Here is a 72089-nt window from a genome sequence, read left to right on the forward strand (position 1 = left end):
TGCCTGTCTTTTAAATTAACTTTTGCTACTGCATTGCTGTTTGACAGTATGTTTGTTAATTTTTTTAAATAATTGACGCTCTTAGCGTTTAAGGTCTTCAGACGTGAAATAATTCTTAATTTATTTCCAGTAAGGCCTTCAGCCGTGAAACAATTCTTAATTTATTGCCATTAAGGCCCTCAGCCGTGAGCGTGGTTACTTGTTTTAAAATCCTAATCTGGCAATTGCATTTTAGCAGTGAGTTTTAAGATTGTTGGTGATTTGTCTTTAATATTTTAATAACTGTAATTGCAAGTTACAACAAGTTTAAGCATTCTTAATTTATGCCCATTAATGCTTTCAGCAGTGAAACAATTCTTAAATTATTGCCATTATTTTAATTTGTTGTTGATTTTAAATGAACTGTGTGTGATAAAAAAAAGCCAACCAATAGTAACTGATTACGGCCCCGTCCACAATCATAACCGAATCCTGCCTTCGTTGACTACCAAGTTTCAGAGTAGTCGCCATCTTGTTGGAGGGAATGCGAGTGGCTGAAGTTCGGTTACTTCACCGAACGGTTCTTAAAACGAATTGCAGAGTACTAGCTGCAACTACATGACGTGTAAGAAGGTAGGCACGGAGACGAGCGCAGTTTGTTTCTATGGTGTCACCGCCAGACACCACACTTGCAAGGTGGTAGCCTTTAAATCGGCCGCGGTCCCTTAGTATACGTCGGACCCGCGTGTCGCCACTATCAGTGATTGCAGACCGAGCGCCGCCACACGGCAGGTCTAGAGAGACTTCCTAGCACTCGCCCCAGTTGTACAGCCGACTTTGCTAGCGATGGTTCACTGACAAATTACGTTCTCATTTGCCGAGCCGATAGTTAGCATAGCCTTCAGCTACGTCATTTGCTACGACCTAGCAAGGCGCCATTATCATTTGCTATTTATCTTGTGATGCATGTACCGTCAGACCGATGTTCACCAATTATGGATTAAAGTTAAGTATTCCAGAAGCTACGTACCTTTTTTGCTAGTCTCTATTCCTGTAACTGTTCCAGCCCTCATGCCAGCCTGCGTGAGCTTAAACGCGTGCCCTTCGGCCTCCCGTCCTAGTGGATTGGCTGTCTTGCCAGTCCACAAAAGTTTCCATGTTCTAAAAACATTCTAACATTCAGAAGACCAGTCAGACATACCATCTTCTCCTCTAAGACGTGAAATGAACAAAGGAGTAGCGTACCTTGTTCGAGACGCATGTTAGAGTATCTTTTTTCTTCCTGCAAAAACTTACTAATTACTTCTAAATGCTGCTAAATCGGTTTTATGACTGTCATGTTAAGATTTGTTCTAAACACTCTACAATTTTCTGGAAAAAACAAGTGCTTAAAATTCCAACTTAGACCGGTGCCTTGCCGAAGTTGGTTGCTGTAGGCAAATTTTGTATATGTTCTCGTTGTGCGCACAGTGTTACAGTTAGGTTTTACAAGTAATTTGCATAATAAGGAAGGCCTTGCAACAGTTCGAACGGCAAATGGATGACTTTTGTCACGTTACATACTTAAAATTCGTATTTATAATCACAATCTGCAGCGTTTCTCCCCCCAAGCCACACCACCAACCTCCCCGAAAAGGAAAAAGAAACTCACATAAGAGCCCAGTAGACCAATTAAATTCCTTGATGAACAGTGATTTAATGGGCTTTAATGAAGCGTACTATTGTGCGTTGAACGTATATCAAAATTCTGGAAGAAATGCTTGTTATTCATTGTTACTATGGAAGGCGCGGAGCTGTTTCTAGAAGTGATGTCTACAATGACGCACAGAGATTCCTGCTGACATATCTCTTCTTTTACTGCCTTCATTACTTCGTACGTTCATGGCGTTCAGTTACGCCACAACAACTGCAGCACACTCTAAACCAGAAAAAGAGCAACGACCGAGCGAGGTGTCTTAGTGGTTAGCACACTGGACTCGCATTCGGGAGGACGACGGTTCAAATACGCGTCTGGACATCCTGATTTAGGTTTTCCGTGATTGCCCTAAATCGCTTCAGGCAAAGGCGGGATGATTCCTTTGAAAGGGCACGGCCGACTTCGTTCCCCATCCTTGTCTAATCCGATGGGAGCGATGACCTCGCCGTTTGGTTCAAAAAAAATGTTCAAATGTGTGTGAAATCTTATGGGACTTAACTGCTAATGTCATCAGTCCCTAAGCTTACACACTACTTAACCTAAATTATCCTAAGGACAAACAGACACACCCATGCCCGAGGGAGGACTCCTCCGGGACCAGCCGCACAGTCCACGACTGCAGCGCCCTAAACCGGCCGTTTGGTCCCTTCCTCCAAATCAACCAAGCAAAGAGCAACGTTGCAAACTAACGGTAGATGTCATTGAGACAGTACTCGCAGACATCGCTTACTGAATCTTGTGCGAAAATGCCAAGAAATTCAAAAGCGTCTAGACCAAATGGAATGCTGAACGTAGGACGATTCAGCACCTTGAAAAAAACACAGTGAATGACCATACTGTGAGTTGCTACAGCCGTAAAATGTTCCTCCAAGAAGATCTATTGACTACTGTATGTGACGAGACAATACCAATCTACAGACAGCACTGACGAACCTGATCTACGTTACGCACGGTCCAATCACATTAATGTGACCACTGCCTGCATTCGACGTTAGCTGGAATCAGAACTCTCAGAAGAAAGGTGGCAGCCCAAGCAATGGGGAATACATAAAGTGTGTCCGGGGGACACGGAAAACACTACAGTGGTTGTAGTAACGCAGAAGCGGAGCATTTTGTCTGCCGTCAAAAGGGCGTTTGATTGGCTTTCGGGCAAAGGGTGGAAGCATTTCCGAAACGGCTAAGTTTGTAAACTGTTCACGTGCCACTATGATCGAAGTAACCCGTTCCATGGCAAAATGGCGCTATTCAAAACCGGCGCAGAGGCAACTGAGGTGCACCGCGGGCCACAAAATAGTTCAAATGGCTCTATGTACCATGGGACTTAACATCTGAGGTCATCAGTCCCCTAGGCTAGAACTATTTAAACCTAACTAACCTAAGGTCATCACACTCATCCATGCCCGAGGCAGGATTCGAACCTGCGACCGTAGCAGCAGCTCGGTTCCGGACTGAAGCGCCTAGAACCGCCGGCACCGCGGCCCACAGTTGGTGGGGGTGGACGACGTCTGTGGGGATAAGTTTGGGCAAGTAAACAGTTGAAATGAACCATGGTGCTACCAACAGCGTCTCTTCAATGACAGTTCAGCGAAAGTTGCTGCTATGGGCCTCCACAGCAGACGCCTGGTTCATGCAGCCATGCCGATTGCTGTTCATCAGCGACAAAGGCTGCAAACTATACGCCAGTGCCGCAACTGGACGTCCAGTGAGTGGCGACAGGTGGTCTTTTTAGATGTATCTCGTTGTATGTTCCACTGGATTGAACGGCTGAAAGCGAATACCCTGCAACAATCGTCGGAAAGGTCCAGGCTGAAGGAGGGAGCGTTGTGGTCTGGTGAATGTTTTCGTGGCGTTCCCTGGGTACACTCGTTATTCTGAAAGGCACAGTAGATGAATACAATTATACATCTACTCTTGGGAACCATGCAATTTCTTTATTCTCGGCACAATGGCATCTACCAGCAGGACAATACAATGTGTCACAAAGTTAGCAGTTTATGTACGTGGTTCGAAGAGCACCAGTATGAGTTTGCCTCACTCTCCTGGACATCAAGCTCGCCGGATGTAAACCCAATCAGGAATCTATGGGTCCATCTCTATCGTGCTGTTTGCGCTGTGGATCCTCAGCCGAGTAACCTAGTGCAGCTGTCCACCTCAGTGGAGTCGATGGTTCCAAATCCCTGTCGGTACCTTGATCTCCATTGACTCTCTGTAGATCCTCAACCGAGTAACCTAGTGTAGCTGTCCACCTCAGTGGAGTTGATGGTTCCACATCCCTGTCGGTACCTTGATCTCCATTGACCCTCTTTGGATGATCAACCGAGTAACCTAGCGCAGCTGTCCACCTCAGTGGAGTCGATGGTTCTACATCCGTGTCAGTACCTTGATCCCCATTGACTCTCTTCCTACAAGCCTCGCAGCAGTCTGTGCTGGAAAAGGTGGTAATCCAAGCTTTTAACAGGTGTTAACATTAATGTGGCTGGATAATGTATTTCTAACTTGTTTAAGAAGATTCCTGGTTTCATGTCTATCTAGATACGAACTTACAAGTTTTCAGTTTCGAGTATCAGGAACAACAAGTTGAGCACATGCGATCCTCGTTGTCACTGGATGGTGTGCGGTCACAGTACGGACTTTCATTTTCGTTTCCTCGCGCAATATTAGTGAATGATTGCAGGTTAACGCCAGTGATAGTCAGGTCCCCCATAAGTTGGGTTGATACTGTATTTTGTCATGCATGTACGAAAACTCTGGATAGGATGGAAATACGACCGTGCAAAATGGTTCAAATGGCTCTGAGCACTATGGGACTCAACATCTGTGGTCATCAGTCCCCTAGAACTCGGAACTACTTAAACCTAACTAAGCTAAGGACATCACACACATCCATGCCCGAGGCAGGATTCGAACCTGCGAGAACCGCACGGCCACACCGGCCGGCTACGACCGTGCAATCTGGGGACGTCGTTGCTGATGTCGCTCGTACCAAACCAGTGTTCGCAATGCTTCGTCAGTGGTAGGGTCCGACATATTTAATGCCTTGCAGCGCACTTACTCATTTCGGCGCAATTCTGACCAAACGGGTATGATTATGGAGGTATCATACGACGTCTTATCATGCTACACCCTCAGGCTATAGCTGTTTCCCATTCTTAAGTAATTAATTAATTAGGGTTGGATAATAAGTGTTTCTACTGTGATAAATTATTGTGTCGGACTTGCTAACAAACTGTTATTTGCATATTGTTGCATGTGGAGGGCTACATTGACCATCTCATAACGAGAATGTCCAGCACACCTTAAGTTCCCTAATTCACCATTTAGAGATTTGATTATCTCTTGTCTTGTAAAGTTGTCTCTATGTCCCATAATGTCTTCTCCACTGATAATGTGTCCTAACATGCATACAATCGAGTGTTAAAAACTGAGTGGCAAGGCTGCGTTAGTGAATATTTCGAAATAATGGGATGCGACTATGCTTTTTTTAAGAGAAAAAATATAAAAAAATCTTTAGAGGCAATCTACCAGAAAGTTCGCGGATTCTAGTCATCACATATCAAGCACCGATTCAACTCCATAAAATTATCTCCACACGAATTCAATGACGGAAGCCACATACTAGCGAATTCGCATATAAATGTTTTCCGAGACACTTCACATCTACATCTACATGATTACTCTGCAATTCACATTTAAGTGCTTGGCAGAGGGTTCATCGAACCACAATAATACTATCTCTCTACCATTCCACTCCCAAACAGGGCGCGGGAAAAACGAACACCTAAACCTTTCTGCGCGAGCTCTGATTTCTCTTATTTTATTTTGATGATCATTCCTACCTATGTAGGTTGGGCTCAACAAAATATTTTCGCATTCGGAAGAGAAAGTTGGTGACTAAAATTTCCTAAATAGATCTCGCCGCGACGAAAAACGTCTTTGCTTTAATGACTTCCATCCCAACTCGCGTATCATATCTGCCACACTCTCTCCGCTATTACGTGATAATACAAAACGAGCTGCCCTTTTTTGCACCCTTTGGATGTCCTCCGTCAATCCCACCTGGTAAGGATCCCACACCGCGCAGCAATATTATAACAGAGGACGAACGAGTGAAGTGTATGAAGTGTTGGCAGAAGAGCCAACACCGTGCTGCTAGAGGAGGCCAAAATACATGCGTTTAAGCTCACGCAGACTGGCGTGAGGTCTGGAACAGTTAAAGGAGTTGAGTCTAATAAATAAAGTACGAAGCTCTTGGAATACTTAACTTTAATCCACAATTGGAGAACATCGCTCTTGTTGATACATGAATTATAATCTCAATATAAACTGGTAATGGCGCCTTGCTAGGTCGTAGCAAATGACGTAGCTGAAGGCTAAGCTAACTATCGTCTCGGCAAATGAGAGCGTATTTGTCAGTGTAGTATCGCTAGCAAAGTCGTCTGTACAACTGGGGCGAGTGCTAGGACGTCTCTAGACCTGCCGTGTGGTGGCGCTCGCTCTGCAATCACTGACAGTGGCGACACGCGGGTCCGGCGTATACTAATGGACCGCGGCCGATTTAAAGGCTGCCACCTAGCAAGTGTGGTGTCTGGCGGTGACACCACAATGTAAGCTGTCTCTTTAGTGGACTTGTTGCATCTTCTAAGTGTCGTGCCAATGAAACGCAACCTTTGGCTCGCCTTCCCCCCAATATTATCTATGTGGTCTTTCCAACTGAAGTTGTTCGTAATTTTAACACCCGGGTACGTAGTTGAATTGACAGCCTTGAGAACTTTGAAACAAATCGGTCAACTGGAGTCTGCCAGTAACTGACTGACTGTTTTAATGTTGTGTTTCTTACACTACCCTGTTCAGGTAGTTTAGAAACATCTCTGTGAAGCAATGGTTGAGCAATTGCAGTTGTTATAAAGTAAAGAGTTTCTCGCCCTCTTCTTAGATTTTCGTATCACCGTGTCCCGACTGAGTGTGGACGCTTTTCTTCCTTTAGCCCAGTCTGGACCACACTTTTGTACACTTTTCATAAAAGGTTGATAACGCCTGCAAGGTTGGAGAAGTTGATCCCTTAGAAATACAGCGACTTTCGTGGCGTCTGTGGCGAATCAGCGCCACGACGAAGCGAGACGCTATTGTGAGAGATGACTTCCTGTTTTGTCCGCCCGGTAACGAGACAGTTATAAATCCAGGAAGTGTTTTCGTAATACGGCCGGCGAAGCACGGTTGCTTGTCCAGGCGCTTACCGGAAGAGTGGGACACAAAGTTCTCAATTAATTAATGGTCAGATATCACTTCGTAGTGTAAATAACGAGTAGAACCTTCACAACTGTTGTGATAATTATAAGAAATATTAAATAACTTAATTTGTTAAATATTATGAATTACTGAACAATCTAATGTATTCTGAGTAGTTAGAACCAGTAAACAGACCCGTTTAAACTTTTAATCACTAACTCAATTTTAGATGCTTAATATCAGAACTTGTAAAGCACACATACCGGCCCCTGAAAGCTAGTTACGAACTGCCTAGTAAATGTTTCCAGAGGCTGATTATGATTTAATTTGAACACTGTAAAATACTTACTCCCATTGAGTATATGTTGTCAGCACGAATACCGGTCGAATGCTGTCTGCTGATTTACTGACCCAGCTTCGGTGTGTCACACCTGCCTGCACATGGCCATTTCTGATTGATCTGCAGCTGGCCGCGGCACTGCAGTCGTCATGGCTCCACATCCCTGTCGGTACCTTCCGGAACATCATTGACTCACTTGCTGCTCGTCTTGCAGCGGTTGGAGCAGAAAAAAGTTGGTTATTCGGGCTTTTGGAGGTGTTCACATTAGTAGGACTGGACAGTGTATTTGTAGCACGTAATTTAAAATACGAAAACAATTACATATATACTCCAACTGCAAACGACGTTATCCTACTTGTAATCAGCAAAGTTCTGGTTGTGTCGCAGAAAGCGATATTCCATCTCACGACGATGGAAAAATTTGACGAATCGGATTCTACTCTTCAGACTTGGGAGTGCTCCGGTACGTGAACTAGCGCGTTGTGGTGTCGCAAAATATGACCAGCTCCGCGCCTGCGTTGCGTTTCCTGTTCCACGCGAGGACGGCTTAATGTTCTAACAGGAATGGGAGGGGTAATAGATAATTACCTTTAAAATAAAGAATTGGAGTAAAAGTTTTAGAACCAAGTCGGCCAACTACACTTGTACGCTACTGTGGAAACGACTTTAGGAGATATCAAGTCAACTGACAGGATGCCACCCTCATTTGCGATGACGATAACATGACTTTAACCAATATCCTGGAAATGAAATCGAATAAAGACGCTGAATGTCTGGAATAATGCTGCATCCAAAAAAATTATCTCAGTACCAGGTACGATTTTGATTGAGCATACGCTAATATGTCTTTATGTTGCAGGAACTTCAACTGAAAACATTTGTATAGCGTTAACTTCTGTGCACTACCTCTTATCCGTTTTTCTTTTTTACTTATAGTTTAACACAGTCCTACACAGAGGTGACTCAGTGTATCTGAAGTAGTCATTGCTAGAAAAACATGAGCGGCCTTGCTCGAGGAAATCTCCATTCATTCAGCTGACGTCTCAGTGAAAGAACCGAACATTGTGTCCAGGTCCGTAATGCGACTTCGACCAAATACTAGTCCAGTATTAAGTAGACTGTTTGATCTATCGGAGCCGTTTACGGCAGTATGTGGATTCTAGTGCCTTTCCTTTTAGAAGCTGCTTGCCTTTGTTTCCCGCATTCTGATGCACAGTCACGCAAAAAACCGAGACTAGGAGAGCTATCGATGACGTCACAATTCCAGCTCAGACTCGGCTACTACGCACGAGTGATTCTCATCTTGGTGGCGACTTACTGGAGCCAGCGGTTCCCCCTGTAGCGGGATATCCCATGCGCCACAGCAATCCATTTCGAACTTGTTCCTTCTCACGCAACTAACCATGAGATATGAATGTTGTATAAGACGCTGTATTTAAATCATACGAATGCTATACGAATGATTTTATTTTACTCAAACACTGAAAATGGCACGTCAGCTATGCATGGACAACTAAATTTCATAGAGAGGGGAAAGCTTCTCTCCACAGATAAACACGGATTTAGAAAGCATCGCTCATGAGAACTTCAGCTTGCTCATTTCTCACACGATACCCTCCGAAGCATGGACGAAGATCAACAGATTTCACATTTCTACATTACCGAAAATCGTTTGAAACTGTGTCACACTGTAGACTATCAGAAGATACGGAATAGGTTTTCAGTTATGAGAGTTGTTCGAAGGCTTCTTAAGTAACAGAAACCTGTACGTTGTACTGGAGGCGAGTATACATCAGAGGTAAAATATAATGCTTTCCGTAACACATTTCTCATGCTCTTTGAGAGCTACTTTCCATTAGAACTTTCCAAACGGGATAGTAGCAGTAAAAGGCAGCCTGGATGGTAGATTAGTGGGATAAGGATATCATGTCGAACAACGCGGGAATTATATCAAAATGTAAGAGGTAGTCACAATCGGGCTATAGTAGCCCATTACAAATAGTACTGTAATGTGCATAAAAATGTTATTAGGATGGCAAAGAGTATGTGGTACGCAAATAGAATAGCTAATTCACAGGATAAAATCAAAACCATATGGGCAGTTGTGAAGGAATGTCTGGCCAGCAGCACAAGGTTGACGATATAAAGTCAGTTCGTAGTAAAAATATTTCTGTTAGTAATAAATCGGATATATATACAGTATTTAACAATCGTTTTCTGAGTATTGCTGGTGACTTAAACAAAAATTTAGTCTCTACAGGGTATCATGTAACTCTCTCGACAAATGCCTTTCCGAGAGCCGGCCGGTATGGCCGCACTGTTCTAGCCGCTTCAGTCTGGAACCGCACGACCGCTACGGTCGCAGGTTCGAATCCTGCCTCGGGCATGGATGTGTGTGATGTTCTTAGGTTACTTAAGTTTAAGTAGTTCTACGTTCTAGGGGACTGATGACCTTAGAAGTTAAGTCCCATAGTGCTCAGAGCCATTTGAACCATTTTTGAAGGAGGTTCCCCAGAACACACTGCCTTCTTCTGCGACCAATAAGTGAACAATAGACATACATTACATTTAGACTACAAAGAGACACACATATGTACAGAGCAATAACACATGAAGAACAATGGGCACATCTTAATGCAATGACAAATAGTGTTTCACAAGGAACACATGAAAAGTACTTAATAGATATGCCTATGTGGAACGTAACAACGATCTCCAGAGGGTGGACAGCGATACCCAGGGTCACAGAGACAACAGTGATACTGACGAGGAACAGTAGGACGAGGAAGATGAAATGTAAAAGTAAATAAGACACCTAGGATTGTGAATCAGACATAACATGCCAAAATGCACTGACTAATTGTACATATCTGTCAAATAAGCTTACAATTACTAGAATAAATATAGTGTAAAATGCTGGCAATCTAGCCAAGAAAGCACCCAAAGTTGTCCACCGATGAGAACGAATATTAATGCGTAGTATTAGGAATACCATTTCTTTACTTAGCTAGAAACAATTTTGTTGTGACTGGCGGTCAACAACTCGAAGAAACATTCCGAGGTATTCACCGCCAATCACACTAGCTGATGGCACTAACAAATCTCTCCTCTATCCTATTGTGTTTTGGCCGAGCGGTTGTAGGTGCTTCAGTCTGGAACCGCGCGACAGCTACGGTCGCAGGTTCGAATCCAGCCTCGGTCATGGATGTGTGTGATGTCCTCAGGTTGGTTAGGTTTAAGTAGTTCTAAGTTCTAGAGGACTGATGACCTCAGATGTTAATTCCCATAGCGCTCAGAGCCATTTGAACCTATTGTCTTTTTACATTCCTCTTAAAACAGAAAAATTTTGTATATATTTCAGCCTAAAGTTATTGTTATTTAAAAAAAGTATTATTCCTTGTCAAATGTTGCAGATAAAAAGAAAACAAACACAAAAAAGATAAGAAACGGAAACTTTAAAATGTACGACCGGTTTTTAAATATGAGGTAGCTGGTCATTAAATCTACAACAAATAGATTATCATTCACAGTTCTAAAGAAGAATTATGCTTTAATTGACGCTCACTTCGTAGGATACGCACAATATTGCTCACGTTTAAATGGAAAGTGGCGAGTGATGGGAGGAACATGGGCAGCGCCCGAGCTATCCTCTGGCCATAACGGAAGCAATAACGAGACATGGCGTTGCAGCTGGATGGTGTGTCTGCTTGCAGTAGTGGAGAGGAGGTTCAGTACGGAAAATGTAATGAAGACCGTGCCGGCAGCCAGCAGTCAGGTTTGTGTGTGTGTGTATGTGTGTGTGTGTGTCGTGTTTTGCTGTGCCGTGTATCGCGGCTGGGCTCGGCTGGGACGCGCAGGTCCCGTCCGGTTCGATAAGAGGAGCGCGGGGCAGCGGCGGCGAACTCTTGCACAAATATTGGCTTTTAATTTGCAAAATGCGTGCTACGTGTTACTCCCGGCGCCGTGTACCTGCCGTGCAAACCGGCGGGCCCGCCGCCCTCCAGAGGAGCAGCACCGGCCACTTGTGCGATACTGGTGCAGGATTCTAGCTCGGAAGTGCTGCTGCCTGACTACCCACCGTACAGTGTGCTGCGGGCGCTTGCGCATGAGATTCTCATCGTTAACCAATACTTGAGAAGCTATCGCTATTTTTCTACAGCTCACAAATGTCACATCAGGAGAACATAGCAATAATTTTTAACAATATCTGTAGGAACAGACATTGATAATGATCTTGGACTTGTACTAAATTTACGAAAATTATTCGCAGTTGTGGAGTCTTACTGCTGTTACCTGCATTGGGTTTGAAGATACTACTTACTGGCGACAAATGAAAGTTGCTGCTGGACCGTGACTCGAACCTGAATTTCCCTCTTGCGAGTGGTTCCCTTAACCATTGCTCTTTTTACAGCAGTATGAATCTCTAACTTTTGCCTGTCCTCATTCTCCCGATCTTTCTTGTACCGAGAGTGCAACTGTCTTTGCTTCCTGAGCATTCTCCGAATGGCGCTGTTAAACCACGGTGGGTCTTTTCCGTCCGTAACCCACTTGTCCACGCATCAGCACGGCTTTAGAAAGCATCGCTCCTTCGAAACGCAACTCGCCCTCTTTTCACATGATATTTGAGAACCATGCATGAAGGGTATCAGACGGATGCCATATTCCTTGATTTCCGGAAAGCGTTTGACTCGGTGCCCCACTGCAGACTCCTAACTAAGGTACGAGCATATGGGATTGGTTCCCAAATATGTGAGTGGCTCGAAGATTTCTTAAGTAATAAAACTCAGTACGTTGTCCTCGATGGTGAGTGTTCATCGGAGGTGAGGGTATCATCTGGAGTGCCCTAGGGAAATGTGGTAGGTTCGGTGTTGTTTTCTATCTACATAAATCATCTTTTGGATAGGGTGGATAGCAACGTGCGGCTGTTTGCTGATGACGCTGTGTTGTACGGGAAGGTGTCGTCGTTGAGTGACTGTAGGAGGATACAAGATGACTTGGACAGGATTTGTGATTGGTGTAAAGAATGGCAGCTAACTCTAAATATAGATAAATGTAAATTAGTGCAGATGAATAGGAAAAAGAATCCCGTAATGTTTGAATACTCCATTAGTAGTGCAGCGCTTGACACAGTCACGTCGATTAAATATTTGGGCGTAGCAATGCAGAGCGATATAAAGTGGGACAAGCATGTAATGGCAGTTGTGGGGAGGGCGGATAGTCGTCTTCGGTTCGTTGGTAGAATTTTGGGAAGATGTGGTTCATCTGTAAAGGAGACCGCTTATAAAACACTAATACGACCTATTCTTGAGTACTGCTTGAACGTTTGGGATCCCTATCAGGTGGGATTGGGGGAGGACATAGAAGCAATTCAGAGGCGGGCTGCTAGATTTGTTACTGGTAGGTTTGATCATCACGTGAGTGTTACGGAAATGCTTCAGGAACTCGGGTGGTAGTCTCTAGAGGAAAGGAGGCGCTCTTTTCGTGAATTGCTACTGAGGAAATATAGAGAACCAGCATTTGAGGCTGACTGCAGTACGATTTTACTGCCGCCAACTTATATTTCGCGGAAACACCACAAAGATAAGAGAGATTAGGGCTCGGGCAGAGGCTTATAGGCAGTCATTCTTCCCTCGTTCTGTTTGGGAGTCGAACAGGGAGAGAAGATGCTAGTTCTGGTACGAGTACCCTCCACCACGCACCGTATGGTGGATTGCGGAGTATGTATATAGATAGATGTATAGATGGCTATCAGAGCATACTTCCAGGACAGAACCTAACTTCCATATGCCTACGACCCCATCGCTCGCAACTTTATTTGGAGTCTCGCCATAGGATTTCAATGCAACAAACGTATTCAACGTCATAAGCCTCGAAGGGTAAAATGACGATGGTAATACTAACGCTGACTACGTTGCCTCCTTGAGAACTTTTGGCGGAAATCCAAATAAAGTGTTGAGCGATAAGGCAGTATACAGTGTAACATATGGACTTTGTGGTCAGTGCTGAAAGCGTCAGGTAGCCAAGCTGTCAAGTCTACCGTTCGCGACAAGGGGGAAATTCGGGTTCGACTCCTGGTCTGGAACAAAGTTTCATATGTCAACAATAGATAATACATTCATACATAATACAACTAATACCAGAAAGACTTCGCAGTTGCGAATAAATTTCATAAAAAAAATTGTAAAATGGAATTTCGGGCTTACTCTGTATTTTGGACTGTAGTAAACAACGAACAGCTGTATCTAAAATCCTTTGGGTCAAATTGAAACAGGTGATAGTGAGTCCACAATTTTTAATATTGAAGTAGGAAACCAATAGTCAGAAATACATATTTATTGTATTATGGACATACACAACGTACATCGAATAACAACGACGTAGCTCTTAGGAACTGTTCAAAGTGACGACCGCCAGTCTCAATGCATGCTTGGGTGATGTTCTGCCACACTCTCTCTAAGACCCCTGGTATCTTTTGTAGCAGGAGAAAGGCATTTGGACCGGAGCGAGCAAGTCTTCATCGGTTTCTACGGAAATTTTATACGCCAACGTCTTAAAGTAACCGCAGAGGAAAAAGTCCTGAGGTGTAATATCCGGCGGTCGTGCTGGCCATCGGACGGGACCTCTCCTTCAAATCCAACGATCCGTAAGTGCTGTTCAGATACCCGCGAACATTAACGTCGAAGTGGGCTGATGCACAGTCGTGATTAAACCACATCCTTTCGCGGACCACAGCGGATACAGTCTCCAAAAACTATGGCAGCACATCTACGATGTGTGATCAAACGTATCTGGACACATGGCTGAAAATGACTTGCAAGTTCGTGGCGCCCCCCAACGGCAATTCTGGAATTCAGTATGGTGTTGGCCCACCATTAGCCTTGATGACAGCATCAACTGTCGCAGGCATACGTTCAATCAAGTGCTGGAAGGTTTCCTGGGGAATGGCAGCCCATTCTTGACGGAGTGCTGCACTGAGGAATGGTATCGATGCCGGTCGGTGAGGCCTGGCACGATGTCGGCGTTCCAAACATCCCAAAGCTGTTCTATAGGATTCAGGTCAGGACTCTGTGCAGGCTAGTCCATTACAGGGCTGTAACTGTCGTATAACCGCCACAGGCCATAAATTATGAATAAGTGCTCGATCGTGTTGAAAGTGGCAATCGGCATCCCCGAATTGCTCTTCAACAGTGCGAAGTAAGAAGGTGCTTAAAACATCAATGTTTATCTCAGTTGTGATAGTGCTACGCAAAACAACAAGGGATGAGGCCCCCTCCATGAGAAACACGACCACACCAAAACACTACCGCCTCCGAATTTTACTGTTGGCACTACACACGCTGGCAGATCATGTTCACCGGGCATTCGCCATACCCGCACCCTGCCATCTGATCGCCACATTGTGTACCGTGATTCTTCACTCCACACAACGTTTTTTCACTGTCCAATCATCCAATGTTTATGCTCCTTAGACCAAGCGAGGCATCGTTTGGCATTTACTGGCGTGATGTGTGGCTTATGTGCAGCCACTCGACCATGAGATCCAAGTTTTCTCACCTCCCGCCTAACTGTGGTAGTATTTGCAGTGGATCCTGATGCAAATTGTGTGATGGACAAATGTCTGCCTATTACACATTTCGACCCTCTTCAACTGTCGGTAGTCTCTATCAGTCAGCAAACGAGGTCGGCCTCTACGCTTCCGTGCTGTACGTGTTCCTTCACGTATCCACTTCACTATCACATCGGAAACAATGGACCTAGGCATGTTTAGAAGTGTAGAAATCTCGCGTACTGACGTAAGACACAAGTGACACCCAATCACCTGACCACGTTCGAAGTCCGTGCGTTCCGCGCAGCGTGCCATTCTGCTCTCTCACGATGCCTAATGACTACTAAGGCCGCTGATATGGAGTACCTGGCAGAAGGTGCAGGCCAAATGCACCTAATATGAAAAACTTATGTTTATGGGGCTGACCGGATATTTTTGATCACTTAGTGTAGCAGCAGCGCCAGGTAACGTAGACCAGTCAAACAGGGAAGCAGCAAATAAGTTCCTATCAGCCGATCTTGGAGTATGTGCGCCCATACGCTGACAAAGAATCGTTGCATGGTGATCACCGATGTCAGTGGCGTGGGGATTGTCGCCACTCCGGATTTATGCCGTTGCAATAAACGCATTGAGACTGGTGGTCGTCGCTTCAAACATACTATGAGCCATATTGTTGTTATGCGCTATCCGAGGAGTGCTGTGTATGTCCGTAACACAATAAATGCGCATTTCCGAAGAGTGGTTCCCTATCTCAATATAATCGATTGTGAACCCAATGTCACGTGTCTCAGTTTGACCTAGAAGTTTTGAGACACCCTGTATTTCGACTGACAGACTTCCTTTTCCTTTGTCGTTTTTAAATGCGCCATGAAGGGGCGGGCTGGCTGCGTATAAAATTGCTCTTCAGTCAAATGTTCCACAGATTTAAAAGATGTTTTAAAATACATAAGCAGATGATAAATATGTTTTAATACATTAACAATGTTATGATAACGATACATTGAACTCATAACAAAGATGATATGCTGAGTTGCAGACGGGAACAATGAAAAGTCTGTTACACATTGATGTTTCGGCCAAAGCCTTCTCCAGAAGAGAAGACACAAAAACACATTCACACAAGCAAGCACATTCAATCAAATGACTGCTATCTTCATCCACTACTGCCATCGTGCTTACGCGTGTGTGTGTGTGTGTGTGTGTGTGTGTGTGTTTTCTTTTCTGAAGAAGGCATTCCGAAAGCTCAATGTGTAACAGTATTAGTGTTGTGCCTGTCTGCAACTCAACATATCATCTATATGGTGAGTAGCAATCTATACTTTTCATAATATTTGCTATATTCCAACCCCAAATTTCCATTGTTTGTTTTTTAATGCAATGGTTGATAAATTTACGATTATTAAACATTTTTGATGACTTTACATTGGAGTTAAATCATAATCACTGATGATGCTATGGCGTAACAGTGATGCTGTGGATGCATGAAAATGATGATGATGATGATGGAGTGGGATGATGAATATGACTATAAGACTCTGTGGAACTGATGGTACCAAATAAAGATCAGCAGGGTGGAAGAAGTGGAAAGAAAGGAAAATGGATGAGATGAGGTGGAGCGCTATAATTAGTTGATCATGAAGGTGGGATGGTGAGTATGACTATAAGGCTCTGTGGAACCAATGGTATCGAAAAAAGGTCAGTGGGGTGGAAGAAGTGGAAAGGAAAGAAAATAGACGGATGGGATGAGGTGGAGCGGTATGATTAGAGTTGAAAGGAGGGGTATACCTCAGGACGCATTTTATTGTTGAAACCGAGCAAGATGGCTCAGTGGTTAGCACACCGGACTCGCATTCAAGAGGACGACGGCTCAAACTCGCGCCAGGCCATCTTGATTTAGGTTATCCATGATTTCGCTAAATCGCTTCAGGTAAATGCCGGGATAGTTCCTTTGAAATAGCATGGCTGATTTCCTTCCCCATCCTTCTCTCATCCAAGTTTCTATTCCGTCTTTGATAACCTCTTTGTAGACCAGACGTTAAACACTTGTCTCCTCATACTCCTCCTCCTCATCCTCTTCCTTATTGTTGAAGATTGAGAATTAGCTGAAATTAAGGCAGGAGAGGATTGAAAGGCATGAGGGTACGTGGATGTAGTCGCTCAGTAGGGTGATTATTGGGTGGGATACTGGGTGCCAGGGCTGGACTTTGCGATGAATGCATTGCATCCGAAGGTGCTCGAGGAAGAGAAGGAGGCGTGATAAGTAAATGAGTTGGTACAAGATGCGAGCTGGAAAAAACAGGTGGTTGTGGGGGCCTAGGCGAAGCGCAAATTTTCCAGTAGTTCGACTTGTAGAATTTAGGGGAAGTAAAGATCAAGGCAAAGTTAGCGTAAGTGAGGATGGGACAGATGAGACATTTATAGGGAGGATAATGGTAGAAGAACGTAGACCGTAGGTACGGCCTTTCAGTGGACATAGTCGGTTTCGAACTTCGTGTTGGATTGTAAGGAGGCGTAAATTCCGCAGTTTACTGCCGAACGTTAGTCGTACATAAAAGGGCCAGGCAAATGAAAACAAAGCAGATGGAAAAAAATGAAGTAAACTTCCAGTGCTACCCTGGTGTGCAATGTGAGTTGCGTATGTGTGATTGTAGTCAATGTTTTGTTTGCAATGGCGTGGTCACTCCCAAACAGCAATTAAATTAGCCCTGACACTGACAACCTGCAACCAGGAATAACATGTGAATTAGTCCTCCGAGTTGTGGTAGTACTCTATTTAAACTTAATCAAGATCGGTATTTGGAGCCTAATTCTAGGACAAGTAGCACATCTGGTTACTGTAAAAATAACACTCAAAGGAAAATATGCAAAATGCCCAGATATTGCCTTACAACGTTAACTCCTATTAGTTATCTAAATTTGAGATCGGGAAAAACATCTACGACATCGAAATCGCGCCTCCGTTTATTCGATGGTAACCCTACAAGGTTGATACTGGATAGCTTCGATGTTAAGAAAGCCTCTCTTCTGCCTGACACTCATAGTACAGAGCTCTATGATCAAAACAATAGAACTTAGCACATTCACTGTGAAAGACTCATCTGCTTAGCTGTCGCGCGTATATCACTGAATTCACTGCTGGGAAGGGCAATTCTGCAGTGCCGATCTGCGAAGTGTTGCCGGCCGTCGTCAGGTTGAAGTGGGTTCCATAGCTGTGAATTGAAAGTACACAGAGAAAGTGAAATGGCGTCCGCAAATTCTTTAAGGTCTAAACTGCTCCAGTACAATGCCGGACTGTATCGAAAGTTCTGTTGGCTCATAAGCCAGGTGCAGAGACTTGATTCACGTATGCAGTCGTAAAGAAGAACTTCGTAATTCCTCAGTCCCCACAAAGAAACACAAATTCGCTTTCCTGCTGACAGAGAAATGAATGATACCGTTCCTAATGGCAAAATTGGCACATTATCAAATCTAATAGTGAGACTTTCACTAGCGGCTTACCATCAACGTTTCACAACGCTGGCCGGTCGGAGTGGCCGAGAGGTTCAAGGCGCTACAGTCTGGAACCGCGCGACCGCTACGGTAGCAGGTTCGAATCCTGCCTCGGGTATGGATGTGTGTGATGTCCTTAGGTTAGTTAGGTTTAAGTAGTTCTAAGTTCTAGGATAACGTTCTACGAGTCGGGGCATGGAACGTCAGAGGCTTGAACGTGGTAGGGAAACTAGAAAATCTGAAAAGGGAAATGCAAAGGCTCAATCTAGATATAGTAGGGGTCAGTGAAGTGAAGTGGAAGGAAGACAAGGATTTCTGGTCAGATGAGTATCGGGTAATATCAACAGCAGCAGAAAATGGTATAACAGGTGTAGGATTCGTTATGAATAGGAAGGTAGGGCAGAGGGTGTGTTACTGTGAACAGTTCAGTGACCGGGTTGTTCTAATCAGAATCGACAGCAGACCAACACCGACAACGATAGTTCAGGTATACATGCCGACGTCGCAAGCTGAAGATGAACAGATAGAGAAAGTGTATGAGGATATTGAAAGGGTAATGCAGTATGTAAAAGGGGACGAAAATCTAATAGCCATGGGCGACTGGAATGCAGTTGTAGGGGAAGGAGTAGAAGAAAAGGTTACAAGAGAATATGGCCTTGGGACAAGGAATGAAAGAGGAGAAAGACTAATTGAGTTCTGTAACAAGTTTCAGCTAGTAATAGCGAATACCCTGTTCAAGAATCACAAGAGAAGGAGGTATACTTGGAAAAGGCCGGGAGATACGGGAAGATTTCAATTAGATTACATCATGGTCAGACAGAGATTCCGAAATCAGATACTGGATTGTAAGGCGTACCCAGGAGCAGATATAGACTCAGATCACAATATAGTAGTGATGAAGAGTAGGCTGAAGTTCAAGACATTGGTCAGGAAGAATCAATACGCAAAGAAGTGGGATACGGAAGTACTAAGGAATGACGAGATACGTTTGAAGTTCTCTTAACGCTATAGATACAGCAATAAGAAATAGCGCAGTAGGCAGTACAGTTGAAGAGGAATGGACATCTCTAAAAAGGGCCATCATAGAAGTTGGGAAGGAAAACATAGGTACAAAGAAGGTAGCTGCGAAGAAACCATGGGTAACAGAAGAAATACTACAGTTGATTGAAGAAAGGAGGAAGTACAAACATGTTCCGGGAAAATCAGGAATACTGAAATACAAGTCGCTGAGGAATGAAATAAACAGGAAGTGCAGGAAAGCTAAGACGAAATGGCTGCAGGAAAAATGTGAAGACATCGAAAAAGATATGATTGTCGGAAAGACAGACTCGGCATACAGGAAAGTCAAAACAACCTTTGGTGACATTAAAAGCAAAGGTGGTAACATTAAGAGTGCAACGGGAATTCCACTGTTAAATGCAGAGGAGAGAGCAGATAGGTGGAAAGAATACATTGAAAGCCTCTATGAGGGTGAAGATTTGTCTGATGTGATAGCAGAAGAAACAGGAGTCGATTTAGAAGAGATAGGGAATCCAGTATTAGAATCGGAATTTAAAAGAGCTTTGGAGGACTTACGGTCAAATAAGGCAGAAGGGATAGATAACATTCCATCAGAATTTCTAAAATCATTGGGGGAAGTGGCAACAAAACGACTATTCACATTGGTGTGTAGAATATATGAGTCTGGTGACATACCATCTGACTTTCGGAAAAGCATCATCCACACAATTCCGATGACGGCAAGAGCTCACAAGTGCGAGAATTATCGCACAATCAGCTTAACAGCTCATGCATCGAAGCTGCTTACAAGAATAATATACAGAAGAATGGAAAAGAAAATTGAGAATGCGCTAGGTGACGATCAGTTTGGCTTTAGGAAAAGTAAAGGGACGAGAGAGGCAATTCTGACGTTACGGCTAATAATGGAAGCAAGGCTAAAGAAAAATCAAGACACTTTCATAGGATTTGTCGACCTGGAAAAAGCGTTCGACAATATAAAATGGTGCAAGCTGTTCGAGATTCTGAAAAAAGTAGGGGTAAGCTATAGGGAGAGACGGGTCATATACAATATGTACAACAACCAAGAGAGAATAATAAGAGTGGACGATCAAGAACGAAGTGCTCGTATTAAGAAGGGTGTAAGACAAGGCGGTAGCCTTTCGCCCCTACTCTTCAATCTGTACATCGAGGAAGCAATGATGGAAATAAAAGAAAGGTTCAGGAGTGGAATTAAAATACAAGGTGAAAGGATATCAATGATACGATTCGCTGATGACATTGCTATCCTGAGTGAAAGTGAAGAAGAATTAAATGATCTGCTGAACGGAATGAACAGTCTAATGAGTACACAGTATTGTTTGAGAGTAAATCGGAGAAAGACGAAGGTAATGAGAAGTAGTAGAAATGAGAACAGCGAGAAACTTAACATCAGGATTGATGGTCACGAAGTCAAAGAAGTTAAGGAATTCTGCAGTAAAGTAACCTATGACGGACGGAGCAAGGAGGACATCAAAAGCAGACTCGCTATGGCAAAAAAGGCATTTCTGGCCAAGAGAAGTCTACTAATATCAAATACTGGCCTTAATTTGAGGAAGATATTTCTGAGGATGTACGTCTGGAGTACAGCATTGTATGGTAGTGAAACATGGACTGTGGGAAAACCGGAACAGAAGAGAATCGAAGCATTTGAGATGTGGTGCTATAGACGAATGTTGAAAATTAGGTGGACTGATAAGGTAAGGAATGAGGAGGTTCTACGCAGAATCGGAGAGGAAAAGAATATGTGGAAAACACTGATAAGGAGAAGGGACAGGATGTTAGGTCCTCTGCTAAGACATGACCTCTCGACGCCCGCCAGAGAGCCTCTCAGCCAGGCAGTGCCCAGTTCAGAGGACACCTCGCCTTCTTAGCGTGCACTCTCCACGCGTTCAGTCACCGCAACCGTTACATACAGAACACCTCCTACGTTACCAGTCATGAAGCTGTCTACCAACCGCCTTCATCTCAGTTTAGTGGAAACTTCCAGAACTTATTGTAACTCCTTCTCCGACTATAAATTCAGGCAATGAGATTCATTTCACTGCCTCGTGGGGGAGTGAGAACTTCCACGACCATTAGCTCGCCTCTGTGGCAGGCATTCCTCTGATATCCTTCCGTGCTAGAAAGGCTGGTGGCGGCGCTTTTAAGCTCTCTCTATGATCTTAGACTTTGAAATTCGTCCCGCACCCAATTCTTTCATAGCAATGGCATCGCAGCTAATAGGAGCCCATTCCAACGTCTTCTCAATGGAGCAGCGGTCCTAGACAATAAACGTCCCTATCGTCTTACTTATTTCAGAGCCAAATAAACTGCTCTGCCTTCAGCTCTCAGCCTCCATCGCTTTCGAAGACTGCGGAGGTACTCATTATCCCTGCTGTCAGAACCAGCACGAAATTATTCACAAAGCATGCAAGTATACGGAAACGAAAACTATCCAGTACCAACCAGTAAATTATTAATAATTCGATAACTCCACCTAAAGATACTATGCCATACAAAGTAAATGTGAAATATGAATTCTTAAAATTATTCATGTATGGTGGCAAAATCTTGCCACCTTACAAACCGTTTATCATTTCAAAAGTAAGCGTCATAGCTGTTAATAGATTTAATGTGAGACAAGACGGTCAGTGCCTTCATGGAAAAATATTTGCTATTGCTTACCAAACTATGATTATACCCGCCGGCCGGGATGGTCGAGCAATTCTAGGCGCTTCGGTCTGGAACCGCGCAACCGCTACGGTCACAGGTTCGAATCCTGCCTCGGGCATGGATGTGTGCGATGTCCTTAGGTTAGTTAGGTTTAAGTAGTTCTAGGGAACTGATGACCTCAGGTGTTAAGTCCCATAGTGCTCAGAGCCATTTGAACCATTTTTTTATGATTATACCCAGATGTGCGTCTCTTCATCCAGTGCAAATCGACAGCCGTGAATGTCTTTCTTCAGGACTCCAAAAATCGCCTGGGGAGAGACCATGACTGTATGGAGGATCTGTATGGGCTTCCCAGCAAAACTTCTGTAGCGTAGTTGCAACAACCATGGCAACTTGTGGGCCCATTTCACGTTTCGTCGGAAAGGCTTTACACATGCTCCATCAGTCTCAATCCCTCCCCATGCCATTTCCATACTTTTGGAGCCCTTTAGAAAGACATTCGTGGCCATCGGTTTGCTTCAGATGAAGAGGTGTGCCCCTGGGTACAATCATGGCTCCGCAGGCGACGGGAAAACATTTTTCCATTAACGCAGTATTATCTGGTCTCACAGTGAGATAAATGTATTAATAGTTATGGTGAATAATTTTGAAATTATAAACAGTTTACTTACTTTATTCAAGCTGTCCTCGTTTTCAATTGCCTGCCCCTCATGCTTCACGTATTAGTCAGAGGGATCGTTTGTAGACGGAGAGGTGGAAAGCGTCGAGTGGAGCAACCAATGATGGTATCTTGGTTTTTCTGTGGATTTACTTGAAGTTTCCATGTATCATATTACACTACCCAACAAGGAGATTCAAGTGGCGTTGGAGGGAGGCATCAGAGAGTTGGGGGGTTGTCATTAGTTATATAGGTGGTGTCATCAGGATACTGCAGGAGGTACGTGGACAAAGACTTCGCCCGTCGTGCATGTTTTTAGCGCATTGTGAGTGTTCTGCACAGGGCTTGCGATCGACATGACAGATTGACCATATTACAAAGTGTGTAGCTCCGTCACTGGTGGAACAGTGGAATTCAGCTACACTCGAGTCACCGCTTGGCCTCCATTGTCGTACTCGTTTCGAGCAAATAATGGAATTGATCGGGTTCCACGCATTATCCAACTGGTAACCACTAACACAGTTCATCAGATTTCCCACCATGTGAATTTCTACAGATTCTTTAATAATGAAGTCCCACAAGATTTTATTATGACCAAAATTATTGTTTTCTTTATTTCCACGGTAAACTAAATGTTCTTATGAATGGAGTTGAGGCGATGTAAAACTTACTTTCATGTTTCGCATGAGACAATACATCTCTAAAATTGTGATTCCACCGCTTTCTCCTCGAAAACTTTTATTTTCGCGAGAAATTAATATGATTGTTTGCATGTTACTGTATATCAGTTATTATATGTCAATAGTTATTATATATCACCAGCAGCAGTTATTACATATCAATTAATATTAGATTTTCCATCTTAAGCTTACTGCAATCAAAGAGAATTTTTCACTGTATGGAGTGCACTTTTATTTTCAAAGCATCTTCTGTAGTCATTCTGGTAATATAATATACATGTCTCTACATCTTGGTACTTACAGATTAAAAACAGTATATCTCTGTTCAAAGGTTAGCAATACTGACAACTTACACAGAAAACAAATGAATAAGCATACTGTGCTGAGTGTGCAACATGTGAAACTACTTTATTATTTCTCTTGTCTACTTTACAGAGTTGAGATGAATTGGGAGAAAACGCGAAAGCAGCGTAAGAAAAACCGATTTCAAAAAAGGTGAAAAATTGCGAAAAGTGAATGAATGGTCCTTCAGTTTTCGACCTAAATCTGCGCTAACAACGAAGGGGAAAGTTGTAGACTTCACAATATGTAAACAAGAGAAATGTCACTTAAGTAAACTGTACTCCAATTTTATAAACTTACACTATTTTTAATTTACAATAAATACCAAAATGTAGAGGCATATTACGTATGAAACGTCCCCTTTCAACAATTATACATGACTGTGCTTAAACTGACACAAAATATTTTTAGCGCAACGCAATCTGACTTTCAAAATTCCCTACAAAAGAGTGGCCCTGACTAACATTAAACTATACCTTTCACAAATCACTTACCTCACAAAAATCTTCGCTGCTCAAGCTACTGCAATACAGCGAGCGCCACTACTGCCAGCTAAATAAAAGATTCAAACTATGGAAGGCACTAACTACTGATAGGGATAGTTAGCAAATGAAAGATATTAATAGAGAACAAACAATGTATTTACCTTGATATCATCATATATAAATATAGCAGTTCATGACAAATTACAAATCTCCGCCATCTCTCTCCCCACATCCACCACTGCTGGCGGCTCACCTCCAACTGCGCAACGCTACGCGCTGTTCACATCCAGCTGCCGCTGCCCAACACTACAATGGCGAGTATTACAACAATGCAAAGCAGACACAGACTGCCCACAGCACAGCCAGTGATTTTCATACAGAGGTGGCGATACCAATAAAAAAAACCTAAACAGCCTACTTACACGTACAGCATATTTCGAAGGACATTTTTTTTAAATTTATAAATACCAAGACATAGAGACATATTATGTGCAGTATATTTCGATAGAAGATGCTTTATAAGTAAAAGAGGAATTTGTCCAGTGAAAACAACTGATTAAACTGTTGGTCAAACAGAAGAATATAAGGAGAATTTTCTTCTCCAAATTATCTGTACTTTCTGCAGGTGACATTTGTGCATCCCTAAAAAATTCTCTATACACCTACACAAGAATAGCTGTTAAGAATAAGTTTTTATTTCACCTATTAGCAGTTGCTCGTGAAACACGTCCAAGAGTCAGTCGATAGATAGCATGTGAGCGTTTATAATACATGTGACGAGCAACTTCGGACTCCGAATTCAAACAAAATAACAATGCTAGCCCTGTAATTACAGAGAAAAACACAAACTTTACAGCAGAGTGTTGAACATACATCAAATGTGATCAAAGTTAAAATAATCTACTCCATAAAGGACTAAAATACAACAGAATCCCAGATCTAAACAAAAAATAAAGCAGGTCATAGTTGCAACTAAAAATGCAGCTAATGCCGCAATATTCAATACAAGTAGAAAACCAACAATAGGTCACAAAGTGAGTAGGATTCTTTAAAAAGAAAAGAGGAATGGTCTGGTTTTAATATATAATAAATGACACTAAAAATTAAAATCCATAAATAATGAACTGATAAGCAATCACAGTTACAAAGTCAGACAAATGTAGTATACTATTTATAATGAAAGAAGGTACTCAGATAAAACATATGAATTCTTTGATGCTAATAATACACAGTACACAAAAAATACCCATCGAAATAACTTCAGAGGAAAATTAACGATGAATTAAATAATATACATTTCCTCTTGACTGACAATGAAAAGAAATATGTCACAACATGAACCAAATATGCATCACATTTACGGGTACAGCCAAAAATACACAAAGAAGAAATCCATAAGCCCTTAGCCAACTCTTTAAATTCCTGCAAGATACAAACTGCCTCAGAAACTAAATAAAATATTGATGAAAAGTTATACAAATGTTACAAAACATTCTATAAAAAAACAGTAGGGGATAATCTGAAAAACTGAAAGATACGAAACTCCTTCACGGTGCTCATTTTTTAATTCCCGGATGTTGCCAGCCTTTACTCAAACGTACCTGTATGTGTAACTTAAATATAACTGTTCATCATCATTTACAACTTCATCCATACTCCACACATCAAGTTATTATGTGCAGTGGAGGAAGGGGGTTCTCCTGTAACACCTACTATATACTACCTTTTCTGTTCAGTTACTGAACAGTGTGTGTACATGATGACTCTCGGCACGCCTCCACAAAAGCGCAGTTTTTCCGTCATAGATCTATGATGGTACACATGTAAAAGGAAGTTCAGGAGGTTGGAATGCGTCGCTTGTACCGTGCGCAACAGGAAGTTTCCAGTCAAACTCGATACACACTCTTGCTTACTAAACGAACTCTGAAAGGAACATGCTGATCATATTCGGACTGTCTGTATCTACAAAATTAAAAAAAGACTAAACTCTGTGATCACGCCCATGACTGTAGGATGCTGACTATCTGCCACCTGATCGTCTGCCAAATACGATCATCCTCTCTGCTCGCCGTGGTCGGCTTTACAGATCCTGGAAATTGGCATCACGAGGTTCACTTCGGTCATGTACTGCCAAATAGTTTATGGCTGTTACAATTTTCAGTGATTTATCGTCAATAACACAATAGAAAAGTAACGGACTTTTCCTCCAATTTATACGCAATACATGGCAAGTTGCTACACCAAGCGTCAATGCTCTGCTGTTTTCCAGCATTTCACTACACTTTTCTGGCGTGTAAACCTTCCCATATATACATGAATTATTTAGAACGATCTCATGGAACATCAAGCATCAATCATTATGCTTATGCACATCATGAAGAGCAGAGGCCTTGTGAAACTGGTTTGGGGTAGGCTCTGACGATTTCGTCTCGGTAAGAACATTGTCCTGAATACTGTCAACGAGCAAATCCCTACTCCAGTCAAAGAGCTGTCTCGTGTCGAGGAACATGACATCAACATGAGTGCCGTTGTCTACGGGTTACTGAACCTCATGGACAAATAGACCGAATTCAGTTTCACAAGACCTGGGTGTGCAGAATCAATGCTGATTCGCAGCGAGGAGATTTTCGTTCCGCTATTACGCAAGCATAAAACATATTCAATAAATTAACACGATTGGCATCAGGATGTGGGAATGTTCGTCTTTCCAATGACCCTTTTTGAAATCAGGAATGACCTTCACTTTTTTATAATCGCCTGGAGCCTTACGTTGCTCCAGCGATCTACGATAAATTGCTGCTAGGAGGAGAGCTATCTCTTTCACGACTCTAATGACACGTCCTCCAACATAATCCTGATAGAATCATTCAGGTATTTCAACAGGTTGAGATGTCTGTCTTCTGCTAAGCGATTTTTATTGATTTTCTGATTCGCAGTCATTTAATACGTGTCATATCGCGCTTGTACGTTGCCTGAAACAAGTTACCGTACTACGATTCCCCGTAGTGAATTCAGTATTTTGGCCTTTTGTTTGCCTTCATCCCTTCCGGTTGTTGCCAGTATGATCACTAAGCTAGTGAATAAACCATTTCGATCCATTTGTACAACCACAAAATTTTTCGTAGATAAAATGGCCGCAACTGTAGTGATTAGTTAGAATCAAACAACAGCACCCGTTTGAATATCGTTTTTTACCATTATGACCATGAAATTGTAGCGTTAAAGCATAAAATTCAAACTGAATGAGGAATTTTTTCCAGTTGTATTTACTTACACAACGTGAGCCTCAACTACAGTCAGAAATCGTAATACTGTACTCCACTGAAAACAACAAGACTAAATAATTTCAGAGATGATGCTGGGATATTTTCTGAGTATTTAGGTACAAGGGAAATCCGCAGTCTCCAATGGCTCGTTACAGATTAATACAATAACTATGATTTACTTCGGTTCGTTAATCCAGTTTCCATTGTTTCTGTGAATTTAACACCTACCAGACGAAATACGTACACATTGTATTCAGAATGTTCTGTCAGTGTACAGCACAGCACATAAAAAATGCATAACTGTTCGCTTACGGATATTGTTCAAATTGTAGACCACCATGATCTCGGAAAATTGACACACAGAAGAATCCTACAACTTTGGTGTTTTACTTCCGAGACCGTGACAATCATAGCAACAAGGTCCACATGTTCAAGTGAATATCGTCCGGAGCCATGTTAACTAGGCTCTCCAGTTGCCTGTAGAAGAAAGCCTCCATTGGATGACTTCTAATAACGAGCTGGCCATGGCACAGGACCACCGCGAACAACTAGCTATACCTATTAATTTGGATGGGAAGCCTGTTTTCTAGATTAAAAATGACGACTTTATGTCAAAGAGATCATCGTATAATCATTCGCTTATTTCAATTTCGAGCTGTTCAACCCACTGACGAGGTGGAACATGTAGTGAAGGTGTACTGCGACTAGAATGTATCCTGCAAGACTGCGACAGTTAAAAAGCCGAAAAGAAACTGTGATAACGCACTTGGAGCAAATTGTTGTGGAGGACAGATATCTACTCAAAAACAAAGATTCCCAATTAATATGTACAGCCAGAACTGAATGTGAAGGAAGTGTATTTAAGGTTGGGAATCGTGAATGTTGATCGACACAACATACTACGGATCGCCTATTCTCGTGTGATGTGGTCACGCGCTAATGGTACATTCTATTGATCCATTATTGAAATGGGTAATACGTGGACACCATTTCTCAATTCTGAAAGAAAACGGCAGCGGTCGTAATAAAATCAATGGACTGATCATCAGAGAAGGCATTTCTGTTTACCATTAATACGAAGAAAATATGGTTCTTGTATTTTGGAACAGTGAAGTCATTGTCCTCTATGGTGAAGACTGTATCCCAAGAACTTCGAGACTCAAGCTTCTCCTTTTATCGCAATAAAAACGATGGCAAAAGTATGTTCATTTGTTTTTTCATCAAGGCACTCATCGGGCAACCTGGAGTTAATCAGTAGCAACAATAATGAATTGGTGCTTGGTGCCACACGCCTTATCATCTCGCCTCGACTACCAACAGCGAGAGACACTCTCTATGGCAACCAATTTTCCATGTAGACAGCTGTTTTATGAGAGGCTTTTCATGGGAGAAACAGACACCTAAAGATACAGTCACAGTTGCCATGGAGTTGTGGCGTCATCAACCGCAGTGGATAATGTTTCGTTTAAATGGAGACTTTGTTGAGCAGTAGTAGAAGTTCAAAAATTTTGATGGTAGTAGTTCGTCTGAAGATAACTGACGATCTTTAGAAATTGAAATCGCCTTTTAAGGTTTACGTCGTCTGCATTGGTGGCTGCTCACATCCCATTTATATTTATATTTCTTAGATTTCTTTCACTTCTTTTATAGTTTCTTCGATGTTGTGCAGAAGAAAGAACAGAAATGATCGGCTGCAAACGTCTTTCTCGGTGGTTGACACTAACTTGCCTTTTTTATATTTTTTTTTCAATATTTCCATTTGGTTTTTTACATAAGATGATGTCCACTTTCTTATTCGTGTTTCTCCTAGTTTATTTTATGGTATAACACAGTTGGTGTTACTTCTGCCACTGCTCTACGATGTCTGCTGTCGTGAAAGCCTACCGTCGCCTTGAAAATGTTACTGTATCTCCTGTTAAATTGTGAAGCAAATGTTACTCTGAATTTTGGACAAGTATGAAGGGGACCTGGACGTCATAAGGGCCCAAAAAAGATTTTTTTTATTTAAGTAAATTCGGTGATTCTTCCTGATTCTAAAAATATATGCTTTATGTATAGTACCTCATCATTTTCGTGTTTAAATGCCTTTCTAAAGCAGATGTGGCATGTGAAACCTTAGGTGTCATACTACAGCCAAACACAAAACCTTGCCTACAGTGTCTCGTTATTCAATTTTGGCGCCAGTATTTCCACAGCACTCGTTTGTTTAATACCCTTGAAGAATATATCGTCTGTGCTGGGAGCATGAGTTTGTTGCAGTCGATCTTTCTGTAGATACCAGTAGACTACGTGAATTTACTTACGTTTCTCAAATGCGTTTGTGTTGTAAGCTTATTGTTGTGACTGGATATTTCAACCATTTTGCACCATACAATTCCAAAACTGAAGACGTGTAATTGCAGACGAAAATTTTACGGCACGACACAAGCGTGTTGTTGGGAATCGTGAAAAAAAAATTATTACGCCGCAGCGAAGTGAGATTAGGCTTAAAGGTTCATTATGCTTCAAAATGTAAGCTGAAATATCTTAATGAAAATAAACAAAATGTTGGTGATGCAAATATTGAAAACAACAAACCGTTATATTTTAATTAATAAGTGGAAGCATTCAGAATTTCTTTCACCCGTTTCTAAATTTAAATACTGTAATAGTGAAAACTCCCTTACGTTTAGTCAGAATGTAAGTAAGAGAAAAAGCCTGTCCAACAAAATTGTAACGGAATGTCAAGTGTGTAAAATAACGAAATGTACAATGGCATCTACTGTAGCATGCACAAAATATACTGAAGTGAATATTAGCCTTTCTTAGGCAATTAGGTGTACTGGTAAGCGAAGAGAAGCAGCCCAGGTATTCTGAGCTATGATGGGTCTCCCATAGCCACCTGTCAAATTTCAGAGGTATTATAAACGTTTGCATGCCCTAGCAGAAGTTGTTGAAGCATCTATGCACAAAGCAGCGAAAGAAACTGTAGATATTTACCAATATCCTGATATTGTTGCTGCACTGGACGATTCCTGTCACAAGAGAGGCCATACAAAGTACATCGCTGAATGGAGTCGTGACAGTTACTTCTTCTGATACAGGCAAGGTGCTGGACTAAGAATGCCTGAGAAAACGCTATCCAAGATGTACCAATTAGGTAAATGATCACACTTGTGACCAAAGCTTTGAAGGAAAGCAACAGGAAAGTCTCCGGTTTTGGTAGATCAGTTGCTAGACGTGGTCTGCGACACACTCACTGCCTTGGTGGTGGTGACTCTAAACGCTTCAGTAGTGCTGTGGCTGCCAAACCATTTGGTGGAAGTGAAATTTTAAAAATGGAATGTCGATGACATGTGCAAAAGAAAATTGGGGCAATACTTACGAAACCTTGTAAGGGCACGTTAGGAATAACCTCTCTGATGGCAAAGCAGGGCAAAGCAGACTCATCAAATCAGAAACAGAAAATCTTACAGAATATTATCGACTAGCCACCAGGAGACACACCGAAAATGTCAGTGAGATTAGAAAAGTAATTTGCGCCATTCTGTTTCACAGAATATCCACTGATGAATATGTAAGTGGGCTGCTTCTGTGTTTGCAGCGCTGTGTAGCGCTTTGCATTGGATTGTCTGCGCTTTCTTTGTGAGAGACTCTGTGGCTGGTCGGACTCGTTGTTGGAAGTTAATCGCCAGTAGTGTTGGGCAGTTGGAAGTTAGTCGCCAGCAGTGATGGAAGTACTGTTGGGAAGTTGGAGCTGAACAGCCAGCAGTGATGAAAGTAGTGTTGGGCAGTTGGAGGTGAACAGCCAGCAGTGATGGATGTTAAATGTGAGAAGTTAGCATTGATGGAGGTTAGAGGTCTGAAGTATTAGCCTAGGCTAACGATCTGTACGTGTTCGACTTGGAGATTGAATATTATTCATGATTATATACCTTTGTGCTAGATGTCAATGACGATTTGTATTCGTGTTTGAACTGTACGTGTTCGACTTGGAGATTGAATATTATTCATGATTATATACCTTTGTGCTAGATGTCAATGACGATTTGTATTCGTGTTTGGACTGTATGTCACATTATTCAGGTAAAATACACATTATTTGGTTTGCAACAAAATCTTCTTTACTAACCACATGCCTATTAGTAGCTAATGGCTTTAGTAGTTAGAATCTTTTATTTAGCTGGCAGTATTGACGCTCGCTGTACTGCAGTAGTTCACTTAATGAAGATTTTTGTGAAGTAAGTGCTTAATGAAATGTATAGGTCTGAATATCAAGAGCTGAATATCAAGAGCTCAGCTGGAAACCCAGTTCTGGGCAAAGAAGGGAAAGCAGAAAGGTGGTAGGAGTATATAGAGGGTCTATACAAGGGAGATGTACTTTAGGGCAATGTTATAGAAATGGAAGAGGTTCAAAAATGGCTCTGAGCACTATGGAACTTAACATCTATGGTCATCAGTCCCCTAGAACTTAGAATTACTTAAACCTAACTAACCTAAGGACATCACACAACACCCAGTCATCACGAGGCAGAGAAAATCCCTGACCCCGCCGGGAATCGAACCCGGGAACCCGGGCGTGGGAAGAAATGGAAGAGGATGTAGATAAAGATGAAATGGGAGATATGATACTGCGTGAAGAGCTTGATAGAGCACTGAAAAACCTAAGTCGAAACATGGCCCCGGGAGTAGACAACATTCCATTACAACTACCGACAGCCTTGGGAGAGCCAGTCCTGACAAAACTCTACCATCTGGTGAGCAAGATGTATGACACAGGTGAAATACCCTCAGACTTCAAGAAGAATATAATAATTCCAATCCCAAAGAAAGCAGCCGTAGACAGATGTGAAAATTACCGAACTATCAGTTTAATAACTCACGGCTGCAAAATACTAACGCGAATTCTTTACAGACGAATGGAAAAACTGGTAGAAGCTGACCTTGGGGAAGATCAACTTGGGTTCCGTAGAAATATGGGAACACGTGAGGCAATACTGATCCTACGAGTTATTTTAGAAAATAGATTATGAAAAGGCAAACCTACGTTTCTAGCATTTGTAGACTTAGAGAAAGCTTTTGACAATGTTGACTGGAATACTCTCTTTCAAATTCTGAAGGCGGCAGGGGTAAAATACAGGGAGCGAAAGGCTATTTACAATTTGTACAGAAACCAGATGGCAGTTATAAGAGTCGAGGGGCATGAAAGGGAAAGCAGTGGTTGGAAAGGGAGTGAGACAGGGTTGTAGCCTCTCCCCGGTGTTATTCAATCTGTATATTGAGCATGCAGTAAAGGAAACAGAAGAAAAATTCGGAGTAGGAATTAAAATCCATGGAGAAGAAATAAAAACTTTAAGGTTCGCCGATGACATTGTAATTCTGTCAGAGACAGCAAAGGACTTGGAAGAGCAGTTGAATGGAATGGATAGTGTCTTGAAAGGAGGATATAAGATGAACACCAACAAAATCAAAACGAGGATAATGGAATGTAGTCGAATTAAATCGGGTGATGCTGAGGGAATTAGATTAGGAAATGAGACACTTAAAGTAGTAAAGGAGTTATGCTATTTGGGGAGCAAAATAACCGATGATGGTCGAATTAGAGAGGATATAAAATGTAGACTGGCAATGGCAAGGAAAGCGTTTCTGAAGAAGAGAAATTTGTTAACATCGAGTATAGATTTAAGTGTCAGGAAGTCGTTTCTGAAAGTATTTGTATGGAGTGTAGCCATGTATGGAAGTGAAACATGGACGATGGAGGGTAAAAATCGTAGAGGGAGACAAAGAGATGAATACACTAAGCAGATTCAGAGGGATGTTGGCTGAAGTACGTACTGGGAGATGAAGAAGCTTGCACAGGATAGAGAAGCGTGGAGAGCTGCATCAAACCAGTCTCAGGACTGAAGACCACAACAACAACAACAGGTTATTGTCAGGATTTCTTCTTATTCAGGACAATTCTTTTGTATTAATTTTTTGAAGTCAGGTTGTAATTTTTTTTGAGAAGTCAGATTGCGTTGCGCTAGAATATTGTGAGTCAGTGTTGACGTGATAAGAAAAAGTAAAGAGAAAGTAGGCTCTGTACGTTCAGTTTTACTCAGCTGTTTCAGAGTCAAATAACGTAGAAGTTTCATCTTCTCAGTCATTCTGCAATTTAAGTACAGACACAGACATTTAAATAAAGAAGTTTCAAATTTCCACAGCATAGCCTCTGCCATAAAACCAACACTTCATGGTACAAATACAACAGATGTGAAGCAAATGAACAATAAATACGCACAACACACTCACCACACACACACACACACACACACACACACACACACACACACACACACACACACACACAGCAACAACAACAACAACAACAACACACCAGAAACTGTTACGATAGAACTAAAGCCAATATACAGAGATCTTTCAGATTCTAAACTTCTGGAAAAGTTTTTACACTGCATAACACAGAATTCGAATGAAAGCTTCAGTAGTTGTATTCGAGAACGTTTGACAAAAACTGTTTTGGTAGCATTTCAGCTTTTAAGTTTGGTGTAATGGACGGCATAGTACGTTTTAATGATGGAGTAACAACTGCATTAAAAACCATGAGCAGAACAGGCATCAAAACTGGGAACAACATGAAAAGTGAGCTGCTGAAAAAGCTGCTGAAAGCGTGACAAAGGAGGCAAAAAAATACAAAGAAATTAAAGGAAAGTAAAGAATATGAAAAAGACACTCAGAATGAACAAGAAATGGAGCAGGAATGCTTTAACATTTTATCATTGAGGAAAACGACATGCAAGTCTTTAGTTTCAATTTTCTGTAATCAACTTTCATTACCTCATCCAATATTAAAGCTACAAAAACAAAATTTTTCATAGTACTCGCCTCGCACTGGACAATATATCAATATTAAATAGTTTAATTTGGAGCATGTCGTATGTTCTTAAATTGTTGGAAGAAAAAACTGACTTATATTTTAAAAAATGCGCGAAAGAACAAATTGATAAATATTCTTGGCTTACTGTTTCAGCAAGTTAAGAATTAAAAGAATAAAGTTTGCTTTGACCTTTTATTTTGAACAGTGTGGAAGTACAGTGACCTAAAATAAAAATTACACGTAATTCAGTACACATGATAAAAATCAGTATTCACTCCGCTATGTATTTGTCAGTTTTTAAATATTTTTCACAAAGAGGTCACAATACACTAATTATTTGGTTAAAGTTTCATTCCCATGTCTATTAAAGTTTTTGAGTTATTTAATTTGGAAATACTACTAAAAACTACAGGCCATGACGTCTAGGTCCCTTGAGGCATGGTTCCCTGATAATAATGACATTTGATTCTAAATTTCAACGACGATGGTAGTATTTTCGCAAGGGCGACGAAAAAGTACATTTAAGAGTTTCTGAAATAATCATTTTTATACGCTTTTCAACACAAAACTGATGTACACTATCCGACCAATAGTATCTGAATACCTAGTAGTAGACACTAATGTAGGGAGTGTTCTCAGACTGCCTCTTTATGAAGGCTTGAATTCTACTGAGGACATTTCCAATGAGATGTTTGAATGTCTGTGGAGGAATTGCCGGCCATTCTTCCTCAAGGGCCGAAATCGAAGTAGTGATGCTGGGTCAAAGTCGACGTTCTAACTCATACCAAAGGTGATCCATTGGGTTCAGCTCGGGACTCTAGGCAGGCAGTGAATTTCAGGAATGTTATTGTCCACAAATTACTTTCTCAAATCTGCTGTTTTTTTTTTTTATTTTTGCTTGGTGCGTTGTCATGCTGATACAGACATCATCTCAGGAGCGTTTCTACCGTATGCAGTACAGAATGCTCCGCAAACTGCGTTCATATCATTCCCAATTTAGTGTTTTCCAAAGCACAATGAGATGCCTAACCACGAAAAATATTGTCATACCGCAACACCACCTCCTGTTGGCACTACACATGATGGTAGGTAACGTTCTCCAGGTATCCGACAAACTGAAATCTTTCCATCGGAATGCCATAGGACACAGCAAGATTCATCACTCCAAATGACTCGTTGCCAATCATCAGCTATCCAGTGGAGTCGCTCTACACCAGCTCAAGGGTCCCTCATCACTGGCTGAAGAAATATGTGGCTTATCAGGAGCTGCTCGACAAGCGTTCCACATTACTTTTTTAATCCCCTGCGCAAATCATTGTGCTAGCTTGACTACTGGTAGCACTTGGAACTCACGAATCATTCCTTCCACTGATTTCGTGCTCATCGGTCCCTGTATGCCAGTATATGAGGTCTGTATTTTTTTTCTTTTTTTTTAGGTGTGATTGTTCCTTCGCGTTTTCACCTTACAATCACAACACAGACAGCCGACATTGGTAGCCTTAGATCGGCTAGAATGTCCCTGATGAATTTTTCACTCTGGTGACATCCACTGACTGCTCAATGTTGGAAGTCACTTAGCTCTCCTGACCAATCATTTCTGCTGTTACTGCCCCCCCCCCCCCCCAGTGACAACATGACACCCCGCCTCCTTTTGTAATGGCGGATCCTCATAAAAAAAAGGTTCATATGGCTCACAGCACTATGTGACTTAACATCTGAGGTCATCAGTCCCCTAGAACTTAGAACTACTTAAACCTAATTAACTTAAGAACATCACACACATTCATGCCCGAGGCAGGATTCGAACCTGCGACCGTAGCGGTCACGCGGTTCCAGACTGACGTGCCTAGAACCGCACGGCCACACCGGCCGGCCGAGCGGTTCTAGGCGCTTCAGTCTGGAACCGCGTGACCGCTACGGTCGCATGTTCGAATCCTGCCTCGGGCATGGATGTGTGTGATGTCCTTAGGTTAGTTAGATTTAAGTAGTTCTAAATTCTAGGAGACTGATGACCTCAGATGTTAAGTCCCATAGTGCTCAGAGTCATTCGAACCATTTTGGATACAAACAGGCACAGCCATCTACTGGCCCATGTGGTTCTAATCTCATCATAAAGAAAGTAGGTGTTCGTCGTAATTTGAACAAATACAGGTCGCAAGATTTTATTCTGTATAAACATGTTTCAAAGGTATGATGATCCGTAAGAAGCAAAAGCGATGCATGTTACATGTACCTGTTAAGCCAAAGGCATGTGACGATCTCACCCATGTACGTGAAACATACAGCATTGTTGATGCAATGGAAATGGATGATGGCTGGTTTTATTATGCAGGCACAATATTTGTTTTCAAATCTTACAGTTCTGCATACATGTATGATATTATTTACGAAAAGAAAGAAATATCAGTTCATTATAACGTAAGTAAGTCAAAACTATGAAAACTGTAGAAACTGTAGGAAAAACTATTTTCTTATAACTTTGGTTAGAATTTAAATGTAGGATTAACTTCTTGTATAGGGTGATTGAAAACTTGTTTGGGCTGAAGAAGCTGATAAGGTTCTTCTTCAGATGTGGGATGATGCTGATGTCCATTATGGAAGTATTTCTGACCTGAATGATGATGAATACTTGCCCTCAGATACTAAAGAGAAGGAAGGCAGTGATGAGGGGGAAGAGGAAGATAATGAAGATGACGACATTCACCATGACGATGCTGTATGTACCCTTGTACGTGAAACACCAGTTTTTAACCGCAGATCTGCACCGTTCGTAAATTTTAATAAAAAGACGTATCACACGAAAGCAGGCCCAAGAGCGCCTTTCTCGTGAGACCACGTTGTCTCAATTCAAAATTTAGTAATGTGTCTTTTGATTTGTTCGTACAGGGCAAGACTTTGAGTTTAGAGACACACACCACGTGAGACTGCCCAGCGATAATGCCCGAGCCGGCCATAGTAATGCCACCTGGCAGACTACTTCGGTACAAAAACAGAACTTAAGTTCGTGGTGCACTTGCACGTTCAATTCAAAGGAGTGGTCGCGAGCAGCTGACGCCTTTTGACTTAATTAACGTAATAATCTCTTCTTTTAGTGTGACACTTCTATATTTTGAGTTCCATGTCACCTTTCGCAGCTTTCAGAATTTTTATATGATCCTCGTCTCTGGGAGGAAAGTTACTGACTTACATCAGACTTCGCGTCAATGATTAAACTTTAAATGCCTCCAAAGTGCGATATGGACTGAGAGTATGTGGTATTCCATCCATGGGAACAACACACAACAACAAGCTCTCGTCCACACGACTCATACACACATTCGACATTTCACAACAGGTCGCAGGGGGCAACAGCGAAGCACTAACGCTGGCGTCCTGGCAGGGACGTTAATGTGAGATCCCCACAACAGTCCCAAAATTACATTTCCTGAAAATAAGACTGACTTTTGATAAATACTAATCAGGCGTTCCAGGATATTTTCTCAATTTTTCTTTTCCTTGTGTTTAGACAATGAATGAGGCGTCGAAGAAGAAATGAAGACGGAACCCATCCGCTTTAACACGTGGCATCATCGAAATGGTGGATATAGTCAGCGAAACCTAATATGCACAAAATAGGTCCCATAACAATGCTGCAGTAATCTGATGTCATCATGCTCCTTGGCTTCATCAACTCACAACCAAATAGTCACCATTCAACCTTCGTTCCAACAAGTATTGTGCAGAGTGAATCTGAAATCTATCGGTAAAAATTTCGGATGTTGTTTAGGGATATTTTCTGAGTATTAAGAGGGAATTCCTGGTATTTTAATTTAAATTATCACTAGCTAACGCAGATGGGGGGGGGGGGGGGGGACAGTAAGGAAAAAAGGTAAGCGAGCTACTAGAGGTCCGAGAGTTTTGGGTCCCGGAGTATTCATAGTCACGTAATTGCACATTCAAGGTACGCGCACCAATTTCCGTGCGAATCAAAATACAGCATTCTAGAAATTCAAATGACCTTCAAAAAATTAGAATGGGAATTGGCCAGAACCCTCTCTTTGTACCGCAGAGGAGCACAGGGACGGTCAAAAATTTGACCACCCCTTTATAGACTGGTTTGGGAGGTAGACGTGGTCTCATACCGTATTTTGGTAACGTATGTGGTTGGTATGGATTAGTCAAGGAAGTTGAATTAGTAGTTCATATATCTGTAACTAGTGCAGAGATGTGTCTTTATTTAGAGCTGCAAATATGCCATTATTCATTTTAATGAAACTTTATTATACCACATTCACTATGCGATCAAAAGTATCAGGACACCCCAAAAGCATACGTTTTTCATATTGGATGCGTTTTGCTGTCACCTACTGCCAGGTACGCCATATCAGCGACCTCAGTAGTCATTAGACATCGTGAGAGAGCAGAATGGGGTGCTCCGCGGAACTCATGTACTTCGAACGTGGTCAGGTGATTGGGTGTCACTCGTGTCATACGTCTGTTCGCGAGATTTCCACACTCCTATACATCCCTAGCTCCACTGTTTCCAATGTGGAAACATAAAGAGACACGTATAGAACAAAATCGTACAGGCCGACCTCGTGTGTTGACTGACAGAGACAGCCAACAGTGGAAGAGGGTCGTAATGTGTAATAGGCAGCCATCTATCCAGCCCATTACAAAGGAATTCCAAGCTGCATCAGGATCCACTGCAAGCACTGCAAGTGCTATGACAGTTAGGTAGAAGGTGAGAAAACTTGGATTTCATTGTCGAGCGGCTGCTCATAAGCCACACATCACGCCGGTAAATGCCACACGACGCCTCTCTTGGTGTAGGGAGCGTAAACATTGGACGCTTGAACAGTGGAAAAACGTTCTGTGGAGTGACGAATCACGGTACACAATGTGGCTATCCGATGACAAATGCCTCTGAGCACTATGGGACTTAACATCTTAGGTCATCAGTCCCCTAGAACTTAGAACTACTTAAACCTAACTAACCTAAGGACATCACACACTTCCATGCCCGAGGCAGGATTCGAACCTGAGACCGTAGCAGCAGCGCGGTTCCAGACTGAAGCGCCTAGAACCGCTCGGCAATAGCGGCCGGCCGGATCCGCCTCTCCTGACGCCTAATTGTCATTTACGCAATAATAGGGGAGTCCGATCTGATAGTGTATTAATGCCTGACTGTGAAATGAGTTTCGCCTTACAGAAGAAGATCGTGCTAGACAATATAGTTGCCATCCGAATATTATGATGTTAATCTCCCTGAATAAGAACTTTCACCTCATAACAAACGATAACGAATATTATGTTGAAAACAATGATCTGGCGCTGCTGCTGCTCTGAACTGCACACACAGCAAACTCCGACTGGGCAATTTACTGTAGATAGCTGTAAATACTCTGAAAGACAGGAGGAGAATCCATATCGAAGTAAAGGCTGTGCATTCCTTAGGATGGCGAGACAATAAAACGGAGGACCATACTACAGTGGTGGATGTGTATAAAGTCACGTAGAGGCTAGGTTCGACAAAGGTAATGAAAAGTAATGAAAAAATGAAAACCAAATTTTGACAGAAAAATATTATAATACCCACAAATACTGCACGTGTAAGGTGAATCTATGTGGGTGTTTAAAACCCGTTTCAAATACCGCGCAAAAGTCATCAAAATATCGGTATATCACATGACCAAAAAGTATTACATTAACGACATTACTCTTGTCTTTCGCCGAGAGAGAGAGAGAGAGAGAGAGAGAGAGAGAGAGAGAGAGAGAGAGAGAGAGAGAGAGGGAGAGAGAGAGAGTGTTTACCACCGATATTCACAGGTATGGTTATTCCAAACAGACGCAAACAGCCGGCCGGCGTGGACGAGCGGTTCTGGTTCAAATGGCTCTGAGCACTATGGGACTCAACATCTGTGGTCATCAGTCCCCTAGAACTTAGAACTACTTAAACCTAATTAACTTAAGAACATCACACACATTCATGCCCGAGGCAGGATTCGAACCTGCGACCGTAGCGGTCACGCGGTTCCAGACTGACGTGCCTAGAACCGCACGGCCACACCGGCCGGCCGAGCGGTTCTAGGCGCTTCAGTCTGGAACCGCGTGACCGCTACGGTCGCATGTTCGAATCCTGCCTCGGGCATGGATGTGTGTGATGTCCTTAGGTTAGTTAGATTTAAGTAGTTCTAAATTCTAGGAGACTGATGACCTCAGATGTTAAGTCCCATAGTGCTCAGAGTCATTCGAACCATTTTGGATACAAACAGGCACAGCCATCTACTGGCCCATGTGGTTCTAATCTCATCATAAAGAAAGTAGGTGTTCGTTGTAATTTGAACAAATACAGGTCGCAAGATTTTATTCTGTATAAACATGTTTCAAAGGTATGATGATCCGTAAGAAGCAAAAGCGATGCATGTTACATGTACCTGTTAAGCCAAAGGCATGTGACGATCTCACCCATGTACGTGAAACATACAGCATTGTTGATGCAATGGAAATGGATGATGGCTGGTTTTATTATGCAGGCACAATATTTGTTTTCAAATCTTACAGTTCTGCATACATGTATGATATTATTTACGAAAAGAAAGAAATATCAGTTCATTATAACGTAAGTAAGTCAAAACTATGAAAACTGTAGAAACTGTAGGAAAAACTATTTTCTTATAACTTTGGTTAGAATTTAAATGTAGGATTAACTTCTTGTATAGGGTGATTGAAAACTTGTTTGGGCTGAAGAAGCTGATAAGGTTCTTCTTCAGATGTGGGATGATGCTGATGTCCATTATGGAAGTATTTCTGACCTGAATGATGATGAATACTTGCCCTCAGATACTAAAGAGAAGGAAGGCAGTGATGAGGGGGAAGAGGAAGATAATGAAGATGACGACATTCACCATGACGATGCTGTATGTACCCTTGTACGTGAAACACCAGTTTTTAACCGCAGATCTGCACCGTTCGTAAATTTTAATAAAAAGACGTATCACACGAAAGCAGGCCCAAGAGCGCCTTTCTCGTGAGACCACGTTGTCTCAATTCAAAATTTAGTAATGTGTCTTTTGATTTGTTCGTACAGGGCAAGACTTTGAGTTTAGAGACACACACCACGTGAGACTGCCCAGCGATAATGCCCGAGCCGGCCATAGTAATGCCACCTGGCAGACTACTTCGGTACAAAAACAGAACTTAAGTTCGTGGTGCACTTGCACGTTCAATTCAAAGGAGTGGTCGCGAGCAGCTGACGCCTTTTGACTTAATTAACGTAATAATCTCTTCTTTTAGTGTGACACTTCTATATTTTGAGTTCCATGTCACCTTTCGCAGCTTTCAGAATTTTTATATGATCCTCGTCTCTGGGAGGAAAGTTACTGACTTACATCAGACTTCGCGTCAATGATTAAACTTTAAATGCCTCCAAAGTGCGATATGGACTGAGAGTATGTGGTATTCCATCCATGGGAACAACACACAACAACAAGCTCTCGTCCACACGACTCATACACACATTCGACATTTCACAACAGGTCGCAGGGGGCAACAGCGAAGCACTAACGCTGGCGTCCTGGCAGGGACGTTAATGTGAGATCCCCACAACAGTCCCAAAATTACATTTCCTGAAAATAAGACTGACTTTTGATAAATACTAATCAGGCGTTCCAGGATATTTTCTCAATTTTTCTTTTCCTTGTGTTTAGACAATGAATGAGGCGTCGAAGAAGAAATGAAGACGGAACCCATCCGCTTTAACACGTGGCATCATCGAAATGGTGGATATAGTCAGCGAAACCTAATATGCACAAAATAGGTCCCATAACAATGCTGCAGTAATCTGATGTCATCATGCTCCTTGGCTTCATCAACTCACAACCAAATAGTCACCATTCAACCTTCGTTCCAACAAGTATTGTGCAGAGTGAATCTGAAATCTATCGGTAAAAATTTCGGATGTTGTTTAGGGATATTTTCTGAGTATTAAGAGGGAATTCCTGGTATTTTAATTTAAATTATCACTAGCTAACGCAGATGGGGGGGGGGGGGGGGGACAGTAAGGAAAAAAGGTAAGCGAGCTACTAGAGGTCCGAGAGTTTTGGGTCCCGGAGTATTCATAGTCACGTAATTGCACATTCAAGGTACGCGCACCAATTTCCGTGCGAATCAAAATACAGCATTCTAGAAATTCAAATGACCTTCAAAAAATTAGAATGGGAATTGGCCAGAACCCTCTCTTTGTACCGCAGAGGAGCACAGGGACGGTCAAAAATTTGACCACCCCTTTATAGACTGGTTTGGGAGGTAGACGTGGTCTCATACCGTATTTTGGTAACGTATGTGGTTGGTATGGATTAGTCAAGGAAGTTGAATTAGTAGTTCATATATCTGTAACTAGTGCAGAGATGTGTCTTTATTTAGAGCTGCAAATATGCCATTATTCATTTTAATGAAACTTTATTATACCACATTCACTATGCGATCAAAAGTATCAGGACACCCCAAAAGCATACGTTTTTCATATTGGATGCGTTTTGCTGTCACCTACTGCCAGGTACGCCATATCAGCGACCTCAGTAGTCATTAGACATCGTGAGAGAGCAGAATGGGGTGCTCCGCGGAACTCATGTACTTCGAACGTGGTCAGGTGATTGGGTGTCACTCGTGTCATACGTCTGTTCGCGAGATTTCCACACTCCTATACATCCCTAGCTCCACTGTTTCCAATGTGGAAACATAAAGAGACACGTATAGAACAAAATCGTACAGGCCGACCTCGTGTGTTGACTGACAGAGACAGCCAACAGTGGAAGAGGGTCGTAATGTGTAATAGGCAGCCATCTATCCAGCCCATTACAAAGGAATTCCAAGCTGCATCAGGATCCACTGCAAGCACTGCAAGTGCTATGACAGTTAGGTAGAAGGTGAGAAAACTTGGATTTCATTGTCGAGCGGCTGCTCATAAGCCACACATCACGCCGGTAAATGCCACACGACGCCTCTCTTGGTGTAGGGAGCGTAAACATTGGACGCTTGAACAGTGGAAAAACGTTCTGTGGAGTGACGAATCACGGTACACAATGTGGCTATCCGATGACAAATGCCTCTGAGCACTATGGGACTTAACATCTTAGGTCATCAGTCCCCTAGAACTTAGAACTACTTAAACCTAACTAACCTAAGGACATCACACACTTCCATGCCCGAGGCAGGATTCGAACCTGAGACCGTAGCAGCAGCGCGGTTCCAGACTGAAGCGCCTAGAACCGCTCGGCAATAGCGGCCGGCCGGATCCGCCTCTCCTGACGCCTAATTGTCATTTACGCAATAATAGGGGAGTCCGATCTGATAGTGTATTAATGCCTGACTGTGAAATGAGTTTCGCCTTACAGAAGAAGATCGTGCTAGACAATATAGTTGCCATCCGAATATTATGATGTTAATCTCCCTGAATAAGAACTTTCACCTCATAACAAACGATAACGAATATTATGTTGAAAACAATGATCTGGCGCTGCTGCTGCTCTGAACTGCACACACAGCAAACTCCGACTGGGCAATTTACTGTAGATAGCTGTAAATACTCTGAAAGACAGGAGGAGAATCCATATCGAAGTAAAGGCTGTGCATTCCTTAGGATGGCGAGACAATAAAACGGAGGACCATACTACAGTGGTGGATGTGTATAAAGTCACGTAGAGGCTAGGTTCGACAAAGGTAATGAAAAGTAATGAAAAAATGAAAACCAAATTTTGACAGAAAAATATTATAATACCCACAAATACTGCACGTGTAAGGTGAATCTATGTGGGTGTTTAAAACCCGTTTCAAATACCGCGCAAAAGTCATCAAAATATCGGTATATCACATGACCAAAAAGTATTACATTAACGACATTACTCTTGTCTTTCGCCGAGAGAGAGAGAGAGAGAGAGAGAGAGAGAGAGAGAGAGAGGGAGAGAGAGAGAGTGTTTACCACCGATATTCACAGGTATGGTTATTCCAAACAGACGCAAACAGCCGGCCGGCGTGGACGAGCGGTTCTGGTTCAAATGGCTCTGAGCACTATGGGACTCAACATCTGTGGTCATCAGTCCCCTAGAACTTAGAACTACTTAAACCTAATTAACTTAAGAACATCACACACATTCATGCCCGAGGCAGGATTCGAACCTGCGACCGTAGCGGTCACGCGGTTCCAGACTGACGTGCCTAGAACCGCACGGCCACACCGGCCGGCCGAGCGGTTCTAGGCGCTTCAGTCTGGAACCGCGTGACCGCTACGGTCGCATGTTCGAATCCTGCCTCGGGCATGGATGTGTGTGATGTCCTTAGGTTAGTTAGATTTAAGTAGTTCTAAATTCTAGGAGACTGATGACCTCAGATGTTAAGTCCCATAGTGCTCAGAGTCATTCGAACCATTTTGGATACAAACAGGCACAGCCATCTACTGGCCCATGTGGTTCTAATCTCATCATAAAGAAAGTAGGTGTTCGTTGTAATTTGAACAAATACAGGTCGCAAGATTTTATTCTGTATAAACATGTTTCAAAGGTATGATGATCCGTAAGAAGCAAAAGCGATGCATGTTACATGTACCTGTTAAGCCAAAGGCATGTGACGATCTCACCCATGTACGTGAAACATACAGCATTGTTGATGCAATGGAAATGGATGATGGCTGGTTTTATTATGCAGGCACAATATTTGTTTTCAAATCTTACAGTTCTGCATACATGTATAATATTATTTACGAAAAGAAAGAAATATCAGTTCATTATAACGTAAGTAAGTCAAAACTATGAAAACTGTAGAAACTGTAGGAAAAATTATTTTCTTATAACTTTGGTTAGAATTTAAATGTAGGATTAACTTCTTGTATAGGGTGATTGAAAACTTGTTTGGGCTGAAGAAGCTGATAAGGTTCTTCTTCAGATGTGGGATGATGCTGATGTCCATTATGGAAGTATTTCTGACCTGAATGATGATGAATACTTGCCCTCAGATACTAAAGAGAAGGAAGGCAGTGATGAGGGGGAAGAGGAAGATAATGAAGATGACGACATTCACCATGACGATGCTGTATGTACCCTTGTACGTGAAACACCAGTTTTTAACCGCAGATCTGCACCGTTCGTAAATTTTAATAAAAAGACGTATCACACGAAAGCAGGCCCAAGAGCGCCTTTCTCGTGAGACCACGTTGTCTCAATTCAAAATTTAGTAATGTGTCTTTTGATTTGTTCGTACAGGGCAAGACTTTGAGTTTAGAGACACACACCACGTGAGACTGCCCAGCGATAATGCCCGAGCCGGCCATAGTAATGCCACCTGGCAGACTACTTCGGTACAAAAACAGAACTTAAGTTCGTGGTGCACTTGCACGTTCAATTCAAAGGAGTGGTCGCGAGCAGCTGACGCCTTTTGACTTAATTAACGTAATAATCTCTTCTTTTAGTGTGACACTTCTATATTTTGAGTTCCATGTCACCTTTCGCAGCTTTCAGAATTTTTATATGATCCTCGTCTCTGGGAGGAAAGTTACTGACTTACATCAGACTTCGCGTCAATGATTAAACTTTAAATGCCTCCAAAGTGCGACATGGACTGAGAGTATGTGGTATTCCATCCATGGGAACAACACACAACAACAAGCTCTCGTCCACACGACTCATACACACATTCGACATTTCACAACAGGTCGCAGGGGGCAACAGCGAAGCACTAACGCTGGCGTCCTGGCAGGGACGTTAATGTGAGATCCCCACAACAGTCCCAAAATTACATTTCCTGAAAATAAGACTGACTTTTGATAAATACTAATCAGGCGTTCCAGGATATTTTCTCAATTTTTCTTTTCCTTGTGTTTAGACAATGAATGAGGCGTCGAAGAAGAAATGAAGACGGAACCCATCCGCTTTAACACGTGGCATCATCGAAATGGTGGATATAGTCAGCGAAACCTAATATGCACAAAATAGGTCCCATAACAATGCTGCAGTAATCTGATGTCATCATGCTCCTTGGCTTCATCAACTCACAACCAAATAGTCACCATTCAACCTTCGTTCCAACAAGTATTGTGCAGAGTGAATCTGAAATCTATCGGTAAAAATTTCGGATGTTGTTTAGGGATATTTTCTGAGTATTAAGAGGGAATTCCTGGTATTTTAATTTAAATTATCACTAGCTAACGCAGATGGGGGGGGGGGGGGGGGGGGACAGTAAGGAAAAAAGGTAAGCGAGCTACTAGAGGTCCGAGAGTTTTGGGTCCCGGAGTATTCATAGTCACGTAATTGCACATTCAAGGTACGCGCACCAATTTCCGTGCGAATCAAAATACAGCATTCTAGAAATTCAAATGACCTTCAAAAAATTAGAATGGGAATTGGCCAGAACCCTCTCTTTGTACCGCAGAGGAGCACAGGGACGGTCAAAAATTTGACCACCCCTTTATAGACTGGTTTGGGAGGTAGACGTGGTCTCATACCGTATTTTGGTAACGTATGTGGTTGGTATGGATTAGTCAAGGAAGTTGAATTAGTAGTTCATATATCTGTAACTAGTGCAGAGATGTGTCTTTATTTAGAGCTGCAAATATGCCATTATTCATTTTAATGAAACTTTATTATACCACATTCACTATGCGATCAAAAGTATCAGGACACCCCAAAAGCATACGTTTTTCATATTGGATGCGTTTTGCTGTCACCTACTGCCAGGTACGCCATATCAGCGACCTCAGTAGTCATTAGACATCGTGAGAGAGCAGAATGGGGTGCTCCGCGGAACTCATGTACTTCGAACGTGGTCAGGTGATTGGGTGTCACTCGTGTCATACGTCTGTTCGCGAGATTTCCACACTCCTATACATCCCTAGCTCCACTGTTTCCAATGTGGAAACATAAAGAGACACGTATAGAACAAAATCGTACAGGCCGACCTCGTGTGTTGACTGACAGAGACAGCCAACAGTGGAAGAGGGTCGTAATGTGTAATAGGCAGCCATCTATCCAGCCCATTACAAAGGAATTCCAAGCTGCATCAGGATCCACTGCAAGCACTGCAAGTGCTATGACAGTTAGGTAGAAGGTGAGAAAAACTTGGATTTCATTGTCGAGCGGCTGCTCATAAGCCACACATCACGCCGGTAAATGCCACACGACGCCTCTCTTGGTGTAGGGAGCGTAAACATTGGACGCTTGAACAGTGGAAAAACGTTCTGTGGAGTGACGAATCACGGTACACAATGTGGCTATCCGATGACAAATGCCTCTGAGCACTATGGGACTTAACATCTTAGGTCATCAGTCCCCTAGAACTTAGAACTACTTAAACCTAACTAACCTAAGGACATCACACACTTCCATGCCCGAGGCAGGATTCGAACCTGCGACCGTAGCGGTCACGCGTTTTACAGACTGAAGCGCCTAGAACCGCACGGCCACACTGGCCGGCTATCGGATGACACAGTGTGAGTAAGGCGAATTCCCGGTGAACGTCATCCGCCAGCGTGTGTAGAGCTAACAGTAAAATGCGGAGGCGGTGGTGTTTGGTTGCACCCCCTGTTGTTTTGCGTATCACGGTCACAGAAAAGGCGTACATTGATGTTTTAAGCAACTTCTTCCTTCCCACTGCTGAAGAGCAATTCGAGCATGGCGATTGCATCTTTCAACACGATCGAGCACATGTTCATAATGCAAGGCCTGTGGCTTAGTGGTTACACGACAATAACATCTCTGTAATGGACTGGCCTGCACAGAGTCCTAACCTGAATCCTTTAGAACAGCTTTGGGATATTTAGAACGCCGACTTCGTGTCAGGCCTCACCGACCGACATCGATACCTATCCTCAGTGCAGCACTAAGTGAAGAATGGGCTGCCATTCCCTAAGAAACCTTCCAGTACCTGATTGAACGTATGCCTGCCAGAGTGGAAGCTGTCATCAAGGCTAAGGGTGGGGTAACACCATATTGAATTCCAGCATTACCGATGGAGGGCGCCACGAATTTGTAAGTCATTTTCAGCCAGGTGTTCGGATACTTCCTATCACAAAGTATATTTTTAAAGCCCCTACTAGTCGACTAGTTAGGCTGATTTGATAAGCAATTCAAAACTAGCATGCCCTTTATTCAATCAAGTACAGCGGTTCCAAACCTTTCTGAAACAGTTACCTCTGCGTGCAATTAGACAATAAATATCATCGCTCCTGCTTCGCCTCTTACCCCAATACCGTCAGCATTAGCGCCTAACTAAACTTAGAATGAAAAAGAGTTTATTGAGTTTTAAAACGACGGGAGGTAATTGAAATTTGGGCTAATGAATCAGTGAGACAATCGGTACTGCTTATTTCTAACGACCTTTTGTTATAAAATGGTGAAGCAGTTTTCATTGCATCGTGAATCCTACCTACAACTCCTTCTCAGAAAAGAGATCCAACGATCCACATTGAGAGTAGACTCTTGTTACAAAACATACTTCCTCTGCACATCAAAAACTTTGTCTCTCCCGCCGCCATGCTGGTCTTCGACGTCGAAATCACTGTTCTCGAACTGTTGAAACCATTCCCTGCACATTTTTCAATAATATGTGACTCACCGTAAGTCTTGCACAGCATTATACGAGCCTCAGCCGTAGATTTCTTCATATTAAAGCAGAAGGTTAAAACTTCCAGCACAACTGGGCTTGGAAGTTGACACATTCAATCGAGAATAACTTTATGATGCAACCACAAACTGACTAATATTTTTATGTTCACAAATGCCTAAGCTTATTGTATGACACTTCCGACCTATCACCTGCACCTGCACCACCACTTTCCACTACTGCCATCTATGCACAACGGTGGAAGCATAGTTGTAGACCTCTTACGTCGAGTACGGCTCCATTGAGTGCAATAGAATAGCGGCACAACGATGTTATACTGACCTGTTATCACAGCAACAGCAGCTACAGAACAGTGCATTTGCATCTTAGGATTGTTGAATTACCTGCGCTTTGTGTTGGGCGTTTTGGTGATCGTCCCATATTCGCCTCTTCACTGTTTTCATAGAATTTGAGCAGGAAGAGGTGATATAGGTAACAAACCGAATAAAAATTTAGATAACAGGCCGAATAAATCATAGAAACATTATTACTCAGTAACGAGCCACCGGAGACGACGGGTCCCATAGAACAAAATACTCACGAGGGAGGTGAGAAACCACGGTCGCTCAGAGCAGTACGTAATGTGCTTAGAATCATAATCGCTGATCCCAGAAACAGTGGTAAGGGATTTTCATGCAAAACTGCGCTTCTTATATCTTGATGAATTTGAAATATCATCTGTTCGTGGTGTACTTTGGTGACACAGTGAAAAAAAAATATCTATGTAATGAGACCAAAACTACACATATTTCTCTGGCATGATTTATTACAATATTCCCTAACATTTTATTACTGACCTGATATTGATGCAGTGTATGGGATTGCAGTGAAATGGTTGAAGCAAAGTGGAGCAGAACAATATGCAACATTTGATTAAAGCCACGTTTTCACATTAAACATCATTTCTGCATTCAAGCAGTCCAATAACAAACACCACATTGTTTACGGTTTTAGGTAATGATGCTGATATGTCAATCTCAAAAGTGATGTTGAATGTGAAAAAGCAACTTTAGTTAGATGTGCATATCGGTCTGCTCCACTCTGCTCGGACCATTTCATTGAAATTCCACAGCTGTACTTTGAAGAATGAATAGCTGCGCAACACTAGCAGGTCAGCAGAAAAATGATTGTTGTTCAGATAGCGTAATTATTTTAAGCAGAGGGAAATGTAGCGATAAAAGACAACACAGAAATATGTGGGTTTTTGGTCTTATTGTACCAGTTTTGTTTCCGGGTGTTACTCAAGTTTCTGTGATAGTGCTTTAACAGATGATCATTCAAATGTCTCTTGTGCTAAGACGCGCCGTTTTGTATGCGAGTGGCTCATACCGCTGTTTTTTGGGTGAGAGATTTAAATTGTAAGAACGTTTTCGTACGGCTCAGAGCGTTCGAACCATGTACTTCCCTTGTCGACAAGTACCCCAGAACAACTTTCGAAGTTTTGTCAGTGGAGTTCAGGTTCACCCGCAGGAGCAAAATAATGTTTTCATTATCCTGTTCTTATTTCTTTTTGCGCACACGAAATGTTAGCACATAATATCATCATTACGCAGTAAAGCCAGAGTCAGGTATAGGTACGTTCAATGTGCCCTTGAAATTACTAGTCCTCAGGAGAGTCGAGTTCAAAGAAACGTTTTTGAAACCCTCCGTTGCCAAGTTCATTGTAAGTGCTATGCGATGATCATTTCTCTCTCTGTCTCTCTCTCTTTCTCTCTCTCTCACGCACACACACACACACTCACACACACACACACACACACCCACATAAACCCTTTCTGTGTCTCACACCATCTCTCATACACACGATTTCTCTCACATACACTCTTTCTGTATCTCTCTCACACACACACCCTCTCTCTCACAGTCGCTGTCTCACACCATCTCTCATACACACGTTTTCTCTCACATATACTCTTCCTGTATCTCCCTCACACACACACACACACACACACACACACACACACACACGCACGCACACACATACACTCTATGTATCTCACTCTCTCTCTCTCTCTCTCTCTCTCTCTCACTCACTCAGTTATTCACACACACACACACACTCACACACACACACACACACACACACACACACTCACATACACCCTCTCTCTCATAGTGTCTCACACCATCTCTCATACACATTTTCTCTCACATATACTCTTCATGTATCTCCCTCTCACACACACACACACACACACACACACACACACATACACTCTCTCTATATATCTCTCTCACTCTCTCTCTCTCTCTCTCTCTCTCACTCACTCAAACACACACACACACACACACACACACACACACACACATTTCACGAACAAATAGACCCATTTCCTGCCTACCACTGTGTCCCACCCCAGGTGAAGAGGATGAGGTTGTGTCAGAGATAATGACTGGTAGGTAAGCCAGCGCGCCTTGCGACAGGTGCGGTGTTGTGCTACGCCGCGCATCACGCACGGCAGTTTATCGCGTCCCGCCAGCGGCGACCGCCGGTGCCGTCGATGTGTTTATCGACCGCGGCGGCCGCCTTTCCGCTCGGCTTCTTTGTGATTCCCGGACCGCGCCGCGCCACAGCGCGATCCGCCTAACCTACACGGTCCGCGGAATTCAATTTACCGCTCGCCCGCCTCCCCCGGGTCTCCGTCTCCGCCCCCGCCCCGCCCCAGCCACCCCCGCCCATCCCGCGAGCGGCTGTCCTACTCCTGCCGCGCCGCCACGGACGTGTTCGATCGCTCAGGAGCGCACAGGCACTCGTGCTCCACGGCTACTCCCGATATTAATCATTAGTCCTTAACGGTAGATTAAAACTGCATGTGGCCTCGGAATAGATCATCTAGAGCGATAGAGACGCCGCAGATAATTTGTAGGAGATTAAAGCCGTGCTGCCGTCCGCGAGGGGCGCTCCGGAAGGCTGGCCCATGCGAAGGCAGAAGGATGCATCACCTCTCCACCTCACACAAAGTTATAATCCAGACTGATTCTACTGCTGAGTTAGTAGCAATGACACGGATGTCGTTCATTATCACTGTACCTGTTCCTATGCTGCAGAAGAACATCCGCAACTTATACAATGTAAATTTACTTGTTTCTTCTTTCAGAAAATATTTTAGTTCTGGATAATACTAAATTCTTTCTGTTACTTGCAGGTAAAAGGGGAAAGTGGGAATAATACTGGAAGCCCAAATTAAACCTAGACAGTTGCACTGTTAACGTATGAGGTGTGTCAATAAAGTGATGAGACTGATTTTCTTTGCGAGATGTGTCAACCCTGCAGGCTTGCATAGTCCCTATATCTTTGACCTTGGTCTATCAGCTGCTTCTAGTCCAAGCGGCACATCGATGCATCTACTCAGTCGTGAGTTGTGCTGTAATAAGTTAACAAGTGTTTGTATCTCTCGTCACGGAAATGGAACTGCATAATATTGCGCAACGGTATGCCATTTCTTTTTGCGTTAAATTGGATGAAAACGCGACGACAACTTACGGCAAGTTTCAGAAGGGTTTTGGAGAGCAGGTTATATCAAGAGCTCGAGTATTTCGTTCGCATAAAATGTTTAGTGAAGGCAGAACGAATGTTGAACATGAAGACCACAGTGGACGACCATCAACCTCACGGATGGATGTCAACTTGGCCAGCGTGCGTGAACTCGTACGATCTGATCGAATATTATCCGTGAAAAATGATTGCGGAAGAACTGAACATCAATCGATAAATGTTTCGTCTAATAATAACTGAAGATCTTGGTATGAGAAAGATTTGTGCAAAAATGGTCCCCAAAAATCTCACACCACAACAGCGAGAAACACGGAAACATGTGGCAGCCCATCTGTTACAGCAAACCGAAATCAATCCAGAATTGTTGAGCCGTGTTATCACTGGTGATGAAAGCTGGTTTTTTCAGTACGATCCAGAGACAAAACGCTAAAGTTCGCAATGGTGCTCAAAGGGATCCCCAGACCAAAAAAAGCTTGCATTTCAAAGTCAAAAGTTAAATGCATGCTTGTGTGCTTCTTTGAGTCCAAGGGAATTGTTCATAAAGAGCGGGTGCCTCCTGGGGAAACAGTTAACCAATATTACTAAAACGAAATTCTGGAAAGATTTCGTAAAAGAGTTCTTCGTGTCCGTGCCAACATTGCTGATAATTGGATTCTGCATCACGATAATGTTCCATTCCATACTGGAGTCAGTAGAGCAATTTTTAACCTCAAAACAAATTTCAGTACCACCTTATTCACCAGATACCGCTCCGTGCGACTTTTTTCTATTTCCAAGAGTCAAAACGGCGGTCAAGGGACACCATTTTCAAACAACACAAGATGTCCAAAAAGCTGTGACGAGGGTCTTGGAGCATATTACAGAAGATGAGTTGCAGAAATGTTACCATCAATGGCCAGGCGCGAATAGCCCGATCAGGTTATCCCACAGATTCTCGATTTGTTTTAAACCCGGAGAGTATGGTGTCCATGTAAGTACGGCCAAGAGAGTACAGTAAACTCTTCAAATTGGTTCAAATGGTCCCCAAGGATAGATACGTACTTGGGATGAGCCACTGTGCGTTCCACAATCACGAGCTCACCCAGAGTCCCTACTCCGGCCTGTACCCTTCCGAAGATTGTTGCAGGGTGTTTCCTATCACATGTTCCACGTCGTGCATGCCAACGGCCACATGTGCGCCGGAGAATGAAGCGTGATACATCTGAAAATGCCACCTGACACCATTCAGTGGCCCTCTAGTGGCGGTGTAGACGTGTAGATTCCAGCCTTTCTCACCAATGAACGGCAGTGACCACGGGTGCATGAACTGTGCATCAACTGCAGAGGCCCACATGCAGCAATGTTCACTAAAAAGTCGTTAAGGAGACACTGTTGGCAGTGACTTGCTTCATCTTGGCGGTAAATTGCTCAATAGTTGCACGTCTATTCGCCCATAGACATCTCTCTGCAGACGTCGTTCAGCCCTGTCATCTATAGCCCGTAGTACAGCATAGCTGCCTTGGTGCCGGTTTTGGATAGCGCCATTTTGCCTTCCACAGTAGCCGGCCGGTGTGACCGAGCGGTTCTAGGCGCTTCAGTCTGGAACCGCGCGACCGCTACGGTCGAAGATTCGAATCCTGCCTCGGGCATGGATGTGTGTGATGTCCTTAGGTTAGTTAGGTTTAAGTAGTTCTAAGTTCTAGGTGACTGATGACCTCAGATGTTAAGTCCCATAGTGCTCAGAGCCATTTGAACCATTTGAACCTTCCACAGTATACTTTAATCACGGCGGAAAGCGAATACAGACACACAGAATGTAAATATACAAAATACAAACGCACAGAACACAAACACAAGCAAAATATTAAAAAGAAAGAGCCAGAACAACAAGAAAATCGTACACTCTCACTTACAATGACAAAGCAGCCCACGGGTTAGGCAACATACTCAAAACCTAACGACTAGAAATAATCATCAGAAGAAATAACTCAGTATAGAGAAAAGTAATGAGTACCAATACAAGCTCGACACACCTGGTATTTAGCAGCTGACTTGCCAGGAGTGGAAATAGAGGATAAACAAGAAAAAACTTTCACATTAGACACACAGAACACAGAAGAATATTAAACAGTAAAAGCTGTCGTCCTACATTTGTTGAACACCCTACAGACATGAAACTCAGCCCAACGCACATCAACATCGACTTGAACTGCAGCGACAACTTCATACAAAAATTAGTAAATGAAGAAACCTACCAAATACAAAAAAGTCATAGTCAAAGGAAAATAAATAATAAATGAATACTTGGATCTCTGCACTAGAGCTCTGTTCTCTGCCCTCAAAGAACTATGAGACAATACACACACACACATAGACACAAATAAGCACACAAAATTTTCCACAACAATTCCAGTAGTGAAATTTCGACCTAGATAATTGTTTAGATTAATTTCTTTATAGTTGCAGATGACAGATTGTGAAAGGGAAACAACTACAATGCAAAACATAAAAATCCGGGAAAATTACAGAACATATATATACAAAATTTTGTTTCTGAAATTTGTAAATACTTTCTCAAAAACTCCAATTTGTTTGTTTACATGTAATAAAAAAGTTTCTCCTGTTTAAAAGAAAGGAAATAAAAGCTCACTGAGACGCTGCAACTTCTGTGAAACATGTCTGGGTAATAGAAAACAAAGGAAGAAACGTCTTTTGCTCAAGGCAGACCCCTCCAAAAACAAATTTATTTTGCAAGCAAACACATACAGAAGAGTTTTTACCTCAAGATGACTACTGATTTTATCTATTATTAACTTTTCTGACGATCACTGCGTGTACTGACTCATTCCATGACTGTGGAGACTTGCTCCTCAAAATGGTCCTACGGAAGTAGACATGTAAAATAATCAAATAAATCAAAAATACAAATGGATTGGCCTACACAGAGTTCGACCTGATTCCAATGGAACATCTTTGGTATGAGTAGAATAGGAACAGCCACGGTGTGCCCAGCTTGGCGCATGTAGCGCGTGCAGGCTCAGCTTTGCACGGCCATTCCCGGAAGTACCCGGCTGTGCGCCACATTGCATTAAGGTTGCGGTGCGGCGTTTTTCAGCAGGGCTATTTATTCGTGGTATGAAGGACGTTCACATGTCCAATGTTTCTTCGTACAAAAAGAGGCAGTCTGACGCTCTATCGTCACAATCCGATAAAATAAATGGGAATGACAGAAAAGGGGCACGACAATTCTCAATTCGCATAAGCCATAGGTACTGCATATTTGCTGTGAAACGACATTACAATACCATATAGAAACAATTTAAAGATTTAGTTGACAATGAAAGAGAAAGAAATTACAAGGATCGGCAGACGGGATTCATTGTTCTATACATCAAAAAGCACTTTGTGCTAAAGTTGCAGGCGTGGAGCAGGTGAAGAAATTGGTGGTACGAATAGTAATATTTTTGAAGTCGCACACATTATTCCATTGCCAGTTGCAGCAGTTTTCAATGGAACTGAAGGAAGTGTACGGAGACTTACTGAAAAGTACGTTGGTTAAGTCAAGGGGCATGCCTGGAACGATTTTTCGATTAAAAATCGCTATTGCTCAATTTTTGAGGGAAAAAGGAATGCAGGAACGAAAATTAGAACATCCGGTATTGATTGCAGACTTTGCATTTTAAGTGATCTTGGCTGCACATTGCCCATAATAAGACACTGTAAGGTAACTTCTTACTGATGGGGATACATTTAAAAGGAAAATAGAGTTGTGGAAGGGACACAGTCTGTCGAAGGCAGTCATTTCCCTAAGCTCACTGGCATTAAAAAAAAGGCGAAGTCTGAAGAATCCATTGTGGCTTGAAAGAATTACAAGGATAATTTTATAAACATTTTGAGTCCACTACCAATCTTACTTATGTTCCCGAGATGTTCTCGAGACCGCTTGCCGTTTCAGTGTGCCACGCGAAATGGCCGCACGGTTTGAAGCGCCATGTCACGGATTGCGTGATCCCTCCCTCCGGAGGTTCGAGTCCTCCCTCGGGCATGGGTGTGTATGATGTCCTTAGAATAATTTAGTTTAAGTAGCGTGTAAGTCAGCAGTTTGGTCCCTTGGGAATTCACACAGATTTGAACATTTTTTTGAAAGCACCCCTGTGCATGTGCTGACGAAACTGATTGGCCTGCAAGGTAATATCTAGTTTGAATGAGAAATATTGTTGCATTAAAAATGTCCAGGACGTCTACATTGCTTTCCAGGGTTAGAGTTTCCAAGTCTCTGTAATGATGTTGCAAAAGTGCTATAATATATCTATCGACATATTTGTGTGAAATACCTTTTTTCGATTATGAAACTAGTTTGATTACGTGGCAACTTGTGTGCGAAACTCTGTGAAATTTTCTGCGTCTGTCCGTATGCAGACGGTTTGTGCCAGATAAAAATTATGTTATGTCTTCAGCGCGCCAAAACTAATTAAATAAAACGGAAACTTTGGTTTGTTTGTGCTCTATGTTGTTGAGAAATGTGAATTATAAAACGAAGTAGTATGCAATGCGACTACACTGCCATTTCCTCTCTTCCCCCTCCTCGCACTCAGCCTGGCGTGGCGGTGGGGGACGTGTGAATCGAGGCTGAGCGATTTGGCACCTCGTGCCTAGCTGGGCACAGCCTGTGAGCCGAAATCTTGGCCACGCCGACTTCGCTGCAGACTCCGGCATCCGACATCACTGCCTCTTCTTGTTTCGGCCCTTGAGGAAGAATTCGCCATCAGAACGGCGAAAAAATGTCCGGTGATAAGTGCCTGGATACTTTTGATCAACTAGTGTGTATTACTCCCAGTGACGAATACTATCTAGTTTTTCTGTGGTATATTTGTATCAGCATGTTGTCTTGGGCACTGTGTCTGAGCTGTGACGCTCGTTACTGGCGCGCCAGTCTCTTGGATGTCCATTATCGATCCTTCGATGTTTCTTATCTTTGCTTGCCTTGTTGGTTTCCGCATTCGCGGGGCGAGTGGCAGTTGACGTTTGCTCGGGCTACCTGCTGAGACGCCGCGAGGTACGAGGTGGGAAGCAACCACGTATATGTGGAGTTGGTTGTACGCGGTCTGCCGGTTCAGGATGGAGGATATGTGTTGGCTGCCTGCCTGTCTGCTCTCCTGGTTTTGCTCGCCGTGCCTTGCGACCGCCTAACTTGGGTTGCTGCCTGGTGTACCCTACACGAGCCATACCGGACGTCCAGCAGAAGTTAAGCAGCCTTGTGTTTCTTTTAAAGAAAAGGAGCAAATGTATAAGACTTTCGTATCCAATTTTGGTGGCCTCTTAAGTGTGGCCTTAGCGTTACACTGCCTTTGGGGAGAGCTAATTCTTTTGAATTTATAATCTTTTGGGGGTTTTGTTTGAATTTTCTCTTTGTGGTTCCTTCCTTGTGCTAAGTTAAACGTTTACTTGTATAGCGGGAAGTGACGCCTGGGGAGCAAGACATTTAAAGACTGTTGTTATTAACTCCCCTAGTTTCTGGGTGTTGCTAATTCGTTCCAAATGGCCTACTACTTATTCAGTGGCAAGGCTGTTGATTAGTTGGTTACTGTGAGTACAAATTCACGCTATTTATTTGTTGCCGAAATTTTTAAAGTGTCTGTGTCGTGATCCAATCACTAGCTACGTGTTTGAGCTAAATTGATATAAACCTTACATTGCCTCCTTAAAATTCGTTGCCAGCAGAAACCCTTAAGAGAACTAAGTTTTGTCACTGCTTATGTTAACCTTTACTGGGAGCAATATTTCATGTAGTTAAATTTTGTCCTAAAATGTGTATTTCTCTGATGTAATAAACGAGTGATAAAAGAAAAAAGCAAAGGGACCTGGTCCTTCCTATTGTGGCCGGTTTGTAACACGTATCAGGGTCTGTAAATAATCCGTAAACATATATCCAGTGACGCTACCCGTCAGCCATACGGGTCTGCACACACTACATGACGATGGTAAAAATCTCCAAATACATTGAAAAATATCGTTATGAATACACTCTACCCCATTAAATTTTGCACATCATGCAACTTGATATACATCATTACGTATTTGAGTAGTACTGAGCTGAAATGTGCACTAAGTAATTGGGGTGAGCACCGTGATGGCACGTCTGTCAGGACACGGGTGGACACCTGTGAAAAGTTGAATTACTGTAACGGCTTTAATTACTCTATTTGCAATGGTATAATAAACATTAAAAAAAGTTGTCCTCGAGTTTGTTATTTATTTTACAATGTTGGCATTTTACGATGTGCAGGGGCAGGAGAAAAGCTCTTTCAGCTGTTCCGCACAGAATTTACGCTACATCGTTTGTAAAACATCCTGCCACACAATCTGGACGGACGTTTAAATTAAGCTTGTTGCTCTGTGGAAATGCAAATGCATAGTTAACAATGACGTAACGACTACTCAGCTACAGGAGAAACACACCAGTTCAGTCGCACTACTGCCACCCGTTTCTCCTTGTTTACAAGCAGCGTAATTTATTTTATTCCACGACGTGGGTATATTGCCGACAGCGACGATTAAGAGACGATAGATCAAAAAGAGTAATCAGTTGATAGAAGTTAGCAGCATAGGAAAATGCGCTGTACCAGTAATGTTTCAGCCAAGTGCTGTACACAGCATTAGCAAGAAACCAATACCCCGCGTATTCAAAAGTTTTCAACTACGTTAGCCGCGTTTGGGTATTGAAAAAAATCGATGTTACCAGGCGAAAATTTATGGCCCACTGGGAGTCGAACCTCGATCTCCCGCTTGACGCAAACGATCGCTTTAATCAAATGTTCAGCTGTGTGTGAATTTCTAAGGGACGAAACTGCTAAGGTAATCGGTCCCTAGACTTACACATTACTTAAACTAACTTAAGCTAAAGACAGCACACACACCCATGCCCAAGGGAGGACTCGAACGTCCGGCGGAAAGGATCGCGCTCGCTTTAATCGCACGGTCGTCCTAACAGGCTTCCCATCCGACACAAATTCTCAGCCAGTTGCACACTACCAGCGTAGCGTCACCCTTACTCGCCATTTCAGACTCCCACAAGAGATCGGCTTCGTGTGCATCTACACTGAAAGAACACGCACCCATATATGTATACATCAATACACTGCGACGACCAGAGCTCTACTGCAAGTAGCCTATTTATGTGTTTGTATGTTGGCAGCGCCATGCAGCGCTCTGCATTAATATCACTGACAGCGCTGTGCGCCCTCTGTAAGAGACTCTGTGGCTGGTCGGACTCGCAGCTAAAGGTGCATAGCCAGCAGTGATGGAGGTTGGATGTTAATAGTTAGCAGTGATGGAGGGTAGAGGTCTGAAGTGTTAGCGCGAGCGGACGGTCTGGACGTGTGTCCGTCATGAACTGGATGTCACATGATTAAGGTAAAATCTGGTAAATACAGTGTTTGATATGCAAAAAAAACTTTCACTAGCGAACCACATGCCTATTAGTAGTTAAAGCCTTCAGTAGTTAGAATCTTTTATTTAGCTGGCTGTATTGGTGCTTGCTGTATTGCTGTAGTTCGTGTAATGAAGAGCCGGCCGAGCGGTTCTAGGCGCTACAGTCTAGAACCGCGCGACCGCTCGGTCGCAGGTTCGAATCCTGCCCTGAGCATGGATGTGTGTTATGTCCTTAGGTTAGTTAGGTTTAAGTAGTACTATGTTGTAGGGGACTGATGACCACAGAAATTATGTCCCATAGTGCTCAGAGCCATTTTTGAAGATTTTCTGTGAGGTAACTCACTTATGAAATGTATGGGTTATTGTTAGGATTTCTTCTAATTCTGGGCCATTCTTTTGTGTTAAGCAATAGTCAGATTGCGTTGCGTTTGTATATTGTAATTAATGAATAGGAGAAATTCTGTGACATTTGCATTCAATCTCACTCAGTAGTTTCAGAATTAAATAGAGAAGTCTCACCTTCCCAGTTATTGCAATTTAAGTAAAGAAAATTACTAAACAATGAAGTTTCACATTATCTCAGTGCGGATGCACACCGACCCCAAACTCTTGTGGGAATCCGAAATGGCTAGCAGGGGGTTCATGGGTAGTTGACGCTATGCTAGTAGTGCGTCAGAGGCTGCGCCATTTGGACCGGTTGAGACGCGTACTCGGATGGCCGACTCAATTTTGGTGATCTCCCGCCTTAAGCGGAAGATTCAGGTTCGAGACCTGGTCCAGTACAAATTTTCACTTATTATCACTGATTGATTTCAATGCCCAGATGCAGCTAACGTTGTTGAAAACCTTTGAATAAGTATTTGTATGGCTGCTGCATCATATGAGGTATCACATCTTTCTGACATGTCCAAAAAAGTTGCAGAGGGCAGTGACTACATACTACTTTGAATTGCAACCAGTATCCGGAAAAGTACCGTTTCCGTGCAACAATTTCCGCGCTACAACCATTTAAAAATGTAATTGCGTAGGCCTCCGCAGCCAGTCAGTCGACATAAAAGTTTTCTTGGTATGGTACCGCATCATAATGTATAAAACTACTGCTGCTGGAGAAAAACCAACGTTTCGGCCACGGTTTCAGCGGCCTTCTTCTGGGTCTAATGGTGCGTTCTAGCTATGCAGTGTCCTTTATATTTTGTTGTTACTGTTCGCTGCGCATGCCATTACGTCCGTTCATTGACAATCCGCGAGCAAGGGCTATGTGATGCTCAAAACATTACACCTGAGCTTAAAAGGCTACGCACAACGCTTCTATCCAATAGCTACAGTCATAAGTCGATCCACACAGCCTTGTCGACGAACACAAGTAAGAAAGATAAGCAAGAAATAGACGAACTGCAGCCAACAGTGAGCTTACCTCATGTGAAAAATGTTACTGACAGAATAGGCAAACACCTTCGCCGCGGTGGGTTGCAGCCTGTCTTCTATAGTGGTAGTAGGATCCAGGACGTGCTAGGCTCCACTAAGGACAAGGTGGATGCATTACACACTGCAGGCGTTTACAAGGTGAAAGGCGAATGTGGAGAGGCATACATCGGCGAGACTGGTAGGCCAATAGCAAGGCGCATTCGGGAACCAGAGCGCTATATTCATCTAGGGCAACACAACAAATCTGCAGTGGCAGAACATCAGCAAGACTGCGGAAAAGAAATAAAATTCAACGAAGCCTGTGTCTTGGCCATGCAGCCGGTTATGACGAAACGCAAAATCAGAGAGACCATCGAAATACTTAAACACCCTAGTAACATGTATGAAACGTCCCCTTTGAAAAATTATACATGACTGTGCTTAAACTGACACACAATATTTTTTTAGCGCAACGCAATCTGACTTTCAGTAATCCCTACAAGAGAATGGCCCTGACTAAATTAACCTGTACGTTGCACAAATCACTTACCTCACAAAAATCTTCGTTACTCGAACTACTGCAATACAGCGAGCGCTACTACTGCCAGCTAAATAAAAGATTCAAACTACGGAAGGCACTAACTACTGATAGGCATAGTTAGCAAATGAAAGATTTTAATAGACAACAAACAATGTATTTACCTTAATAGTCATAGTATATATAGCAGTTCATGACATCCATTCTTACAAATGTACTGTTTCTGATGGACACACCTCCAGATTATCCATTCTCAAAAATCCGCCATCTCACTTCCCCACATCCACCACTGCTGGCGGCTCGCCTCCAACTGTGCAACGCCACGCGCTGTTAACATCCAGCTGCCCATCACTACAATGGCAGACAACAATGCAAACTAGCCACAGACTGCACACAGCACAGCCAGTGATTTTCATACAGAGCGCTATGTGGCGTTACCAGTATAAAAACCTAAACAGCCTACTTACACATGAACAGGATGGACGCAGGCTTGCCCCATCTTGGCTGCCAGCAACCGGAGCCCAACAGACCGCACTGTCAACACGAGGCACGAGCACTACCGGCGAGTAACTGCCGCCGCGCGGCCGACATCCAGCATTTGGTAAACAGAAGCCAACTCCTGATTCGACGGTGACCACCAATCATGGCACATAACACACGAGCCAACAGACAACAAAGGTTACGCTCTCCCTCCACCGCAATTACCTATTAAAATAAAGTTCCCTCTCCTTCTTCCTTAAGTGACCAATGAAACTAACTACCTTTTTAAAATTTTGACGTAATGGCATGCGTAGTGAACAGCAACAACAAAATATAAGGGACACTGCCCAGCTAGAACGCACCATTAGACCCACAGGAAGGCCGCTGCAACCGTGGCTGAAACGTTGGCTTTTCTCCAGCAGCAGTAGTTTTATACATTATGACGCGGTACCGTACCCAGAAAACTATTAAGTCATTTAAAAATAATTTACAAGTAATTAATTAGAGGCCACCCAGTATATCACTTGTTTTACAGTTCTACTCATTAATAGCTCGTGTACTAGTTGACGGGTTCTCTTCAACTTGACGCAGTACGGCCTCTTCCAGTTCTGGTGTGTGGTATCTCCTTACAGCACCACAGTCATGCCTGCTGACCTTGAAGATACCCTTTCTCGAAGCCGTTGCTTAATTTTGGAGAAATTGGTATGTGATGGATAACGGTCTTGATAAAGACGACGAACCGTTCTTCCATTGCCATGATCTTCGCCTTTCAGAAGAATCATGTCGGTTAATTCCGCAAAGCTGTGCTCAGCCACGTTGCTCTAACACTCACAGACACGTAAATAAGGCTTGAATCATGTCACAGTGGTAGGACAGACTTCAAATAAATGACATCGGATATAAGCACCCCTCCCCCCCCCCCCCCCACAATGACTACTCGTTGCATACCTACCTAGCACACATATTTTCAAACGGTTGACATTGGTTCCTATTCAAAATATTGCATACTCACTCCCCTCTATAACTAGTAGACGTTTTTAGCGGAAATCCGCAAGCACCCTGGATATGTATATCAACTCCGCGAAGGCAGACTTCGATACCCAGATACGCTGCGGTCCGCTAGACTTCATCAGGTGAAGTATCGGTTTTAGTCAAAGTAGACAAGTTACGAGTGAGCTTGGATAGAAGCTCGAGAAAATCTTTGATCCATTCAGTGATTCAGTTTAGTGCCTCGGTAGCATCGGCTCATGGAGTTGTGCACAAACTGAATGCGAAACCTTACAGAGCAACGATAGTGCTGTGTCGTCCAGAGAAACGAAAGACGGTCATACACAGAAAAAGCGCCACACGACAAAGCCAGACCCCGGAGAGGAGCAACATGGTTACGGTCAGATGCTATAAAGGACGCGCAAAACTTATGCATCCACATGACGTCACAGAAATAGATCCCAAGTGAATATCTACCCTCCAAACGCGGATATACTGGTCCTCCGTCAGTATCATAGCAGATTATCGGCGACAGCATCCGGAGTTTGTCAACAGTTCGTTCGTCGCCCAGACGAGCATAACTGAGCATTGTACTTCTTGTATCAGTCATCGTTCACTAGATTCATAACTAGACTACTGTTCAAAGACTGATCTGTCCAAGCGAATGGTTAAATATCTTGTCACACGTCATTTTCATACTTTGGTTGAATGTTATGAAGTTTCTTTTAATAAATTATTGCAAATTGTTGCTAATCTGTGTTGCCTTCAGTTTTGGGACAATACACGTAAATGTGTTTGGCCCTTGACGACGCTCTATATACGAGTGTTGTAACCAATCCAGCCATCGCAACAACAGCAACTGCTTTTGGCGGTAGGGTGTTCTCTTCCTGTCACATTTATGTTTGAGGCCAAAAGTATTTGACGAACGCAACATGTAGTATACAAACTGACTAATTCAAGTATTGTTACTCGACGTCAACCATTCAAAACTCAAAGTGAAATCTTACAGAGTAATGGTAATGTATCGAGTGATCAATTCAGATACTGTTACTAAACAACTCAAGGTGAAACCATACAGAGAAAAGGTAGTATATAGGGTGAGCAACCCAGAGAATCGATATCAGTGTATTCAAAACTGAAACTTTACAGAGTAACAGTGGGGTGTCTAGTGATGAATGCAGTTGCGACAATACGTTCGAGCATTTAACATACGCCTGAGATCCTAACAAGACCTGAACTTGGTTACCTATATAGTGCACAGTCTGCTCCCGTCACAACATGCGAAATGTTATGAAGAAAAAGTTGCGCAAGGGTAACTAATTAACATCTGAAATGAAACAGCGATGGCCCATTTAAACATGGAACGTGGATACCATAGCTCACGTAGATGTAGTGAGGAAGAAGTTTCATCGAATTACGAAATGAAACCAAATTTCACCATAAAATCCTTTTTACTGCGAAGATTCAAACCCTCTGTTGTTCGCGCATATGACACTCATCATCCACATGATTTTTCCGCTTTGTTTTGTCCGACTGTGCTGCACTGACTTGGCGTCATTTTCAGTACCTTTCTCGAACTCTCTGTCCCTTGGCTTCAGCCATCGTTGGCTTTCAGTTACGCAGGGCTGCACTTTTTATTAGATATTACTATAGCTGGAGGTCACAGCTCGTCTGCATGAGCTCCGCTGCTACAATCTGAAACAAAGTAAATGTATTTTACTTTACTGTTTTCCTAAATTAAATTCAACTTTCATGTCCGTAATTTCAGGCATATCGCAACTAATTACAGTTAATTTGCTTTTTACCTAGAATACTTACCTACCAAAATGTAAATAATGTCTATACTTTTAGTTTTTGGAACAAATATAAAAGGTAAAACAACCTATGAGCTAGTTTAGCACAGAACTTTATGTATGGCTGGAATAGTTCCATGAGCTGAGTGATAAAAATCCTCACAGTGATATTGTTGATTCAGAGAACGAGAATTGTGTAAATGAAAGTAGCCATAATTCAGGAACTGATTAAGAATAGTCAGAAAACGAACCATTAGAATTACAGGAAGAATAATTCAAGAGGACACATTCCTTTTGAAAAGACGAAATAGCTAAATGGAGTAAAATTAAATATCTTATCAATGTTACAACAAGATCTTGTAATATTATTAAGTATTTACCGGGGCCCAAAAATGAAGCTATAGCATAGGTATTACGAAGTTATTCTTGGATGAAAATATAATACCCACTACTGCAACATGCACTACTGCACTACCATTTACATCAATGAAGTTGATGGTAAGCATTTTAGGGCAAGAAATGCTACAGAAATAGATGCTGTAAGGATCATAGCTTCCGTTGGTTGATAATCTCTTTGTGGGTGTCTGAGTCGTTCTATAAAGAACAATGAATTATTGATGGGCCCTCGTTTTTGCAAGTACACAAAACATTGTTTTGTTTAACATCCAAACATATTTCATGACAGTTGTAACATCCTCATTGGGTTTTTTCTTTTATTTTTCTGAAATACATACATACTGATTATTTTTAGGTTGGATTTCATTTTTATTTAAATTATATGTGCACTATCTTTACGTTGTATGTGTGTCCCGTCTCTGCCAGTCGAAATTAACCACAGGTTCAAATCGGTACACCATGTCTTCTGCAAAGACGAGGGATGTTAGAAAAACGTCTGCATTGAATTTTCGTTTAGAATCCAATCTTCAAAATGTATGTACAGGTAAAACTCGCGGAATGCACCCGTTTCTGGATTTACCATTATATGCCACGAGTTTTACCTGAACACTCATTTTAAAGATTGGATTATAAAGAAAAATTTAGTGCAGACTATTTTCTGACGTCCCTCATCTTTGCGGATAACATGGTGTCCTAATGTGAACTTGTGGCTTATTTCGGTTTGAAGACACACACACACACACACACACACACACACACACACACACACACACACACACAATATGTAAAATAAAAGGAAAAGTGCATATGTAATTTAAATAACACCAAAATCCGATGTAATGTATTTCCTAACATAAAAATAATCTGTATGTATATATTTGAGAAAAATAAAAGAAAAACCCCACTGAGGATGCCATAACTGCGACAAAACATGTTTGAATGTTAAAACAAAACAATATTTTGTGTAGTTTCAAAAAGGCGGATCCGTCCTTAACTCATTGTTATTCAAATGGTTCAAATGGCTCTGAGCACTATGGGACTTAACGTCTATGGTCATCAGTCCCCTAGAACTTAGAACTACTTAAACCTAACTAACCTAAGGACATCACACAACACCCAGCCATCACGAGGCAGAGAAAATCCCTGACCCCGCCGGGAATAGAACCCGGGAACCCGGGCGTGGGAAGCGAGAACGCTACCGCACGACCACGAGATGCGGGCACTCATTGTTATTTTTTGCAAACATGAAACTGAGCTGAAAACCGCAATATGTTAAATTTAGAAAGAGGTTTTCAAAGCTGTGGGACAACTCAAAGGGCAACGGACTTGTACCATGCTATTTATGCACGAGGAAAAACCAATTCAGGTTGCATTTTAGATGTCTGTGATTTGACAGTATTTTCGGAACAGGTGTTCTCAAAGAGAATGACAAGTTGACTTATATCAAAAAGGTACTGGAACTATTTACGAAACATTGCCAGAAAATTTATCATCTGGCGTACAGCTTGCTGTAATTGTGTAATCAGTATACTATATTTAGGTCTAAATAAAGCAACAGTAAAATAATTCCTATATACCGTCCAAAGTGTCCAGACAAACTGTTTATATTGTGGGTGACATCTGTCATCCACGCGAGTATCAGGAATTATCGCGCAAGTAATGGAGCATTAACTTGACTCCAACCACTGAATAGGCAAAACAAATAATTATGAAGCGCACAAAGGTTCAAATGAATTATAAAAGCTACGCGACTATCCCTTTGCACATGTACGTGGAATGGGAAATGAAATGATACAGTTAGATATTTTCACGTGAAATCCCAATGATTGATGAATCGGACTACAGATTTAAAAAAAAAAAAGATCCAGGAAAGTACATGTAAGTACCTTACCGAAGCGCCTGTTGAGTTCAGCTAGTTGACTATGTGAATTACACACATCAAAAAAAGTTTTTCAGCACCCCGGTTGCCAGAACTCCTGAAGATAGGCGTTGACTGTGGATACTGTATCACATACACAGTCTCTTTGACTGTTCAGAAATTTCACTAAACCCACCCAAAGATGTAAACAGTCATGCATGAGCAGCGCGTGTTAGACGGAAGGGTTCCGACAGCCGATCAGTTCCAGTCATTCCACCAGGAAGGAGGTACACAGCTCTTGTTGTCTGTAGTTCAACCATGCCTAGACGGTCAATACCGCGAATCGATCGCGTCCGCATTGTTACTTCGTGTCAGGAAGAGCTCTCAACAAGGGAAGTGTCCAGGCGTCTCGGAGTGAAGCAAAGCGATGTTGTTCGGACATGGAGGAGATACACAGGAACTGTCGATGACACGCCTCGCTCAGGCCGCCCGTGGGCTACTACTGCAGTGCATGACCACGACCTACGGATTATGGTCCAGAGGAACCCTGAAAGTACCGCCACCACGTTGAATAATGCTTTTCGTGCAGCCACAGGACGTCGTGTTACGACTCAAACAGTGCTCAATAGGCTGCATGATGCGCAAATTCACTCCCGGCGTCCAAGGCGAGGTCCATCTTTGCAACCACGACACCATGCAGCGCGGCACAGATGGGCCCAACAACATGCCTAATGGGCCGCTCAGGATTAGCATCACGTTCTCTTCACCAATGAGTGTCGCATATGCCTTCAACCAAACAATCGTCGGAGACGTGTTTGGAGGCAACCCGGTCAGGCTGAATGCCTTAGACATACTGTACAGCGAGTGCAGCAAGGTGGAGGGTCCCTGATGTTTTGTGATGGGGCCGACGTATGCCTCTGGTGGTCATAGAAGGCGCCGTAACGGCTGTACGATATGTGAATGCCATCCTCCGAACAATAGTGCAACCATATCGGCAGCATATTGGCGAGGCATTCGCCTTCATGGACGATAATTCGCGCCCCCATCGTGCACATCTTGTGAATGACTTCCTTCAGAATAACGACATCGCTCTACTAGAGTGTCCAGCATGTTCTCCAGACATGAACCCTATCGACCATGCCTGGGATAGATTGAAAAGGGCTGTTTATGGACGACGTGACCCACCAACCACTGTAAGGTATCTATGCCGCGCCGTTGAGGAGAGGGACAATCTGGACCAACAGTGCCTTGATGAACTTGTGGATAGTATGCCACGACGAATACAGACATGCATCAATGCAAGAGGACGTTATACTGGGTATTAGAGGTACCGGTGTGTACAGCAATCTGTACCACCACCTCTGAAAGTCTCGCTGTATGGTGGTACAACATGCAATGTGTGGTATGCATGAGCAATAGAAAGGGCGGAAATGATGTTTATGTTGATCTCTATTCCAATTTTCTGTGTATGTTCCGGAAGTCGTGGAACCGAGGTGATGCGAAACTTTTTTTAATGTATGTAACTCAGAAAAACAAATCTCTAACTCGAAGCAAACGACTTAGGGGCCCCTCGTCACGATCCACACAAATACGGTTCATGTTTATGAACGTTCTAGAACGCTGATGCAGAGGAAGGCTGCTGTGATGGATGAGTCATATGTTCAGCTGTCATCGATGAACACCTCTAGAACGAAGTTCTCTCCCTCTCTGTAGCAATAAAGTGAAGGCATTATCACCTCTCCCTCGGACAGTCCAAGACGACCAAGAAGTTCCGCCACTGGAGATCTAAGACGAATTGTGTATCTCCTTTCCAACTCAAAATTTTTCTGGTTCTGCCAAAACCGAATTCTTGTTAACCAATCGCTATACACCTCCCCAGTTATGACCAATGTAAAATTGTATAACAATAGCAACAATCTCCATTCTCCTAAGGAATCTCCTGTGATGAACCGGTAAAAGACATTCACTCTTTGAGCGTGCAGAAATTCGTTCTCACTGTGAGAATGGTTTCATGTTTTGTCCAATGATAGGGGCTGCATGTACGTACTCAGGAGTCTTAATCTGCGGTACGAAAATAATTTTGGTGAACCAACCCGGGACTCCAGAACGAAATTTAAACATGAACTACTGCTTACCTTCTTTGAATGCAACAGATTCTCCTCACTCTGAATGTCTCATGTTTTTCCATCTCCATGGAGATCCCTGTCGTTTCTAGAAAGCATTCTCACAATGTAATTTCACAACCTGTTTGGATGCCACCTCCACCCCTCTGCAAGGATCTTATTGGAATGTAGGACACTATCTCTGACACGACCCATCCGTCCCGTGCGTACCTCCTTCGAGACTCAGCCTTTCGGTGAGGAACAGTTTTACGACTCACTTGCCATTGAACCCTAGCGGTCCTCCCTCTCCCACAGGGCCAATCCTCGTGGCCTAGTGGCTAGCGTTGCTGCCTCTGGATCACAGGGTCCCGGGTTCGATTCCGGGCCGGGTTGGGGATTTTCCCTGCCCCGGGACTGGGTGTTTGTGTTATCCTCATCATTTCATCATCATCATCATCATTTGTGAGAATGGGTATATTCGACTGTATAAAAAGCTAGACTGTGTAAAAGTTGGGACTTCGTATGGGCGATGACGGCCGCGCAGTTGAGCGCCCCACAAACTCAACATCATCATCACTCTCCCACAGTCAGGCAGTCGACTCAACTTACTCAAAACATTACACATATCTTTCATCGAATAGAAACGAAAGTGAGAAGTACTTATTAGATTCGCTATCAATGGTGTTAGTTTCAGTTACATCTGCACCTTCATGCCCACTGGTGATTTAAATGGATTTGGTAGGATTATTTGGAATAGTGGGCTACAGAGCAGATTTAGAAAAAAACTGTCCCTGTATTCAAAACTCAAAGCAAAACCTTACAGAGTAAAGGTAATATATAGAGTAAACAATTCAGATACTGTTGCTCTATGTCAATATTTAAATTAGCTATTGAAATGAATTGATGAAGGAGAGATTGCTATGAATTTGTAAACATACACAAACTGGCAGTACGATCAACGAGAATCCTCATCAGTTACAATAAGAGCCTTGCTTGATGTGAAAACAGAAGTGTGGTATACATTAAATGCAACACCAATTATTGGACCATTTTTTTCTACCAAATTATAATTTCTGATAGGTATGTAAGCGATATACTTAAACCTTCATTCAGAGAGCTAACAGCTAATGGAACGATCTATCGTCATTTCATGCAGAACTATGAGAGAACACACACCGCCAATGTAGTATGATAGTATCTGTCCGTATCATTAAATTGAAGCCCGCTATAGATGTAGCGGCTGCCTTCGGTTCTCTTCTAAAAGAACTGACGTGGCCTGAGGGGTGGTAGAAATCTAAATGGCGACCTTACTTCCGAGTCCCATTTAGCAAGTACATTTCAGCTTACCCGCTAATCTTCTGCTATCTTGACCGTGGCCAACATCGGACGTCATCTCTTTTGGCAGGAGTTTCTGATAATTAATTAAAGGGTTATAGAGAGCAGCAAGGGAATTCTAAAAATCAGAAATCGGACAGATCTGTTAAAAACCTGCGTATATTTTCATAAACAAACATATGTAAATTCTAGGTAACCTGTTACAATTAAAATATCGAATATTTCACACACACAGGAATAGCTTAAACCTACACAGAAACCGTCTCGTTATAGGGCAAGACAAAGGGAACCATTTGCAATATAAACGAGCATTCTATTAACTCGTCCAACCCTTGAACGGAGTGTGTGTGTACTCTGAGAGATGAATTGTAATGATTATTATTATTCACGAGAAAGAGTAAACTGAAACCCATGCACGGTCAGCACATAGTACTGTCGAGCAGTCATTGTTATCATTGTCCGATCACCGATCGATACGCAAAGCGTTGAATTTTTGAGAATTTACGACCAAAATAATCATGGTTGCATAACCTTTAACGCGAAACAGTTGGATCTAGAGTTTTCTATGGTTGCTACTGAGAACAGTAGGCAAGCACAGAAACATACAAATAGTGACAATTTCTGTGCAACTGAACTCCTCAGACCTGCTCCAACTAACCAATACAAGCAACTGAGGATGAGAGCGCCTCTCCCATCAGTTTTGTTACCGATAGTACAGCAGCCCAGTAAGCGTCCGCTGGCAGAAAGAAGAGCCCGTGGCCAACCTAATCAGAGTGATGCTTAAGTTTTTTTCTGGCCTGCAAGGCCTGGTCTTACGGTTTCGGAGTTGGGTTCCCTGGAGTGGGTGGTCTGGGATCCTAAATAACGCCTCGAACAACCTTTGTGGCTTTTCAACATATTGCAAATTATTAAGAAATTTAAATCAAGGCTCGGAAAATTACACGGCCCCCACTAGACAACAGTCCTCTGGTTAGGGAAGCCTACGGTCGTATCAAACTGCCGGGAAAAATTAGTTTGATATGGTTTAATTGACGATTAATTTCATCGTCTTTATGAATATTAATTGTATCTACCTTTGTGATATAAAAATGATTCGTAAATTTGCGTATAGTCTGAATCTACCGTCATAAAAGTAAAATGTACTTTGAAATTTCCTAGCAGATTGAAACTGTTTGCCGGATCGAGACTCGAACTTGGGACCTTTGCTTTAGCGAACAAGTGCTCTACCATCTGCGCTACCCAAGCGCGACTCACGCCCCGTCCTTCTAGCTTTACTTCTGCTAGGTCCGGCACGCAGTTTGTAAGTAGGCTGTTTAGGTTTTTATGTTGGTAACGCCACGTAGCGCTCTATATGAAAATCACTGACTATGCTGTGTGAAGGCTGTGGTTGGTTTGCATTGTTGTTGGCT

General features: G+C 42.7%; 1 protein-coding gene across 1 annotated transcript; it reads left to right on the forward strand.

The window, feature by feature from the left end:
* Window positions 1-10919: 10919 nt before the first annotated feature.
* Window positions 10920-52069, forward strand: LOC124620155 (aspartate and glycine-rich protein-like). The gene is made up of 5 exons (XM_047146824.1): window positions 10920-11016; window positions 36800-36969; window positions 41006-41152; window positions 45171-45317; window positions 52028-52069. The coding sequence occupies exons 1-5, from the start codon at window positions 10920-10922 to the stop codon at window positions 52067-52069; spliced, it is 603 nt and encodes a 200-aa protein (XP_047002780.1).
* Window positions 52070-72089: the final 20020 nt, after the last annotated feature.

The sequence above is a fragment of the Schistocerca americana genome, chromosome 6, assembly GCF_021461395.2.
Source record: "Schistocerca americana isolate TAMUIC-IGC-003095 chromosome 6, iqSchAmer2.1, whole genome shotgun sequence".
Classification (NCBI taxonomy): Eukaryota; Metazoa; Arthropoda; class Insecta; order Orthoptera; family Acrididae; genus Schistocerca; species Schistocerca americana.

Coding starts and splice junctions, on each gene's coding strand:
- LOC124620155 (XM_047146824.1), top strand. CDS start 10,920: ATGGCGTTGCAGCTGGATGGTGTGTCTGCTTGCAGTAGTGGAGAGGAG. Junction 36,970..41,005: donor ACATTCACCATGACGATGCT/GTATGTACCCTT, acceptor GTTCTTCTTCAG/ATGTGGGATGATGCTGATGT. Junction 45,318..52,027: donor ACATTCACCATGACGATGCT/GTATGTACCCTT, acceptor TGTTACTTGCAG/GTAAAAGGGGAAAGTGGGAA.